This window comes from Dipodomys spectabilis, unplaced genomic scaffold (genome assembly GCF_019054845.1).
Source record: "Dipodomys spectabilis isolate Male_0828 unplaced genomic scaffold, ASM1905484v1 ptg000097l, whole genome shotgun sequence".
NCBI classification, from domain to species: domain Eukaryota; kingdom Metazoa; phylum Chordata; class Mammalia; order Rodentia; family Heteromyidae; genus Dipodomys; species Dipodomys spectabilis.
Genome location: NW_024870774.1, coordinates 3,139,852 through 3,209,720, shown reverse-complemented (window position 1 = coordinate 3,209,720; position 69,869 = coordinate 3,139,852). Strand labels below are relative to the sequence as shown.

Here is a 69,869-nt window from a genome sequence, read left to right as displayed (position 1 = left end):
CAGAGGGGGACGAGTATTAGTATGTCTTCCTCCATTTTGACTTAATAACCTCCATCTTAGGTCCTTAGCCCTTTCTTCGAATAGGGGAGCAGACCAGGCCTGATCATAATTGACTCCCCTCCCCTCCCCCCAAATGTGTGTGACCTATCACACCCCAGATGCATCAGCAGAACGCTGCCTGCCCAACTGTTGCCATCAGTAAACCCCTGCCCTGGCTAAGTGCTATCCTTGGGCCCCAGCGGTAGCTGCAGAGTACTCCCCACACCTAGTGGAATTCTCCACCCCCCAGACCCCCAGACTCATAAAATACTCTCCTGCACTCAGACAGGCTGCCATACCCTACCTAACTGGGACAGTCTGTCAGCTTGCTGACATTAAACTTTGCTGTATATGACTTGGTGTCTGAGTGTTCTTCTGGGCTGGAGCTTTCAACAAGTATGCTGGTTTGTGAGAATCTGACATGTCCCTTGTCTCTATAGGTTAGGCTCCACTGCCTTTTACTATTCTACTGGGTTGGAAGAACTAAGGGCTGAGCATGGAAGATGCTCCTTCCTACCCGGCCAGAGCCATGGAGCCAGGAACAGTCCTGAACACTATGACAGCTCCTTTTCCCTCTAGCTCTTGACTTCCAACTACTCTACATCATAGTTTAGGGAAGGCCTGGGGAGATGTAAACCCCAATCCCAAAAGCAACTTCCAGATTCCCTCTCCAGAGTCTTAATTCACAAGACCAGAACAGGATAGGCGATTCTTAACCAAAAAGCCAAAGGAGCTAATATTTAGGCTAGCTGTGAGTCAGACCCAAATAGGCCTAGGGTTGGTTGGCAGCTGTTTAAAATTGCAAATCTCTTCCTACCTCCTAACCAACCCCTCTTCCTCTTCAAGAAAAAAAAAAAAATTCAATTGCAAATTTATCTCTGCCTCAGTGCATTCCCCCTTCCCCAACACACTCACACTGGTTCCCCTCCCCCACCTCCCTCCCATTTATTACCAACCTTTAGCTGCAGCAATATTTTTTCTTTTTTTTTTTCTCCTTCCATTTCCCTCCTCCATCTTTTCTTCCTTCCCTCTCTGAATTTCCTTGTCCCCTTCTTTACCCTTCCTATGGAGATAACACTGTAACAGACCTAAAAGTTATCTCCCACCCACAAGCCACCCCCAGGCCAAGATTCTTGTTCACCCTCAGATCCACTGCCATTATTCCTGGTAGTTTCTAGCTTCCCTTAGGGCATCTTCTCTCCCTGGGGATCATCTCAGATGTGTGTGACCAATCACAGGTCCTGACATTCTAGTGCTATAAGTAGCAAAGGAGGAAGTGCACAGGCCAGCCGCTGTGGAGTGGAGGTGGGTTATAACCAAAAGGAAAGTGCGGAGGCACGGACTGAGCCTCTGAGGAGAAGGGCTTGGGCAGCTGAGCAGGCAGTGGCGGCAGTGTGATTAGAGGGGAGATTGATGTGAAGGGGCGCCACAGACGGCAGAGAGAGTCAATAAAACGAGAGGATCACATTAGAGGCGACAGAGAGAGCTTTAAATTACAAGGCTGCTGCCACTGAGGGGGATGGGGGGAGGGAGCCCAGGAGCTGAGGGAGGGTGGAGAGCTGAAGGTGTAGTCATCCCCTGAGAGGAATAGGCCAGTTCCAAAATGGCCCTTGCTCTCCAGAGCTCCCTCCTAATGCTCCATTGTCTCATGAGGGTGAGGACGAGAGGGGGGAGATGAGAGAAGGCTGTGGGAAAACAGAAGAGACTTTGTTTTGGAACTGCCTTCCTTCCACATTTGGATCTCTTGGTTGTTCCCCAGGATAAATTAGGAGAGAAGTACGGCCCCCCCAAAACAAACAAACGAAGTTGTAAGTACTGAACTGCAACAGGGAAGCATATCATATATGGTACTTAGAAATGGAAGACACCAGAAAGCCAGGGGACAGCAAGACTTGCACTAGGACCAAGGGAGAGAGAGAAAGATTATGAGGCAGACAGAAACAAAAATTGTGTACCTGTGAATCTACAGAAACAGGTAGAAAGCCTAAAGATGGAGAATGAAGTGGCATTTAATTGGAGAATTAGTCAAGCCAAGGAGGTAGGTCAAAAGAAGGACCAAAATGAAGGCTGAGGAAGGGACTGTGTCGGTGTGGCTGGTACTGGCTTGCAGAACGGAGGCCATTGAGGGCAAGCACACGGGACACTCCCCCACCCCAGCAACCAGCAGGCCCGGATTCCTCAGTACAAGCCCCCTCCCACCCCAGGCTGACCAGTAGAGGAAAAGAAACACTAGTGCTCCCCAGTGGTCACACAGGGAATATCACCAAGGACAGGACAGACCAGATAGAGGACATACTTGACTTTATGCAACCCAGATCCCCTCCAGAAAACTTAAAGGAAAACCTGCTTTTCTAGCCCGGGGGGCCGGTGACTCACGCCTGTAATCCTAGTTACTCAGGAGGTTGAGATCTGAGAATCGCAGTTCAAAGCCAACTGGGGCAGATAAGTCTGTGAGACTCTTATCTCTAATTAACCACCAGAAAACCAGAAGCAAGCTATGGCTCCAGTGGTAGAGCGCTCACCTTGAGCTGAAGAGCTTAGGGGCAGTGCCCAAGCCCAGAGTTGAAGCCCCACAACCTATAAACACACACACACACACACACACACACACACACACACTCACTCACACATGGCTTTTCTTTCTTTTCTCCAGATCTGACTACAGGGAGAAAGGCTACAAACAGTTTATCAGAGAGTAGCTTAACATTCACTTACAATTTGCATGCAGTGATTTCTGCATTAGAGATTTCCAAATGTGTACCTTTTTTCTAAGTTTCAAATCAGCTTTCCCTTCCTCAGAGCCAATTCAGGATCTTTTCTTTCTAGTTTCCGTTCTTTTGTGTGTGTGTGCTGGTACCAGAACTTTGAACTCAGGGCCTTATGCTCTTAACTTGGTTTTTTACCCAAGGCTAGTCCTCTACCACTTGAGCCATATCTCCACTTCCAGCTTTTTGCTGGTTAACTGGAGATAAGAGTGTCTTAGAGCTGGGCACTAGTAGCTCATGCCCATAATCCTAGCTACCCAGGAGGTTCAAAGCCAGCCTGGGCAAGAAAGTCCATGAAACTCTTATCTCCAATAAACCACCAGAAAAGCTGGAAGTGGCTCTGTGACTCAAGTGGTAGAGCACTCGCCTTGAGCTGAAAAGCTTAGGGACAGCGCCCAGGCCCAGAGTTCAAGCCCCATGACCACCACCAACAACAAAAAGTGTCTTAGATTTGTCTGCCTGGGTTGGCTTCAAACTACCGTCCTCAGAACTCAGTCTCCTCAGTAGCTAGGATTACAGGCCTGAGTCAGCAGCAGCTGGCTGGCTCTTTTGTCTTAACTCTGAAATTCTTGCCTTTCTCTCATCTTTATCTCAACCTGTTGCTTCAAGAGAAGGTACCCATGGAAAGAAAGGAAGAGAACCAGGAAAGATGAAGTGTGTGTGCCCCTATTTAAAGGGAGTTAATGAATGGTACAAAGAACAACTAAACTCTTTTTTTTTTTTTGGTTGGTCATGGGGCTTGAACTGGGCCTGGGCCCTATCCCCAAGCTCTTCAGCTCTAGGAGAGTGCTCTATCACTTCCAGTTTTCTGAGTGGTTTATTAGAGATAAGAGTCTTGAAGACTTTCCTGCCTGGACTGGCTTTGAACCATGAGTCTCAGGTCTCAGCCTCCTGGGATTACAGATGTGAACCACCGGCAGCCGGCTAAACTCTTTCTTTAGTGGAGCTTTTTTCCTCTTTGTAGTACTGAAAATCAAACCCAGGGCCTTCTGCACACTTAGCGCACATGCTTCACTGAGCTACAGCCCCCAGTCTGGAGCTTTATTACTTAAGGCAGAGAAGGAATATGGACCTTGGATCCATGCAGACCCAGGTTTCATCCTGCTTCATCACTCGCTACAGATCAACCTTGGTAAGTTGCATATGGCCTCAGTTTCTCTATCTGTGAAAATAGGAATAATGACATCATTTCCCAGGGAATACCAAAAATACTGGCATCAGATGAGTTCTTTTTTTGTTGTTGGTGGTGGTGGTGGTGGGACTTGAACTCTGGGCTCTTCAGCTCAAGGCTTGTGCTCTACCACTTGAGCCACAGCACCACTTCCCGTTTTCTGAGTGGTTTACTGGGGATAAGAGTCTCACGGACTTTTCCAGTGAGGGTTGGCTTTGAACTGCAATCCTCAGATCTCAGCCTCCAGAGTAGCTAGGATTACAGGCATGAGCCACTGGCACCTGGCAGGTGAGTTCTTTACATCTTTGTCTTGGCTCTCCTGGAACAAAGCCAGGTGTTTTCTTCTGTTTTGCCCCTTGTCAGACTCTTTCTCTACTCTGTGCCCTTTGAGGGCAGAATAATAGGTAGATAGGATTTAAATCTAGTCTTTCCAGCAGCAGAGCTGCTAGCCTTCTTGACTGCTTGGCCATGGACACCCATTAACCCAGTGCAGAGTGGAAGCTTTGCCCCTAGGCTCACATTTGTATTGGTTGTAGCAGCAGCTAATGCCTGAATTAAAACTATTATGGAAGCTAGTTGCATATGGCTCTTGCCTGTACTACTAGCTACTCAGGGTGTGAGATCTGAGGGTCTTGGGTTCAAAGCCAGACCAAACAGACAGATCCAAGAGACTCTTATCTCCAATTAACTAGTAAAAAGCCAAAAAGTGGAGGAATAGTTCAAATGGTAGAATGTTGAGTCCCAGAGTTCAAGCTCTAGTGTACACACACACACACTCACACACACACACGCGCGCACGCGTGCCAGAGGCAGAGAAGGTGGCTCAGTGGTAGAGCGCTTGCCTTACATGTACGAGGCCCTGGGTTTGATTCCTCAGCACCACATAGCAGAAAAAGCTGGAAGTGGAGCTATGGCCCAAGTGGTAGAGCATTTACCTTGAGCTGAAGAGCTCAGGGACAGCACCCAGGCCCAGAGTTCAGGCCCCATGACTGGCAAAAAAAAAAAAAAAAAAAGACAAGCCAGGTGCACCTGTAATCCTACTTACTTAGGAAGCTAAGATCTGAGGATCACCATTCAAACCAGCCTGGGCCAGACACTTATCCCCAATTAACCACCACAGAAGCCAGAAGTAGAGCTGTGGCTCAAGTAGTAAGGCACTAGGCTCAGGGACAGCATCCAGACCCTGAGGACTGTGCTAGCCCCAAGACTGGCACAAAAAACAATAACAACAAAAACCTTACTATGGCCTCTCCTTCCACTTAAAAATCATCATTTTCTTCTTTCTCTGTCTCTCTCTCTCCTTTTTTTTTCCTTCCTTCTGACAGGGTCTTGCTGTACAGCCCAGGCTAGTCTCAAACTTATGACCCTTGCCTTCGCCTTCCTGCTGGGATTAGATTGTGCACCACCACCCACGGCTTCTAAATCTTACATTTTATGTTTAAAAAGAAAAAGAAAAAATACTCTATCTCCATTTTAATTCTACCTAACTGTCCTACATCTTTTCCTTCCCTTCTGCCCACAGTACTTTGTACTCACTTTGTTAAGGAAAGTTTTGTTCAAAAGAGAAAAAAATGCCAGGAAATGAAGTAAGCAAAAAATGTCACAAAAGGTAAGGAAAGAGACAGTGAAGGCAAAGAAAAGGAGGAAGTGAGAGGTGAGGTAAGGAAGTAAGGAGATCTTGATTTGCATATGTAAATATTGGATTTCTTTCAGACCTCCCAGCCGTGGCACTGGGTTGGGCTGGTGGATTGTTCCCAGTGAGAAAGGGGCAGCAAAAAGGCTCTTATACCTTGCATTATGTTTAAGGTGAGTACGGAGAGAATCGGGTGAAATGTGAGGAGAAACACGAGACTGTGGAAGAAGATGAGAATGGGTAGGGAGGAGGTAGGGGTGGAAGAGAAGCTGAGCTAAAACTACACATTTACATGTACATAGACTTGTTTGAGAGTGTTGCAGAGTACCTACTGCTGGGGAGGGCGGGTATCCATGTCCAGGAAAGGAACAGCCTGCCTAGGCATCTCCCTCATGACTCAGAAATTACTATGTGCTTTATGATATCAGTATGGAAGTGCTCTACTGCACGGATGTGTCATTTTACAGTGAGTACACTAGAGAGATTCGTGTTCTCAAGCTAGCAACCACATTCTTTTGTATGAATACTTGTTAGGGGGAAGGCAGGGGGGTTGTGCCCTTCAATTCAGACTCGGGAATCTGTCTAATCCTGGCATAGTGGACCTCCCTGGAAGACTTTGATCTCCCTGAGTTTAGAAGAATTTGTAGGCAACTCTTCTATAATTATTTGGAAGGGTGCCATTGTAACAGATTGTTTAAGTCTTTCTGGTTCTTTGATTTAATGTGAACCTATGTTATATAATTAATTCTATTTAAACTACTATTACACATACTCCAGGTTCAGCATCCCTATCTGAAAATCCAAAGTGTGGGCTGAGGATGTAGAACAGTGGTAGAGTGCTTGCCTAGCATGTACAAGGCAATGGGTTCAACTCCCAGCACTGAAAAAAAGAAAATTTCAAAATCAGAAACCTTTTGATCACCAATATGACATCAATATCATGTAAGGAGTCATAAACAAAATGCAGATGCAGTACATAAAATTTCCTTCAGGGTTACATGTATAAAGCACGTGTGAAACACAAGTGAATGTCAGGTTTAGTCCTGGATCCCCTCCCAGAGATATATTATAAATACACAAATATTCCAACGTCCAAAATACTTATCTTCCTAAATTTTAGGATAGGTAATACTCAATCTGTACTTGCAATAACAGTAAAAAACCAACATTTTTCACTGTTTATCATGTGACAGGCATTGTGTGGAAAGCTCAGCATGTATCATGCCACTAATCCACTACAACCTAGGAGTACATATAGCCTCTTTCCCATTTTATAAATATGGAAGCAGGCTGATATGGGTTATATGATTTTTAAGTCCTCCCATTTAGAAAGTAGAGGCAAGATTGGAATTCATGTAACTGACCACAAGACCTTAGGTTACTTTGTGAGCTTCTTAACTCTGGCATGTATTTTGAATAAGGTTTTTGTTGTTGTTGTTGTTGTTTGGGTCCGGTCGTGGGGCCTGAACTCTGGGCCTGGGCGCTGTCCCTCAGCTCTTCAGCTCAAGGCTAGCGCTCTACCACTTGAGCAACAGCACCACTTCCGGCTTAAATTTTCTTTTGTTTTGCTTATGTGGTGCTGAGGAATCGAACCCAGGGCCTCAGGCATGCAAGGCAAGCGCTCTACCACTGAGCCACCTTCCCAGCCCTTGAATAAGGTTTTGGATATGGTTGTTACCCTTTCCTTGTGTGTTGCCTGGAACCATATACTCTCATGCTCCTCTTTGCATCTGGGGGTACTATGTGGTCTCCCAGTTCATTTCTTAGTGTAAGATAGGCCAGTTAGTTGTTCTATTCAACTCTATGAACGCCACTCATGCTGAAGTCTATGAAGGCTTACTGGCTATTCTGTTTGCTGGGAGAGAGATCAGGTAGGGAGGGTTACTTGGATGATGGTAATGATGCAAGTAGCCAAGCCGGGCGCTGGTGGCTCACGCCTGTAATCCTAGCTACTCAGGAGGCTGAGATCTGAGGATCGAGGTTCAAAGCCAGCCTGGGCAGGAGAGACCGTGAGACTCCTATCTCCAATAAACCACCAGAAAACCGGAAGTGGCGCTGTAGCTCAAGTGGTAGAGCGCTCGCCTTGAGCTGAAGAGCTGAGGGACAGCGCCCAGGCCCAGAGTTCAAGCCCCACAACCGCCAAAAAAAAAAAGTAGCCATTTATGATAGCTCTTAAATTGAAAGTCTGGACTAAGGATATAGCTTTGGTTTACATGCACAAGGCCATGAATTTGATTCCCAGTACCTCAAAAAAACTAAATCTCAGCCATGTACCAGTGGCTCATACCTATAATCCTAACTACTCAGGAGACTGATATCTGAGGATCAAGGTTTGATGATAGACTGTAGGACAGTCTGTGAGACTCTTATCTTCAGTTACCCACCAAAAAGTCAGAAGTAGAGCTATGGCTCAAGTAGTAGAGCACCTTGGGTAAATAAACCGAGGGACAGCACTCAGACCCTTAGTTCAAGCCCCAGTTTTTGCATACACATAGGCATGCATGCATGCATACACACATACATACACACATGAAAAAATTCAAAGTTTATACATATGTATCCATATTAGCATATGAATTTCACAGTACAAGCAATCTGGTATTATTTAAAAAACATTCCCAGCCTTGGAGCTGGGAATGTTTATGATCCTAGCACCAAAAGAAAACAAAACCCCCACAGCCTTTAGAAAGTCCAGAATCTAACAGACCAGGAATTCGATTCTGACTTTATTTCTTCAGACATAAATGGCCTCGACTAAGTTGCTTAAAACTTCAATTCTTCATAGAAAAATGGAAGAGTACTTCATGGAGTGGTGTCCTTTGAGATGATCATTATCAACAATGGCATTTTGGTTGTGATCAATAAATAGAAATGATGATAAACCATCCACATGTCTTAATTTCTGAGTGGGAGGGGGGGCTATGTATAAATTTGCTCTTTGACTGTGTGCATGGGGAAGGCTGGCTGCTTGGGTGTAGTACCTCTTTGAGGACTAGTGGAGATGCTTGCTCTCACCCCTGCCAGGTTTCCCTTAGACCCTGAGGTTATTCCTGTGTGGGCCCTGGGCTTCCATTTATCATCAGGGTGCCTTGTGCAGTGTGTTACTATATGCCTATATGTGTTGGTGGCTGGCACGGGAGTGTTTGGGGTGGTGGTAATTACTGGGATGGCCTGGCCCTAATGAGTGTGATCTTGTTACACTCTCCCTGCCTATAATGGAGCTAACCTCATTTCACAGCCATTAGAGATGGAGATGAAGCCCTGCCCACAGGCCCCACCAGCTGCAGCTTTCACAGCCTTGGCCACATTCTTTCCCATTCCTCATCTCCTTCTGCCTTCTCCTGGCTCCAGGTTTCTCACGCCTGTTCCCCATTGTTCCCTTCCCCATCTACCTTTCCACTCCTCTGTCCTTTTCACATCTCCCTCTGTCTCTCCATTCCTGGGTTCCTTTCCTTTCACTCCACGTCCTCCCCATTATCCCCCCCCCCCTCCACACACACACTGATCTGTCACCACATTTCCATTTCTCCATCCTCTTTTCCTGCACCCCTCCCCCCCCTTGCTGCTGCTGCTGTCCTTCCCCTCCCCCATGTTGCCCTGTCTGACCAAAGGACAAATCTCAAGGGGAAACCAGCAAAGACAAACAAGGCGCAGTGACTTCATTATCATCATTAATTTGCCACTTCAGTTCCTCCCACAAGGGTCAAAGCCAGCAAGGCTTGAACTCAGGACTGACCTGAGGCCATGGTGTAGCTTTTCAGTTGGACCTTACTACCACCCATTCTCCCCTCTCCTTGTTCTCCTCTACCTCCTCCCGGCTTTCTGTCAAACTCTTTCCTAGTCCTCACAGCCAATAGCCTCCACTACCTTTTCATTTAAATCATGGCCATCTCTCAGGCTCCCTCTTATCTCCAAGTCACTCCCTGTATTGCTGTCAGACTCTCCTGGCTCCGTCTGTCCTGAACCACTTTCTTCTCCTTCCCTCTTGTTCTTCATTCTTTCTAATGCCTAAGGCACGTCTTTCCTAAAGAAGTGCCAGGCTAGTTTTGGAAACCATGTAGCCGGAAGAAGACTGAGGTGAACAAAAGGCATTTGTGGCCCAAGCATCCAGTTTTAACAACATGAGATGAAGAGAAGCTGCAGGAGACAGGAGGCTGATCTATCGAGGACACAGAAAACCTAAATTTATACTCACGCCTCAAGAAAATGGACTGAAGGACTGAGGAGAGGGCTTTGGGTTTTTGTAAGAGACAAACCAAGGAATGAAAATTTGGAGAATCTAAATGGCATTTTCCCTATCACTGCCTCCAGGGAAACACGATCCAACACTCTTCTCCTACCCTCTGCCCTCCTGCATTGAGAAGCCAAATGACTAGCAATTGACTCTTGACCTTTCTCCCAAGCTGAGCCCCAAAGGGAGAGGTTGAGGATAGTAGCTGTGACTGAAGGAGACCCTGGGGAAATGTGTACACAGAAAGAAAAAAATTCTGGCCCACACCCATCCTGCCTCTCTGCGTTTTCACTTGAACAAGCTACCCAGCCCCAGACCCTATATACACACTCTCTTCTATCGGTGGAGGGCTGGCTCCTGCATACCTTGAACAATTAAGTCCTAGTTACCTAGGTCCCATGCATATACCATTCTAGTGGGTGGCCCTGCCGTGAATTTCAGGATGTGAATTTGAGCTAGGATGTAATCCCATATTCCTGCTCAAACACAGAGAAGAGTTCCTATTCTTTTATTTGACTTTGGGAGAGCGGGGAATGTTAAGGGGTACTGTGCTCTCGGTAGGAATTATAAAACTAATTAATGTCTTGTAGGTGTGTGTAGTTCTCACTGACATAGCTTGGTGATAAAAAAGATCCACCTGCTGGAAGTCAACTTCACATCTGTCACCATCCCTAGCCTAGGATACAAGAAGGATGGATAGGAAGGTAGTTCCCTGGAGAAGCAAGGGGTTCTGGGAAAGTGGGTGGTGGGATGTCTAAGCTTAGTGTGAGAAGCCTGAGAAGAAAGATGGAAAAATCAATGAAATGAGTTTCTAACGGTGAGGTAAAAGACCGCGGTGTCGACAGCCTGTCGCCTGCTACAAAATATGAGCAGCTAAAGTCTGTGGCTGTGGCTGACAGCACATACAGCCACTACTGTCTTCCTGTTAAGCCCTCACCCACCAGTCTCTTCTGCCGCTCTGGCCTTTCTTATAGAGTCAGACTCTTTCCCCAGAGCTGCAGCACTGTCTCCCCCTATCTTCCTTCCTCTCCCTATATTTCTAGATTTCTCACCATTGAGTCTTTGACTCTTTTTTGCAATAACAGATTAGACTTCTCTCTGACCCTTGTGATGAGCTCTATATATCATGCTATTCCATCTAGATTCTTCTGGATTTTCAGCAATGGTCAGTCAAATGTCAAGGCCATCCCTTACATTCTTTTTGGTTGGCTGTAGGGCTTGAACTTTGGGCCTGGGTGCTGTCCCTGAGCTTTTCAGCTCAAGGCGAGTACTCTACCACTTGAGCCACAGTGCCACTTCCGGCTTTCTGGTGGTGAATTAGAGGTAAGAGTCTCACGTACATCCCTGCCTGGACTGGCTTTGAACTGTGTGATCCTCAGATCTCAGCCTCCTTAGTAGCTAGGATTACAGGCGTGAGCCACCGGTGCCCAGCTTATCCCTTACAGTCTTTACATCAAAGTCTGGGCAGCAGGAATTTCTGCCTCCTGCCTTTGGTCCATTTGACCAATGATGACTTTCTCACAACCACCTGGGTTTACAGGGATAGGTGCTTAAGGATAGTGCTAGTCCTGATTTATTGAGTTGTTGCCATCCCATTGTTGGTTATTATGTAGGGACAGGGGGATGACTAATTCCATTGTAGTTTTATGATTGGAGAATGGGGGCGGAGATACTTCAATTCTGTTTTAGCTACTGTCTTTGGAAACAACTCAACCTTCTCTGGAAACCACCTCTTTCTCTGTCCCCATCTGCATCTTTCTTTTGGGCTTCTAGGATGGTTCCTTCATGTTTTCCTCCCATTATCTCTTTATACATTTCCAAGCTCAGCTAGAGAATTAGCCCTGGCTGTCTCCGTGTGTGTCTGACCCAGTCCCTTGCCTTTCTCTGCCTCAGATCTTACTGTTGCTGGCTTACCTTCCTTCTGGCCCTTCCCTCCAATTTCTGATTTCCCAACTAGCCCATTTTATGAAGATGTAGGTCTTGGAGGTAGAGTCCAAAGTAGACTACTTTTAGTAAGTATTAAGCCTGTTCCATGTTATAAGATACTCTGCGAGGTGCTGAAATCAACTAGAAACTAGACAGTTGCAACCCCTGCTCAAATGATCATTGTAACGCTGTATCCAACCCTGTGTCTCTAACCTGACAGCTTAGTCTCCTCACTAAGACCATTTCTCCCCACTTTATCTACAACCGAATTCCAATGTGCTCTACCACTGCTCTCATCCCCTCGCTGTTTTCCCAGCTTTGCTTCCATTTTCAAACTTAAAGCCAGCTTCCTCTGATATTTGCAACAATTGTGCCTGCTTACAAAGCCCTTCTCCTTTTCAACTGCTCTGTAACTGCCATTTCCAATTTTCTTTCTTCTTTGACCACCTATCAGTCTTACCATCAGGACTTTAAGGCCTACTCTCTCCCAAGGTCCCATTTTTTGCTTCTGTCAGTCCTAGCAAACCTCAGACATTCACAAACAGGAGTAGTTGGGGACAGCGATTGTCCTGAGCTCCCAACAGCCCCAGGAAAGTAAGTTTAAGATACCCCTCAGGAATCCTGCAGATTTGACCCCTCTAGGGCCCCAACCCGACAAGTAATGCAGTTTTCCAGCAAAGCAGCAGGTTGTTCCTGTATGGTTCACACGGTAACACCAGCTGCCTTTGACATCATGGAGGGAGGAACCCTGTCAAGTTGCCAAGGCAACACGAGCAATTTATGACATCAGAAGCCTGAAGTCTGATCCTCAGGGGGCTAGGAAGAGTCAAGTTCCTGTCAGTTGAAGTAAATGGAAATTCTGTCTTTTCTATTTCTTTGCTTGTGTTCTCCTGGCTTAAGAATGAAATGCAAAGGCCTTTGGTAAAGTGGAGAATGCGGCCAATGAAATGAATGCTTATAAGGTTTTCTCTCCATTCGACATAGCCACACTATCCTAGTGGTATTTCTGCTATGCCTTTTTTTTTTTCCTTTCCCCAAATCGCCTACCCCCTGCAGTGGTTTCTTTGCATTGGTCTCTGCTGGGTCCTCCTCACACCAGAGGCATTTGTTTCCTTTGATAATCTCATCCTCTCTTCGCCAGTAAGCTCTGCAGCTCTGATCTGCTTCAGCACTCCTATCTTCGCCATCCATTTACCTTCTTTGTACCATAGTCTTTCCCTTCTCATCTTTTTCTTCAAATCCTCTCTTCTCCCATTTACTACTGTATTTCATATTGCTTTTTTAAAAAACCTGCTCTTTAGGAATATCCTGTCATTTCTTTTCCCTTTTCCATATATAGCTATTAACTCATACTTCATTCTCTCAATTTTTCATGAATCACCACTCATTTCTTCTGCTCCCATTCTGCATAGATTTTCTTCCTTCTTTTACATGTCTCTCACATCATACATTTCTCTACATACATTTCTATTGCATCCGGCCTCCTCTTTCCCTTCCATAATTCTGTTCACCTAGGAAATATTCCATTATCTGCCCATATCTGTCTTCTCCTTTTATTCACACTTCTGATGTCTACAAAAACAATGCTAGCCTTAAAACCAAAATAAACTATTCAGACCATTTGTTCACTTTTACCATTCCTCAGGCTGAATGAACCTAGACCCTGATGTACCATAGGTTCTCTCAAAATAATAAAAACTATCTCGTGTTCAATCTAAACATGATCATAGCAGGAGCCCAGGAGAAAAATGAACTACAAAGTGAAGAAAAAAAAAACCTACCACTGATATGTAAAATGAACTGAAGGATGAGAAGATGAGGGGCAGGCGGGCAGGGTGGAGCCTAGAGTCCTAGAGCACATACCCTTATAAAATCAAAGTTGACAGTTAACTGACATAATGGCACTGAATGATGAAGGGGTTACAAGCCCCTGGAAGCCCACTGAATTGATTTCTTGGCCTTTTTATGTGCCTTCATGAACCCCATCTCCCATCTCTCTGAGCCCTTTGCTTGTGGTATCTTCTGCTGCTGGAATTAAAATGTTGGGCAATGGATAAAAGAAACTTAGGGTGACCAAAGAGAAAAGGTAGGAATAGGGTAGATAATGGGAACAAAGACGGAGAATAAGCAAGGGAGACGGAGGACTACAAGGATAGAAAAATGGGCTGAAATAAATGGGAAATGAAAAAATACATTCAATGGTAAAATGGGGGAAGGGAGGAAAATTAAGTCAGCAGGAAGGAGGTTTGTGGTGGGAAGCTCCTCCAAAGGCAAATGGCATACAAGAGGCCCACAGTGAGTCCTGATGGGGAGGGCACATGGCAAGGGGACAGTCAGCAATTCTAGGAAGTTCCAAAGCTTCTTTGCTTAAGGTGGAAGGGGAGGTTGTCCTGGTCACGTAGAATAGGTGCACTGGTGTCTTTGGCCCCTAACCAGTGACTACTACAAGCATAGCTGATAAGCAAACTCCAAAGTAGCTGAAAAGGCCACAGATATCAGGACCTATCCTCAAGGAGGGAGCATGGCATAGTTCTAGGTGACAGAACAGTCGGGCAGCCAAGGTGTGACACATAGTGACAGGGGCACACAGGGAGAGGATCACTCGATGAGAAGTCACAGCAGAGACAGTGGCACACAACTGGAGATGGATAGGGTGGGGAAGACAGGTGAAGAATGGCAAAACCAAGAGATGGGGACACACGGACAGAGATCAACGGGGCTAAAGACGGAGAGAAGCGTGGTCCAGTGCTTTAAAATGAGCAGGTAGAGTCGGGGTGGAGAGGGCAAGGCAAAAACGCTTCACCTTGAACGAAGCGTCCCTCATCTACTCGCACCTTTTCCAATTAAAAAAAAAATTTAAGCTCAACTTCCGGCAAAAACGAAAATTGAGAGTATCCATAGTCCCCTCCCAGCCGGCACCCTAGCGCGCTAGCCCATCCATCAGCCTCCGGGCCCACGTTCCTTCTCCATCCCGCAGTCGGCGGGAGGCCTGTGTGACCCCGGCCCCTCCGGGCTGGTACTTCCAGCCTTGGCACTCACCCGGCCTCCCCTTCCCTCCAAGAACCCCGATCCCCGTAAGGCTCGGCGCGGTCCGTCTAGTCTCGTTACCCTCCGTCTGTTGGGCTGGCCCCTGCCTTTCCCTTTGCTGTCTCTCCCACCACCCCGGCATTCCCCCCCTCCCACTCTCACGTCTTCTCTCCCAAGCCCACCCCCACTTCTCCCCGGTACGTCTGTCCGTCTGTCCGTGTCCCCCTCCCCCAGCCCCTTCCCGTCCCTCTCCGTCCCCTCCAGCGGCAGCCTCCGAGCGCCTCCTCTCCTCTCGGTCTCGAGCTTCCAAAGAGCAAGGAAGGGAAGAAGAGTGAGAGGGAGAGGGGAAAAAAAAAAAAAAAAAACACAACCAACCCAGCAGCATCGGAAATCGATGCACTTACACCTCAGCTGGAAGCAGGGACGGGAGTCGAACCGCGGCCGCCGAGCCGCGCGAGGCGGGAGGGGAGGGGGCGGCTCTTGCAAGGGACTTCTCCGATGTGTTGATTCCTTTTTTCCCCTCCTCCTCCCTCCCTCCAGCGCTCGCTCCGGGGCGTCAGGGACGGAGATGGAAAAAAAATAAATAAATAAATTCACGGCGGTGAGGGAAGTGAAGGAAAATAATCAATGCTATTTGGCTGCGGCTGAAGTGTTTTCCCGGCTTCGTGAGGGGGTTTCCATTGATTCACCCTGGGCACTCGCTCGCTCCCTGCCTCCTCCTCCTCCTCCTCCTTCTCCTCCTCCTCCTCCTCCTCGCCCTCCTCCTCCTTGCCCTCACTCCTCCGCCTCATTCACTGGCTGGAGCCGAGGCGTCCCACACAATGGAATAATCAATACCCAGGCGCCCGGGGCGGCCCCACTGAGCAGGTGCAGCAGCCTGTCCGCCGCGGTGCGTGCCGGGAGTTGTAGTCAGCACGCCCCCTCCGCCCCCCCCCCCATTCTCCTCCCCCCCCCCCCCCCCCTCCTGCCCCAGGTATGCTTGCGCAGGGCCTCGCTGAATCCTGGTTCAGGGCCAGGACCTGCTGGCTACCCGTGTCCAGGGTAGCTCCAGGCGGGCTTTAGGCCTGCCCGCTCTCGGCAAAGAGGGAATCTCGTTTTCTGTCCCCTCCTCCTCCTGCCTACAGAAACCATACACGTGTTTTAGATCAGCTTTGAAACAGGCTCTAGCTTAACAGCTTCCCAAAGCTATTAGAGGTCCACTCCCTTCTGCCTTACTCCCCCTTCCTTCCTAGTGGGTACTAGAACCTTCTCTCAGCCTTCCTAGTGGGTATTAGAACGTTCTCTCAGCAATTATTCTCCCCCCCCTCACCCCCCAGGGCCTGAATTCTGGGCCTGGGCACTGTCCCTCAGCTCTTCAGCGCTAGGCTAGCGCTCTACCACTTGAGCTGAAACACCACTTCTGGCTTTTTCTGCTTTTGTGGTGCTGAGGAATCGAACCCAGGGCCTCATGCATGCAAGACGAGCACTCTACCACTGAGCCACCTTCCTAGCCCCCCTCCCTTTTTTTGTCCATCGTGGGGCCTGTCCTCAGCTCTTCAGCTCAAGGCTAGAGCTCTACCACTTGAGCCACAGCACCACGGAGATAAGAGTTGCACAGACTTTTCTGCCCTGGCTGGCTTTGAACCATGATCTTCAGCTCTCAACCTCCTGAGTAGCTAGGATCTCAGGATTTCACTGAGCAGAAGGCCTGCTCAGCAATTACTCTTAAATCTTCCATCACCGATTCACAAAGTCATCCGAGTTGGGGCTGGGAAAGTGAGAAGGTGAGTTTCTGGTCCCTCCTATTCAGTTTATCAGGAATGATGAATATGATGATGATGATGATGGTGGTGGTGGCCAGTTCTGGGGCTTGAACTCTGTGCCTGGGCGCTGTCACTGAGCTTTTTTTTTTTTTTTTTTTTGTCGGTCATGGGCTTGAACTCTGGGCTTGGGAGCTATTCTTCAGCTCTTCAGCTCAATGTGAGTGCTCTGCTGCTTGAGCCACAATGCCACTTCTGGTTTTCTAGTGGTTTATTGGAGATAAGAGTCTCATGGATTTTCCTGCCTGGGCTGGCTTTGAACCATGATCCTTAGATCTCAGCCTCCTGAGTAGCTGGGAGTACAGGTGTGAGCCACCGGCACCTGGCTTCCCTGGACTTCTTTTATTCAAAAGTGAGCGCTCTACCACTTGAGCCACAGCACTACTTCTGGCTTTTTTTTTTTTTTAGTAGTTTATTGGAGTCTCATAGCATTTCCCTCCTGGGACTGGCTTCCAACTGCGATCCTCAGATCTCAGCCTCCTGAGTAGCTAGGATTACAGGCCATTAGCGACCAGAGCCTGGCTAGGGCTCTATATTCTAAGAACAGCAACATTTTGAAAGATTTACTGACTGTACAAGTACAGTTTTAAGCACTTTTACATATATTAATGTATTATGTTCTGGGACCTGAACTCAGGCCTGGGCACTGTCCCTGAGCTTTCTTGCTCAAGGTGAAAGCTTTACCATTTGAACCATACCTCCACTTTCAGCTTTTTTGGGTGGTTTATTGGAGATAGCAGGCTGGCTTCAAACTGCAATCCTCAGATTTCAGCCTCCTGAGTAACTAGGATTACAGGTATAAGCCACTGGTGCCCAGCCTTAAATTCTACTTCTTTTATTTTTGTCAGTTGTAGGGCTTGAACTTGGCCTAGGTGCTGTCCCTCAGCTCTTCAGCTAAAGACTAGTACTCTACCAATTGAATCACAGCATCACTTCCAGTTTTCTGAGTGGTTTATTGGAGATAAGAGTCTCACAGACTTTCCTTCTAGGGCTGACTTTGAACCTCAATCCTCAGATCTGAGCCTCCTGAGTAGCTAGGAATACAGGCGCAAGCCACCGGCACCCTTATTTTTTGTTTTATTTTTTGTTGGTTGTGAGGCTTGAATTCTGGGCCTCAGTGTTGTTCCTCAGCTCTTCGGCTAAGGCTAGTGCTGTACCACTTGAGCCACAGCTCCACTTCCAGTTTTCTAGTGGTTTATTAGAGATAAAAAGTCTCATAGACTTTTCTGCCTGGGCTGGCTTTGAACCATGATCCTCAGATATCAACCTCCTTATTAACTAGGATTACACAGGCATGACCACCTGTGCCTAGCTCCTACTTTTTTTTTTTTGGGTCCGGTCGTGGGGCCTGAACTCTGGGCCTGGGTGCTGTCCCTCAGCTCTTCAGCTCAAGGCTAGTGCTCTACCACTTGAGCCATAGCACCACTTCCAGCTGTTTTTCTTTTTGCTTATGTAGTGCTGGGGAATAGAACCCAGGGCCTCAGGCATGCAAGGCAAGCGCTCTACCACTGAGCCACCTTCCCAGCCCTGCTCCTACTTCTTTTAAACAACAAAATTTGACCTTGGGGTTTGGAAGAAAAACAAATATTTTGAATTTCTACTTATCTGGCACCAGTTTATTACTAAATTCTAACACATAACTGTAAGGCAATCCACATTTTACCACTGAAAAAGCAGAGCAGGGCATGGAGTTGTCTGCCCAAAGCTCAACATCTAGAAAGTGAAGCTGAGAGTCCAGCCCCCATCTGTCTGTGGAGTCTAGTCTTTCCATTCCATTAAACTGTTGTTTTGGCTCTACTGAATTGGACCTTATATAATAGGGGAAAATAATGTTTTCCTGGTTTAACAAAACTGGAGAGCAAAGGATGGATGAAATGCAGGCCAATGAGAGGAGGTAGGGTTCAGATCTATTTGCTTCCTGCTGTATGATGCTGTGCATGGGGCAGTGGTAGGATATATCTAATTCATCCCATTAAAGATGCTATGTCTATAAGTTAATGGCATACCCATTGATCAAGTGCTTGAGTGAGGGCAGGTATGAGAACTGGAGGGGTGGCTCAAGAGGTACAGCTGGTATGGGGAACCTGGCACTTCTCACCAATCATGGAGACAATACTTCACCCAGAGGATAAGACTCAGTTAAGGCCTAGGGATAACAGTCCTCAAATGTAGTAAGGATAATGAGTTTTCTCTATTTGGACATCCCCATTTCTGTTAAATAAATATTGAATATTTCTCCTCCTACAAAAACTGCTCAGACTGCTAGAAACTGACAAACCTTTCACTCATTCATCCAAACCATTTTCCAGCTTCCAATTTTATTTATAGTCACATCTAGTTACATATTGGCTAGGGTCTCTTCAGTTTCTGGGATTTTACTCTAATTTCCTTCCTGTCTTCATCCAGGTCTCCAACTGTTGAAATTCCACTATCTTTAATTCCCTAGCAGAATCTCTCTTTTTTTTTTTTGTCGGTCATGGGGCTTGAACTCTGGGCCTGAGCGCTGTCCCTCAGCTCTTCAGCTCAAGGCCAGGGCTCTACCACTTGAGCTACAGCGTCACTTCCGGTTTTCTGGTGGTTCATTGGAGATAGGAGTCTCAAGGTCTTTCCTGCCCGGGCTGGCTTTGAACCGCGATCCTCAGATCTCAGCCTCCTGAGTAGCTAGGACTATAGGCGTGAGCCACCGGTGCCCAGCTCCCTAGCAGAATATCTCTGATCATAAAGTTTACCACCCAGACATACTCTGAACATTTTATCAGGAGGTATTAGATTCCCTCTGAAACTCTGGAATAGCTACACTGGACTCAACCAGTCAGCCCTTGCCAATGGCCTGCACTTAAATAGGCATCCATAAATTGCAGTGTCAAAGTCGGGGACTGGTATGTCATGCCTGTAATACTAACTACTCGAGGCTGAGATCTTCAGGTCACATCTCAAAGCCCAGGCAGAAAAGCCTGTGAGGCTCCCACCTCCAATAAGCCATCAGAAGTGAAGCTCTGGCTCAAGTGCAAAAGACGATCAGGGACAGCGCTCAGGCCCTGAGTTCAAGCTCCAGGACCGGAGCACACGCGCGCGCGCACACGAACAAAATTAAAAATGCAATGTTTGAGTAGCTTGTGTTTCAGGCTCACTATGTTGGAAGAGGCTGGAGACAGGGGCCATAGCTCCTTGTTAAACGAATTTCCTCTCTACTCTGCATCCCCAGTTTAGCTTTGGGTAGAGTCCCGCTGGCACTAATTGCAGCTTTCCGGTCACCATAGCGACGGGTGGGGAAAGCGTCGACTGCTCCCTTAGAACTACATCTCCCATCATGCAATGCATCGGACCTTAGGCTACCGCGCTAAGGCTAGGTCCTGAGACCCCGGCCGACTCCTGGGCTTCTGGAGGTATCGAGGCTGAGAAACAGAGATCAAGAAATGTTCTCGCTCGCCAGCCCACCGCGGGGGTGGCGGTCACCCAGTAGTTCTCTCGGACCTGGCCTACCCTCGGCACCAGCACAACGGGCCTAATATGGCCGCTGGTGCTGCGACTGGCCAGGCGCTCGGAGAGCCGAGCTGAGTTCCGGGGCCAGGGACTACTCCCGGCATTCCTCGCGGGTGTGGCGTGGGTTCCCCTCCCCCATCGCGGGTCCCGCGAGAGGGAGCCCCTCGAGCTTTCAGGTGAGACCCGAGCTCCTGCCAGCCAGTGCGGTGGCGAGGGAGGCAGGGGCGGGTCATCCTGGGTAACTACTCATCCTGGGTTGGCCTCCTGGGCGGTGAGGTAAAGGGAGCGTGGAAGGGCAATCTGCCACACGGCCTGCTCTCTAGGGAGCCTTTTGGATGGGGAGATCACCAGTAGTGGAAAAAGATTGAACGGAATACCTGTCACTGCTACCGTATCCTAAAAGCTCACAAACAGGGCCTGTGTCGCGACAGAGAACGCTCTTGAGATAAGTGTGTGCCTCCTAAGTTCATCCAAGGCTGGAGAGACAGGGCTTTGCTAAGCAGCTGCCATTCAGGGAATGTTTGTTGCAAATGTGGGTTTGATGATTGATTGCAGATATTTATTGCAGGTAACATGGCCCAGGGCTTGATTGAAGTAGAGCGAAAGTTCGTGCCAGGGCCTGATACAGAGAAACGTCTGCAGGAGTTGGGGGGCACCCTGGTACATCGGTTTACCTTCCGAGACACGTACTATGACACCACTGAGCTGAACCTCATGCGATCTGACCACTGGCTGCGACAACGAGAGGGTAGCGGATGGGAACTAAAATGCCCTGGAAAAGCAGCCATCCCAGGACCTCATACTGAGTACATAGAACTCACATCTGAACCTGAAATTGTGGCCCAGCTCCGTGAGCTGCTGGGCGCCGAAGAGCTGGGGGCTGGAAGTGTGGCTGCTGTGTTGGGTTCCCTGGGGCTGCAGGAAGTAGCTAGTTTTGTGACTAACCGAAGTGCCTGGAAGCTGATGTTCTCTGGAGCTGAAAAGGAGCCATTGCTCAGAGTAGACTTGGATACTGCTGACTTTGGCTATGCTGTGGGTGAAGTAGAGGCCCTGGTACATGAGGTGGCTGAAGTCCCAGCTGCTCTAGAGAAGATCCTCAGCCTCAGCAGCATGCTTGGTGAGGGTGACAGGCCCTTCTGGCATAACTTTGCTCCCTTTTCCTGGGCAGCACTTACTGGACCATATAGTGACAGGATTCTTTCTTTTTTCAGTGCCTTTGGTGGGGCTTGAATGAAAGGCCTTGCACTCTTACTTTGGCTCAAGGCTGGTGCTCTGCTTCCTGTTTTTTTGCTGGTTAATTAGAGATACTCTCATGGACTTTTCTGCCTGGGCTGGCTTTGAACCCCGATCCTGTCTCCTAAGGAGATCTGTCTCTTAAGGAGCCACTGACACCCAGTTTCTGGATTACCTTTATCACAGGATCTGTTAAAGCAATTTCCTCAAGAACCTAGTTTGCTTATAATTCTATCAAATCCAGTTTCCCTGCTTAATTTGAAATTAATGCTTCCATACCTTCATTCTAGTTATTCTGTCTCATTTAGTTCTCATACTTCTAGCCAGGTCTCCTTCAGTTCCATGTATTGATTCCCCGCTTTGACCCTTCCTTCCCCAAACTTTTATTCTTAGGTTCTCTCTTTCCTTCTTTCTTTCCTTTCTTTCTTTCTCTTTCTTTCTTTTCTTTCTTTCTTTCTTTCTTCTTTCCTCTCTCTCTCTCTTTTCTTTTTTTTTAAGAATCTTGCCATGTAGCTATTCAGGCCTTGAATTCAAGTTCCTACTGCCCAGCCTTCTGAGTGCTGTCATTACAGGTGTGCACCACCATACCTAGTTCTCCTTTTGCTCTCCTTTGGGTAACAGGCCAGAAACTGCATTTATGTGAGACAGTTGGGTAAGCTTTAGCAGATTTGTTTTATTGTTCCCATACTTAGTTCCCTTGTAGACCACTTATCCACACAAGTATGGGGTTGTATACCTCACAGGGCCTGACAGCTGTAGGATACTGTTTTGAGTTTTTCTAGTAACCATACAGAGTTTCAGAGGTGAGAATTCCCACCCCACAGCTCCAGCTGCTTCTTTACTTTTTATGTAAACTTTGGTTCCTTTGTGTACATCACTGCGGTGCTTCATTACCATGCTAATGAGCTTTGGCTTGCCTAGATAGGCTTTAATCTTGGTTGTAGGATAGGTGATAAATGAGACATCCTGTCTTCAGGGTGCCTGGGTATGTCTTCACAATTTCTCCTTTGCTGAGGCTAGGCTTCCCAGACACTCCTACTCAGTGGCTCTCTGTGAGGTCTCACCTCTATAGTCTCCTGAGGGAGTGGACAGGTTATAAAAGCTGGTTGAATGCTGGGTACCCGTGGCTTATGCCTGTAACCCTAGCTACTCAGGAGGCTGAGATCTGAGGATTATGGTTTGAAGCCAGCCCAGGCAGGAAAGTCCATGAGACTCTTATCTCCAATTTAACAGGAAAAAGTCAGAAGTGGAGCTGTGGCTCAAGTGGTAGAGTGCCAGCCCTTAAGCAAAAAAGCTAAGGGACAGTACTGGCACACAAAAAAGCAGCAGGTTGGATGGTATTTAGAGTATCAGGGCTGCCTTCAAAACAACTTTGGGATCCTGGCTGAATGGGCGGACAGCCTAGTAAAAGCACATTCAGTGGCCCCTCCATTGGCTTCTTTCCTTACTGTTCTATTGCCTGCAGGTGTGCCAACACAGGAGAAAGCACCTGCCAAGCTCATCGTGTACCTACAGCGCTTCCGGCCAGAGGACTATCAGCGCTTGCTAGAACCAACACTTTCAGAGAAGCCACGAGGGGCTAAGCATTCGGACAGGAGCCTGGACTACAATGTCACTTCCTAGAAGGGGATGGGAATTCTGGGTCTTGGTGGCACACATCTGGGCTCACTGTGCCAGATCTCTTTCAACAGGGCCTCCTCTCTGTCAACTCTGCCTGTTCTTTCACCCTCTCCTCAGCTACCCTTCCTAAAGCTCTCCCTGGCTGCTGCTTCTCCCTCATCCGTCAGATGCAATCTGTGGGCCGCCCCTCTCCCCTGGCCGCTAAGCAGCCTCCATTGATTTCCGCTCGTGTTTATAGGATTTCCACTTAGCCGTGATCAGTAGTTAAGCACAGGAAAATCCCTTGCCACCCCCCCTCCCTTGGTCGATGCCATTGATTCTGCCAGCGGCTCCGAAACTGCCTTACAGCTGAGTTGGAGATGAGGGGAGGCAGTAGGGATTTCCCTGCCTTGGGAGGTAGGGAATAACAGCAAGGTAGGGGAATTGGTTGGAAATTCCTGTTATGAATCCAGAAATTCTGTTTTGATATGCTAGTAGGCCTAGTCCTGATCCAGAGAGAAGTGCTTCCTGTGGCACTTTAACCGCAAATTTATTTCCTGACCCAGAGAGGGGCAGAGAGAAAACCATTGTTAAGACAATTTCCCAAGGTTCCAGAAGGACTCATACTTCTGCTTGCATCAGGAACCTCTTTGCCCTTGCAGTTATTCATATACATTTTCCATCTCAAATATACTGAAATGTGGCTTTCTACTTCCCTGTGGCTTTATTTGGCTTTCATTATTTATGGGGGAATACAGACCTTCCCCCCACCCCCACAGTTTTGCAGTGGTAAATGCAGGGACAGAGTGCCACCTGCTGGTGGCCCACAGGTAGGTTCTTAGTTGCTGAGGCCCCAGGGTTCCAGGGATGAGAACAGATAGTTACTGCCATGTCTCCACAGGCAAGTTGTTCACTTCAAAGATCTCCTGCACTGAATGGCCAAGGTGGTTGTAGGTGAGGCGTAGCTTTAGCCGCAAAGGGGCCTAGGAATGGGAGAGCAGAGACCAGGGTCAGTTCCCCTCACTTCTTCCATCTTGTAGTCTTAGCCACAGAGCTCTGGAACTCACCTTGTTAGGATTGAGGATTTTGAAGAGCTGGGTGATGGGAAGGCCGCCCTGAGCTGGAACTGTGTTCCCACTTGGGGCCTGTAGCTGCAGCTGCAAACTCTTCACATGGGAGGTTTGGGCAGAGCACAGTAAGGCAGCTGATTGTCTGGGCTCAGACAACAACATCATACCCAGTAGTCTCCCCTCCCCCCCCTTTTTTTTTTGCCAGTCCTGGTGCTTGAACTTAGGGCCTGAGCACTGTCCCTGAGCTCTTTTTGTTCAAGGCTAGCACTCTACCACTTAAGCCACAGTGCCACTTCTAGCTTTTTCTGTTTAAGTGGTACTGAGGAATTCAACCTAGGGCTTCATGCATGCTAGGCAAGCACTCTACCACTAAGCCACATTCTCAGTCCCCCCAATCCCCTTCTAACTGCCCAAATGTACAAACACTCCTTTCCCATCTCATTCTGTTCCCCACACATGGTTCTTCTACTTGGTGTTTTTCCTTGGTGCTCCTAGACCACCTTGGAACCCTGATTTTTACAAACCTTGGGCACAGCTGCCTGACAGATGAAGTGGGTAACATCACCCCCTGAAGAGTTGGTGGTGGTGACAGTGATTAAGAGCAATGAAGGGGTTTCCGGGGGTCGAATGAATGACATATTGAGTTGTACTCCCTCACGCTCAAATACCTTGAGATTGGGAATGGGTGCTAGAGTGGGGAAAAAGAGGCAGATCAGTGTGCAGGCTTGACATAACCCATTCATTCACTCAACAAAAGGAGTAAACATTTCTTGGCCCTGATGGCTAGTGACAAAGTAGACAAGAAGCTTAGGTTGGAGCTGACAGTCTAGGGGTAGAGAGGAGCAAATGACAAAAGGTGAAATTATCTGATTGTGATGGGTGCTAGGAGTGAAATAAGACAGAATAACTTGGAAGAACCTAGTGGTAAGGGAAAGCAGTTAACAGTTCAGCTGAAACCTTAAAATGAGCCAACTTCGAGGTGCTGATGGCTCCTGCCTATAACCCTAGCCATTCAGGAGGCTGAGATTTGAGGATCATAGTTTGAAGCCAGCCCAGACAGGGAAGTCCATGAGACTTTTTTTTTGGCGGTTGTGGAGCTTCAGCTCTGGGCCTGGGTTTTGTCCCCTGAGCTCTTCAGCTCAAGGAAAGCACTCTACCACTTTAGCTACAGTGCCATTTCCCATGGTTAATTGGAGGTAACAGTCTCATGAACTTCCCAGACTGGCTTTGAATTGCAGTCCTCAGATCTCAGCCTCCCGAGTAGCTAGGATTACAGACGTGAGCCACCAGCACCTGGCTGTGAGACTCATCTCCAATTAACCACCAGAAATTTGGAAGTGGTGCTGTGGTTCAAAGTTCAGGGACAGTACCCAGGCCCTCAGTTCAAGCCCCATGATGGACCAAAAAAAAAAAAAAAATCCCCCAAACAAAACCCCAAAGGACAAAGAAAACACTGAAGATTGTCCAGGAGGGGAAAGGCCTGATTGAACTTTTGCCTATGGAAAAGGGAATGGGAAGAAGGCATACAGATGGAAAAGACCTCAGTCCTTAGCTTAGATAAACAGTATCTAAGACATTTTCCCCTTTGCTAAGGCTTACCTGGGGGTAAAGGTACACAGGGAAGGTCAAGGAGGTTTACTAAGGCACCCTCTGGGGAAGGATCCAGAAGAGGAGGATGCTGTGTGTTCCCAGGAGTGCCATCCAGGAGATCTAGGAGATCCAAAAGCTTGGAGGCCTGGGGAAGAAACAGGGTCACAGGTGGGCATGGAAAAACAAGCAAATCTCTCACATCAGGGCTTCCAGCCTTCTCACCTGGGGCTCCGGAGGGGCAGGGGCTGCCTCCTCTAGAAGCTGGGCTGCTGTTTGCCTTTCCTTTGCTTCCTCTTCAACCTGAGCGCCACCTCGCTCCATGAGAGGCATCTTTTCAAGGATCGCTGCCCTGAGTGGGTAGAGTATAAGTGTTCCTCTGTGTGATCCCTGGGTCTTCACAAGAGGCATCCAGGATGAGGGGTTAAGAATACAGGGTATCCTGGGTATATACATAAGATAGCCTGCTCTTGTTTTTCAGATGAGCAAGGAGGCTGGGAGCCAGCTTAGCGTCAATGGGAGGTGAGCACCCTTGATACTAGAATGGGGCATTGGATTTTTTGTTTGTTTTTGTTCGGTCATGGGGCTTGAACTCTGGGCTTGGGCACTGTCCCACGGCTCTTCAGCTCAAGGCTAGCCCTCTACTGCTTGAGCCACAGCGCCACTTCTGGCTTTTTCTATTTATGTGGTGCTGAGGAATTGAACCCAGGGCCTTATGCATGTGAAGTAAGCACTCTACCACTGAGCCACCTTCCCAGCCCACATTGGATTTTTTGTTTATTTTGTTTTTGTGACTGCTGGTTCACAGGCTCAAACTCAAGGCCTAGGTGCTGCCCTTAGCTTTTTTTTTTTTTGCTCTAGGCCAGTCTTGAGCACTTGAGTACACATCTTAACTTCTGGCTTTTTGATGGTTAAGTGGAGATAAGAATCTCACAGATTTTTCTGCCCAGCCTGGCCTGGAACCACAATCCTCAGATCTGAGCCTCCAGAGCATCTAAGATTACAGGTGTGAGCTAGCAGAGCCTCGCTGAATTTGGGAAAAGGCAGGGGTTTGGGATTTGATGGACGCACCTCATGTGGTCATACTTTTGGAAGAGTGTGTTATACTCCACAGCCCGTTGCTGCAGCTCCACATCTAGGCAGCTCCCGTAGATAGACACCACCTTGCGGATGCGGCTGGGGCACAGCGTGGCATGTGAGTGGCAGTGGCCTTACCCTGCCCTTCCACTCCAGAAGGTAGCAGAGAAGGGAAACATGAGGATACACCCAAGATAATATGGCTCAAAAGCAAGAACCTAAGGACTGGAAAGGGGTCAGCATACAGGGAAGGAGTGTCTAGTGACGGCCCGATGAGCGCAGTGAAAAGTAAAGGGACTTCTTTCAGGGAGCTGGGGCCCCTTCTTACTTGTTGTCTCCCTGGAGCCTGGTGCTGAGCTTCATGAGCGCTGTGAGGGCATACCCTCGGGTGGCTGGCAGCGACATGTGGGACTGCAACACTGTTTCCAGTAGTGCCAAAATGTCCTCCTCTTCTACCTTTGGTGTGAAGAACAGGCATTGATCTCGGGTCTAGCCCTGCCTTCGTGACAGGTCCTCCTCACTGTGCCTCCCTGTAGAGGTTTCACCTGAAGCGGCTCAGTGTCCTCACAGTTTCCCTCCACCAGAAGGTCCCCATATTCCCCGATGCACCAGGCTGCCACCTGTACCAGTGGTTGCTGTGTGGGTATAGAAGCATTGCCAGATCAGTATCTGAGGGTCCCTTCCTCTTTCCCAGACCCTGCAACATTCCAGGCAGGAGGAGGGAACCTTTTTTCCTGCCAAGGGCCATTTGGATATTTATAACATTACACAAAATTCTCAGTATAGACAGATGGGCAGTGGGCTGCCAATGAGAAGCTAATGAGAATAAATGCCTGTTCACCATGTACTAAATGATTTCACAGGCTTTATATAGCTCACTATATGTTCCCCACCCTTGCAAGTTTAGGCAGTACAAAGATGGGAGCTGGCAGAGTAGGGGGGAAAATAGTTTACCTAGTGTCTGTACTCCTACTGCCACCTGGTGGTAAAGCATTACAACTACATAGCTTAACCCCATGAGGGAGAGTTGAGAGTGTCCCTCTCAAAAAAGAATGGGTTCTGCTGATTCTACTTAAGAGGGAAAAAAAGGGGGGGGTAATTGATATTGGCTGGCACCTGTTAATATCTATAGCATTCAGGATAACAGTAAAACCTCGCACATGCAACAAAGCTTCTTATCTATCTCATTTGGTCCTCCAGATAGCTTTAAGGATACAGGAGGACAAGACTGAGTTTATAAAGCCTATTAATCAGTTGGGGTTTCACAGCCAGTAGGCACCAGGAGTCCAGATGTTTTAATAAGAGGTCGACTCTGTCCTGGAGCATCTCCTGAACTAAGTCGACAGCTGTGAGGTAAAGGGCAACAGTTTAGAATCCAAGTAGGGAGGAGGCTCACAAAGGGCTGAGGGAGGCTGCACAGGCCTGGGGAGGTGGAAATGGCACCTGGGAGATATCTTCTGCCAGAGCACTGTATAGGCGGCGCACAGAATAGGCATGTAGCTCCTGGGCCCCCCCAATCAGCTGGGTCAGGTTGGCTACTGCATCATCCCGTACATGGGTGCCTGCCTAGGGGGTGGGAGAGGAGTATGGACATTAATATGGTGAATGCAGCTCACTCCCACCCAGTTCAGACTGGTCCCTGTCTCACCTTTGTCAGCACATGCAGGATGGTGTCTATGTGCCACCGCTTGGTTGGAGCAAATCTAGGGAACATTACTTATCAGTTCTGATATCAGAACACGTGTTCCTTCCCAGGCGGCACCCTCTGCTTCCTGGGAACCTGTCACCTCACCTCTCTGCAGCCAACAGGATACCTGAGGCACAATCAGCCCGTAGGTCAGGGGGACAGGATTCCAGAAAGGCCTGCAGTTCCTGCATCATGGCTCTCACATTGGAGCTATTCACCAGTGCCAAGCTCAGCTCCAGGGCCCGCCTGGCAGGAGAAAGGTGTCTATGCAGGTAGATGGAGTAACCTTGCTGTATGCCTCAGGCCCTCCTTTTGCCCAGGCAGTGATTCTTTTTAGCCTTTTTTTTTTTTATCCCCTATACCTCTGCTCACCGGCTGAGGGAGGCATCAGTTTCTTGCAGACATTCTACCACCACGGGCCGATGCCGCTGTACAGCGCTGTGATCTGACTGCACCAGCCGCAGCAATGATGTCAGAGCAACATACCTGGTCAAAGTAGAAAGGCATTATCACGCACAGAGCCACCTGCCCCAGTATCCTTGCCTGTACCCAGACCAGGAGTAAGAAGGCGTGGGATCAGGAGGGAGAAATGCAGAGGGTCAGTGGTACAACCTAGCCAGATATTGAGGATGACCATTACCTAATGTTCTTATCACTGTTGAGCAGGAAGCGGCCAAGAATGTTGACAGCTAGAACCTACAAGGGCCAGAAGGTGGGGACAGTCAGAGAAGAAGCAATCTGCTCATCCAGGAGACCACACAGCACAAGAGCACAAACTAGGGATGAGGGAAAAGCCAGTGCCCAGGCCTATGTCTGGCTGGGAGTAGGGGGTGGAGGTGAGGGATACCCGTAGGCCAGCTGCAGAGCGGATGTCCATGATTGTGAGTACTGTCTCAAACAGGACTGCACTGCCCGCATTTCGGCTAGTGTCTGTGTTGGTGGCCACCTGTAAAAAGGGAGAGCAGATGCATTTATGCAAGGCCCTGTTCTCACCTACCATTTCTTCTATCCATCTCTCTATCGTCTTAACAGAGTTCCCTGACACCCATTACATGCCAGGGCCAGACATGGAAGAGGGCAACAGCATGACAACACACTGTGTCTCTCCTTCCTGGAGTTCACTGGCTTGGGGTGGAGGGGACAGAGGGGTATTCATACAGCTGCTTTGTGGTTGAGTGGTCATGTGAAGGCCGCCTGAGTGAGTAGACCCAGAGCGATATGCTGAGGTTGTGCCCCTGCACCCAGCTCCCACCTGGGCCAACAAATCATTCATGGTCTCACTGCTTTCCTCGTGGTTCCGGCCCAGGATCCGAAGTAGACGAAGTATCTGGACCTGAGGGTGGGTTAAAGATGAAAAGGTAGAGGGGAGTTCACAGGACCAAGAGTTGTGGGATGAGGAGAAAAACCTAATGTTGAAGATGGCATTGTGAAGGGTTGGTCTGGCTAGTCCCTAGAGCCTCCTGCCCCTGCCTCTCACTTCTATAGGTCCCAGTGTCAGGAATATAAGGCCAGGCAGGTTTAGGAAAGGCATTTTATATTGTTCTCTTCCCTTCTTTCCATTAAAAAAAATTAATATACTTTCTGGGCCTGGGCACTGTCCCTCAGCTCTTCAGCTCAAGGCTAGCGCTCTACCACTTGAGCCACAGCACCACTTCCGACTTTTTTCTTTTTGCTTATGTGGTGCTGAGGAATGGAACCCAGGGCCTCATGCATGCAAGGCAAGTGCTCTACCACTGAGCCATCTTCCCAGCAAAATTAATATACTTTTGTCAGTTGTGGGGCTTGAATTTGGGGCCTGGGCTCTTTCCCTAAGCTCCTTCACTCAAGGCTAGCACTCTACCACTTGGAGCCACAGTTCCATATCCAGTTTTCTGGTGTTAATTGGAGATAAGAGTCTCACAGACTTTTCTGCCTGAGCTGGCTTTGAGCCACGATCCTTGATCTCAGCCTCCTGAGTAGCTAGGATTACAGGTGTGAGCCACCAGCACCCAGCTTCCTTCCCTTATTTTCTGACTTTCCCCTAATCCCACTCCAACCCCAGTCCTGGGACAACCAGGGCAATCTGGGATGATTGTGTGTGTGTGTGTGTGTGCGTGCGCGCGCATGCATGTGCACGTGCGCACGCACACTGCTCCTGGAACTTCTCAAGCTTGGCTAATGCTCTAACACTTGAACTATAGCTACACTTCTGACTTTTTTTTTTGGGAGGTGCTTATTTATGATAAGAGTCACAGACTTTGCTGCCTGATCTGGCTTCAAACCATGATCTCAGCCTCTTGGGTAGCTAGGAGTACAGGTGTGAGCCACCAGCACCAGGTAACCATGGCAATCTTGAAGTCACTCTCCTGCTCAAGACATTGACTGAGTCAGAGTATTTTGTGGGAGGTGACCACTGGCTATGGAGTTACTGCTAAGCCTTCTGTTTCAGGGATACAACAAGAAAAGCTCAGCCCACCTGCAGGAAGGGGTCGCTGACACCAGATATGCTGTGTTCTGTTGAGTATCCTGTTGTTACCAGAGTCCGGAGGATCTGTACCAGCTGGGGTACCACCTAGAGGGAGGCCCACATCCTTGCCTGGGCATTCCTCCTCTTCCTCTCAACATTAAGTCCCCCCATTCCTCTCCCACTACCCATATCTTTACCAGGCCCAGGGCCTGCCCCTTCACCAGCCCACCTTTCGAAAGTGCCTGAGGGCTTCAGGGCTTCGTTCGCAGAGCTCCATGATCAGCGTGATGGTACCCAACAGGACGCCTGGGGTCAGGGAGGGGAGGTGAATGGTAGGTTGGGGCCTGGGAGTGTCAACTGCATGTATGTTTGTGTGTATGCTAACCTTGTCCTATGAGCTGGTGCTCCTGACCTGTGTTTTGCTTCTGGTCTATGGCCAGACCTAAAGCAGAGTATGGGGAACCCTATGGCCTTACCGTGGTGGCGCTCATGAAGCAGTTTGGCACAAGGTGGCAGGAAGATGTTGGAAAGTTCTGGGACCTTCCGGATCATGTGCACTGCAGTCAGAATAGCCTGCAGAGGTCAGAGGCCTCAGACAGAGCAGGGAGGTCCAACAGGCTGGACTCCTCAACTTCACTGTATGGCAGACCAGGGAAGTTTCCAGAGAGGCAAGAGTTGTGCATCTCACCTTCTTGCGCACATAAGGGCTGGGTTGTAGGAACAGCTTCTCCACCTCCGTGGCCAGATCCCGGCACATTTCAACAGAGCCCATAGTGCACAGAGTACACAGGGCCAGGCCTTGGATTGGCTGAATCCCTTGGCTTAGGTCACTGCAGGGTTGGGAGGATGGTTAGTTGTGCCTCTTGAGAAATCTCCTTCTTCCCAGCATCTGCACCAGGCAGCCCCTTAGAATTTTACAATGCCCCACTCTCCCATCTCCCTGATTTCAAGTGACCCAGAACCCTCTCACTTCTTGATGCTGTTGGTAATGAGCAGGTGAGCATCGTGCCTCTCATCCAATAGAAGCATGGCCCCCAGGTAGCCCACCCTCTTGTCTGTGAATCTGGGGGAGGCGATCAGTTTCAGGCACTCCATCTACAGGGAAGGGGAGTAGACCCAGAAGGTCAGGGGTGAAACCAGAGTCACTAACATCCCTGTTCCATTCTCCTCCCTCACCTCTGGTTGCGGGGCACCACATCCCATCACTTTCTCCTCAACCAGAGAAGCTTAGGAGATTCAGGCACCAGTGGGTGGTTTCAAGGATCTAGGAGTGGAGGATGGGAGAAGCGAGGAGGTGCCCTCCACGGAGCTAACCAGAAAATAAAGGGTTTGGGGGCAGCTGACCAATAAAGGTTGTAATGGGCTGTAAAAAGGTTTTCAGGGCCAGGCGCTGGTGGCTCAGGCCTGTAATCCTAGCTACTCAGGAGGCTGAGATCTGAGGATCGAGGTTCAAAGCCAGCCCAGGCACGAAAGTCTGTGAGACTCTTATCTCCAATTAACCACCAGAAAACCAGAAGTGGCGCTGTGGCTCAAGAGGTCCAGTGCTTGCCTTGAGCTGAAGAGCTGAGGGACAGTACCCAGGCCCAGAGTTCAAGCCCCACAACCGAAAAAAAAAAAGGGGGGGGGTGGAGGGGTGTTTCACAGTACAGTGTGAGGGTTTAGGAGTTGTAGAACGAAAACAACGGGGCACAAGAGGGTCCACGACCATGTCCCACTAGTGTTCCTCAAGCTCCAGAACAAGGTATCTGGGGCTGGTACCTGTCCAAAGTGGGCGGGGTAGCCTAACATGTGGACGTAGAGCAGTTTGGCCAGCTGGCGGTGCCTCTGCAGAGGGTCTCCATCGCGGAAGGACGCCCGAATGTGGGCGCACTCCTTCTGGATCACTTCCCGCTCCTGGGCCTGTGTCTTGGCCCCGCGAATCTCCTCGATGAGGTCCTGAAGCGTCAGCGAAGGGCCCACCATCCTGCGGGCAGCGCCCGGGAGTGGGAAGGGCTTTATCCCTTTCTCGCAGATGGCCGAGCCCTGCCCTGTGCAAAGATCTCAAGGACGCGGAACCCACCCGCTAGCTTAAAAGTGAACCCACGTTCACTGGCCCCACCTAGGTCTCACATCTCATCCCCATCTCACGCCCAAAGGAGTCCCCACTACGCATGCGTCCCCGACTAGGCGCCCACGCCTGTTCCCGCGGAGCATGCGCCAGAGCCCCGCCTATTTCGTCTTCCCCCTTTCCTTCCCGAACCTGGTATCCCATCCTCAACTCTGCCAATCCTTTCCTCCCAGGACCCCGAGCGATGACTCCTGCGCGATCCCGCCCCGCAATCGCAGGTCGGGACGGCACCAGTTTCCCCGCCCCGGGACGCCTCACCTGGCTTCGTTCTCTACTCCGCTCCAGTACCCCCCAGCGCTTCCTGGTTTGGGGCTGCTCGGGGGGGTTGGGCTTGGTCGTGTCCTTCCTTATCCCCGCCCATACCACGGGGCCCCGCCCTGCCTGGGTCGCCCTACGGAGCCGTCTGGAGTTGTCTGACCTTCAGCCCCAGGCTTTGGCGCATTGGGGAAAAAGCTGTCTTAAATAGCCATTAGGCTGGTGGGACAGCAGGCCTACAGCCCCCCTTCCCCCCTCCCGCCCCCCCCCCCCCGAGGCTTCCTGTTACCCCCACACCATCTGGAGAGCCCAGAGAGCTTGGGTTGGAAACCATCGCACTCCAAAGGAGATGACAATCTCCCACCCTTTTTTTTTTTTTTGAACTTTTTTATTAATATATTTTTTTTTTGTTAAATTTCTTTGTATTTTTTTTTTCCTGCAAGACTTGGTGTTGGCGGCACTGTTGTATAACTTCAATCCCAAATTCCATGAAATAGAAATCAGAAGTAAAGGTTGAGAGGGGAGGAAGGAGGGAGGCAGGCCAAGGAGTTAACAGAGTTTGGACTAGAAAAAAAAGAAGTGGGTGTGTATGGTGGGCATTCCTGGGCTGGGCCATTCCGTGAGGGAGGGGGTTGGCAGGCAGCTGGCCTCTGCCTCATGCAGGGGAGGGAGAAATGTTCCCCTGGGGACTCTACAGTCCCCTTTTCCTAGGGCTTCCTGTCCCCAGGGGAAAAGCTAGTACCAGAGATCAGCCACATCCTGGTACACACACCTTCAAATAAGACCTCTCTTCTGATCTTTGACTCCCACCTCTGCCCTGTCTGGGAAGTGTAGTGTTGGAGACATCAGCTTCCTTTGATCCTTTCTAGGTTGTTTTCCCATTTCACCAGATTTTAACGTGATGGGGGAAACCCACTGGGAGACTAGTAGACTTGCCACAGCTGCTGCTGTTGCTGCCCATCCAGCTTCTCTTATCATTCCTGGGTCCATCTTTCAGAAATACCTTCCCCACCACAGCCACCAGAGCTGGGAATGGTGCCCTGGCTCAATGCCTCTAACCCTCTGCAGTAGATGTGTCTTCTTCTGGCCCCTTAGGAATTTAATCAAAGGCCACAAGTGAGTCCAGACCACAGAAGCATAGAGGTCAGTGGTAGAATCTGAGAGGGGTGGGCTTGGCTGTATTGAATACTTTTGTTCCTCTACACATTGCTCTTGGCATGCCATGGCATCCTCAGTGGCCATCCTTGGGGTTCAGAAGAGGGATTGGCTACTGAGGAAAGAAAGGGAAAGTCTAGGGAGTTTATTCCATTGTTCACTTCCCTTTACTCCCCAGAAAAGGTTCAATTTAGGCAAGAACCTAACTGGGTCCTGGGAGGTGAGATAAAATCCTCCAAGGTAAGGGTAAAGATGGCTCCTCCAGCTTTTCATTTGGGCCAGGAAACTACAGGGGCTCAGCTAGTACCTAGTCCTGCATTCAATTAATCCTTCTCCATTTTCTTCCTCCACTCAGGAGACTCCTCAGGATACCAACCCCCCACCCTCATCAAAGTTTAGGTTTAAAGAAACGTTGGGGAGGGCATGGGGGCAATGGTCTGACTTAGATTTGTATGCCTCAGAGAAGAAAGCAACTCTGAGAGAGAAAAGCCCTTCATATGTAAACAATCTAGAGAAAGAAGGGGATGGGGTAGAGAAGGGAGCAAGGAAGACAGATCCAGAATAAATGAGATAATCCAAAAGAAGAAAGGGAAAAAGTAAGACAAAAATAAAGGGGCTCAGAAAAGAAAAGATGGAGAGAAGGAAAGATAGGAGAAAACACAACCAGGAGGAGGGAAAGAGAAAAAGGCAGGTCAAAGGGGGTAGAGAGGCAAGTGACCAAGCCAGAAAGAGGCCAGGAAGTTGCCTCAGGTGAGGAGCTGGGAGAACAGGAATGCCAGGCTGAGGTCCAGGAGGGCCACGGCTCCCACCACCAGGGGATTGGCAGCTCCCTAGAGAGAGACAGGGAAAAGCAGTCTCAGTCCCTGAAGACCAAGTCTCGTCTAAGTTCCACCTACTGGCCCTGGCTTTGTTGGCAAAGCTGAAGGGCCCTGTATACCTCTGTGTACAGCCAGAGCAGGGCAGTCTCTGATCTTTGTTTCAGATTGCAAAACATCCTCTTCTCCCAGGCAGGGCCCCACCTTTGCTCTGGTACTCTCAAGATAGGGACAGCCCTTCCCCCACCATTCTCCTCCCACCAGCACATCATGTGGGCAAGGCAGAAGGTGCCTGGCCTTAGTAGCAGACATTGGCAGCAGCAGCCCATACTGCAGTAAGGCAGAGGGATGAAGGGTGAGGATGTGGTTGCTAGGAGACAGGAGAAGGCTCCAGACCAATCAGAGCAGAGAGTTCTGAGGAAACTCCACCTTTCTCAGTTTTCTGCTCTCTCCACTCCTCCATTTCTCTTCTTCCCAGAGAGGGAGGGAGAGTGAGGGTAGGGAGGGAACAATTTTTTCCTTTTTTTATTTCTGGGCACCAAAGACAGAAAGTGCGGAGGTGGGGGTGGGGGTGGAGTAGGAAACTGGGAGCTGAAAATGATATGGAAAGAGAACAGGAAAAAAAAATGTTCTGATTCTACCATTAATTATTAGTTTGTAACCAGGGGCAAGACACTCTTAAGTGCTCTGGACCTCAGTTTCCCCACTATCATATGAGGGAGTTGGACTTGAAGGTCTCTAGGGTTCTTTCCAGCTTGAAAGTTTCCTTTTTTTTGAAGTGGGATATTGTCCAAAGCTGACCAGGCAGAGCAAGCTGAGTCAAAATTAAAGCCCCCCAGGAGATCAGACAGAGGTCTAAAAAGAGTGGGAGGCAAAGCTTTAAAAAGAGGGCACGAAGAGGGGAAAAAGGGGTATCTCACCGGCTGGGCAGGCCTCTCAGTTGCAGCAGGCTCCTCCAACTCTTCGGTCAGGCACCCAGCATCAGGACCCCTTGAGGATGGGTCCCTCAGGACCGGTGTGGTGACAGGCTCAGACTCCAAGCCCCCTGGGCCCCTCAACTTGGGCAAGGGCTCTTCATCTTCCCCTTCCTCCTCTCGAAGGCTTACTGAACTGTCGCTGCAGCCTCCCAGGAGTGGGGATCCATCTCTGGGCCCTAGCCTCTGCATTCCAGCCTCGTCCTCAGCCTCATAGCCAGCTAGTTCTTCTACCTGTTCGCCTGGCCCCCCCCACTCCTCAGGCCAAGATTTGGGGCTGGAGAAGGGACCCCAGTCTCCTCCAGGAGGCAGTGGACTGCGGCAGGCAGGGGGTCGCCAGGGTTGGCGGGAGGAGGCAGGGCTGCTGGGTAGCTCAGGAGAGCCCTCTGAGGGGGTCAGTCCATTCTCGTAAACCCCGGGGCTGTCCTCATCCAAGGGCTCTGTGTCGGAACCTTCTGAATCCTGCCTGGGTCTGCGGCCTAGGCAGGAACAGCTAAGAATCAGTGGGGCCTCAATAACTGGAGACTTAGAGAGCTTGAAGCTTTACCCTGATAAGTATCTTTCAGGACTTTGGTACCCCAAACCTCCCATCACCCTAACTCATAAGTTCCCAGGACCACTCCCCAGACAACTAGGCTTGACCCTACCCTCTACCCTTTGACCTTTCCCAGTCCCTAGAACCTTAGGGAGCTTCCCACCCCTTCTTCATGCATGAACCTCTCTAGATCCCCAGAGGCTTTTCTTTTCCCTAGGATGCCCACACCTTACCTGGGGCCTCTAGCATGGGCTGTAAGTCCTGGGCTATCAGTTTGGCCATCCGTGCTGCCTCCACAGCCTTCTCAGCGACACTGCTGGCTGCCACTGCTTTTAGGAGAGCATCTGCTGCCCTGTCAGGCCCCAAGGATAAGAAATTAGAAAGTCTTCCCCCATTTTAAATAAGCACTTGCTCAGATGCTCCATCCCTCTCCCCATACTCCTACCATATTCTTCTGCTGTGAGTTCACCTCTGGAGTCCTCAGCCTTCCTTGCTCTGCCTGCTGCTCCCCTCCCAGGCAGGCCAGGCCACCATCCCCTTTAGTTTCCCCTTTCAGACCTGAGCTGTTTGCTGTAATCACACCTTCCAGCTTCTCTCACACTTTTCTGTCCTTGCATACTGTAGTAACACTTCCTTCTTCCAGCCTCAGGGCCAGGTGCTGCTTGAACTGTTATTCCATTGCTGTCCTGCTCTTTGCCCCAGTGAAACTGGAGCCTTCCTCCGTTTAGCATGTACTCTGTAGTACCTCTTGGAATTTTCAGTAATGCCTACTGCCTGCTTTGCAGTACTCTTCTGTTGTCAAGGCCTCCAGAGCCCCCTGGAGTCACATGCCTTCCGGTGGGGTTCAGGGTGCTATCCTGTTACCTTGATCTTGTCCTAGCAGTTTCACCTCTCCCCAACCTAGTTGTTCTCAGCTACCCCCTCTTTTCCCCTTTCTACTGTCAGCCCTCTAATTTAATCCTACCTCTTCTAGTATAGAAGAGTATTATCTGGCCTCTCCTTTGTCACTGCCACTGTTCCCTGACCCTGTGGCTCTGGAGTTGGGAGTAGGGCTGGGTTGTCCCTTTTACAATGATCATAGTCCCTCTCTTTACCAACATGCTTTCTCAACATGGTGATTATACCTTCTGGGTAAGCATTTAGTCTCCTTTCCACACGTCTCTCCCATCATGCTCTACTCTTTAGGTACAGATCACCTGAAGCATTGTCAGTCCTTTACCCATTATAGTTTCTCAGTTTTCTCTCTAATTTCAGATGTGTTAATTTACCCTTCCCTTTGCCCTCTGCGATTTATCATAGATGGCTTAGAATCATTAAGTTAATTCTGTAATCCTGATTGAGATGTGGTGCAGAGATAGTGGTGATCAGATGTGCTTGTCACAGGTCTAGTCTATTTGGCTTAGAAAGGCAGTCTGGAGGAAGTGGCGCCGTAGCTCAAGTGGTAGAGCGCTCGCCTTGAGTTGAAGAACTGAGGGACAACGCCCAGGCCCAGAGTTCAAGCCCCACGACTGACAAAAAAAAAAAAAAAAAAAAAAAAAACTATATAGAGCACTCAGAAAGGCAGTCTGGAACTAAGGTCTGGTGATGTCCAGTGTAGTGTTAGGTTCACCTCTTGTTTATGTACTTTAGAAGACACGGTCAGCTTCCTTCCCTCCAACCTCTGAAAATCAAGGCGCTTTAGAGCCTACTTTGGAGAGATTTCAGATGTTGTTCTGTCAGGGCTTTCCAACTGTATATGACTAATCTTGTCCTGAAACTGAGTTGATCTCAGGGTTCCAGGCAGATGTGAGGATCAAGATTTGATACTGCTTGTTTGCACTGAGTTCTGATGAAGGCTGTACAACTTGCAAGAAACTGTGTTTTTATAAGTGGGAGGTGTACACAATCATGTCCAGGCAGTAGACTTAATCTGCACTCAGGCATCAAGTCAGATTGAAGCTACCTGGCAGATGCACCTGATGCTGAGGCTCTGCTGTTTCCATGGCAGCCAGTAGCCAATGAGAGTTGCTATGCCTGTTTCTGGGGAGACCAACCAGCCTCCTCCCACTGCCTGATCCTCTAGTTACTGAGATCAGTTTTTTTCCTGCACATGCCTCCACCCTATCTTGCCCAAAATGTTCTCTGGGGCTCTGACCTCCCATTTTCCTGGTTTAAGGTCTGCATTCTAACACCATTATACATAGATACATCTAAAGATGCACAGTCTACTCTAGATCTACTCTAGATTTGACATGTGTATGTCATATACACATGTATGTATGTATATACACCCACCCATCCACACACACTCAGGCACACCCACACCACACACCCACATAAACACACCAAAGCACATAAAAACCTATCACTCATTATACCAATTCATTGGAGCATATTTGGAATCTCCTAATCTCTGGCCCTCCGAAACAGTTGCAAATTTCAACAAAATCCCTAAATTATGCCCTCATTCCATTTATTTATTTAGACTTTTTTTTAGACAGGGTCTCACTATGTATCCCAGGCTGGCTTTGAACTTTCAATACATCTGCCTTATTGGAATTAGGAAGGCATGCATCACTACACCTGGCTTACATCGTGTTTAAAGATCATCCAATATATAAAAATTCAAATGCGTAAGTTGTATAAACCAAGGGCCCATGAATCCTATTACAATTTCTTTTTGTTGTTATCTTTAGAGCTGTGCTATAGATTTCAGTAGTCCTAAGACATGGGTGCTAGTAAACACTTGGAATTTGGATAATCTAAATGGAAATGACATGCTGCAAGTATAAAATATACACTAGATTTCAAAGACTTATTTCAAAAGAATGCAAATTCTCAGTAATGTAATACTGATTGTGAGTTGAAATGGTATTTTGAAAATAGTAGTTTAAATACATTGTTAAATTCATCTCATCTGCTCTTTTTTTCTCTCTCTCTCTTTGTGGGCTGGTACTGGGGTTTTGAACTCAGGGTGTCATGCTTGCCTCATGCCCTTTACCTCTCCTCTCCTAGCCACACCTCCAGCCCTCTTTTCATTTAAAAAAATGTAGCTAGTGGAAAACAAAATTACACATTTGGCTTACATTATATTCTTATTGGTTCTGCAAGGTTCCTGATTCATGGAAATTCAGTCTGATTTACAGAAAGAAAATCTTACTAGCCTCCTCCCCTTAAACCTTTACCACTTGGGTAAAAGAAAACAGAGGAGGTAAACCTGGAGGAGACTAGTTTTTCAGGTGTGTAGTTCAGTTGTCCAATCTAGACCTCCTCAAGGACCAAGGTTGAAATGGGCTGGGGCTGGAACCCATTCAGGAAGGGATTGTTGGGCTCAGGACAGATGCTCTCAACTTGAGGCTTTAAGCCTGGAGGGGCTGTGAGAGGAGGAAGACTGGGGACTTGTCTGTGTTCCAAGAGGTTTCTGGGCCTGCACAATGCAGAGCTCCTTGCTACACCCACATAGATACACATCTCCACACAAAAGACATTGAGACACACAGTCTTACACCACTTCCCTGCAATACCCGGCCACCCACAGTTACACCCACACCCACCTGTAGCCTCAGATATAAACAGCCCATATTCCAAGACTACCACTGCCTGGCCTTAGGCCTACTGTTCCCCACCAAGTCCTAGGCCTGGAGTCTTGGTCCTCCCTTGGACACCCCTCCCCTATCTCTGTACCCTGTACACCAGATGCCCACCTGGCAGCAGCAATTTCCTGGCGCTGGCGGGCTGCACTCACGGCTCGACGGGCACCCTCCACAGCCCTGTCCACTTTCTCCTTGACTTTGCCCCGCCTAAGGGCCAGAGGCAGGAGGCTGCGGACGCGTCCTCCGTGCACCAGGCGATTGCGCTTGTACTTGCCCTCCTCACGCGAGCCGTCGGGGCGGGTGGTGCGCCCGTAGCCATGCCGCCTGTTGCCCAGCCACTCGCCCTCGTAGCGCAGCCCGTTGGAGCGCTGGCTCACTCCGTAGCCACTTCGCCGATCGGCGCGCCATTCCCCGGCGTATACCTCAGTGGCTGAGCCCTCGATGAGGGTGGGTGGCACAGGAACTGGGGGCCCACTGGCCTCGGAGCCTGGGGGTCCTGTGCTGCCCACTTCGCTGCTCACCTCGCTACGCAGGGATCCCCTCTTGCTGCCTAGGGAACTGCGGCGCCCGCCAGCCCTGAGCCCACTGAGCAGCAGAGAGCGGCGGAAGAATCCACCTGCGGCCGGGGTGCGCTTCCGGGAGGACGCCCCGTCGGGGTCCCCGGGCCCAGCCAGCACGAAGCCTCCCCGGGAGCCCGAGGCTGGGCTGCCTCCCTCGTCTCCAGGGAGGGGCAGGGGTGGAGGTGGCGTCGGGGGGTCGCTGTGGCCTGAGTCCAGCGAGGTGCGGCGAGGTGAGCGCAGCAGCGCCGCCTGATGGTAGGGTACACTCTGGCGCACCCCATAACCATGGCGCTTCCCGGCCTGCCACTGGCCCTGGTAGGTGCCTGTCGGTGGATAGGAGTAGGAGGAAGTGTCAGAATCCCTCAAACCCAGCGATCCCCCCCCCCCACAAGCCCAAGTGTCAGGTGGGAGTGGAGCCTGGGAAGGGCCTTGGGAGCTGGGGCCAGGCCAGTCTGGGTTGGAAGGTGTGGGAGAGCCAAGGAGACAGGGAGCAGGAGAAAGGGGGAGGGACAGACAGGCCTGGGTGTGAGAAAGGCCGGAGGCCAGTGTAAGGGACAGGCCGACGGAGGATGTGTATAAAATGGACATAGGACAGGCAAACAGGACCACGAGGTACAGGCTGATGGAGGAGGAAATAGAAGAGAGAGGTCAGGCCAGTAGACAAGGGGAGGTGCGAGGCACAGCTAGATTGGGGAAGGAAGCGCAGGCTGGAGACAGTCGCAGAGGGAGGCCTGAGGGTGGTGCTGGTGGGAGAGATGGGGGCTGAGAAGGGGAGTCTTCATGGAACAGAAAGAGGGGCGCAGAGGGGGCACCGGGCTGGGGAAGGGGCACGTGGGCCGGGCTGGCGGGAGGTTCATGCGGATGAGCAAACCGTAGGGGGCCGCGCCCCGCACCTCCGTCGGAGTAGGTCTCGGTGCCGTAGCCATCCTGGAAGCCGTCCTTCCAGAGCCCGGCGTAGCGCAGGCCGGACACGCTCTCCCACACGCCGCTGCGCCCCTTCAGCCCGCCCAGCCACTCGCCGCGGTACGTCCAGCGGCTCTTGCGCTCCACGCCCAGCCCTTCGCGCTTGCCCTGCTGCCAGTGGCCTTGGTAGCTGTGTCCGCCGGGCCCCGTGAAGACGCCCAGCGACTCGAAGCCGTGCGCCCAGCAGCCGCTGTACTCGCCCTGGGCGCCGGGCCCCGTGCACACGCCGTAGCCATGTGCCCGCCCCGCCTCCCAGCCCCCCACGTAGCAGCCCCCGTCGTCAAAGTCGAACTTGCCCCCGGGGGACATGCATGTAGTTCGCGCGGCCTCAGCCCCCCGGCGGCTCAGCGCATCCTGGGGCTGGAGAGCCGGCTGGGGGCTTGGGGGCCGGGCGCGGCCTGGAGGCGGGGGCAGTTAGACTGGGGCTGGGCGGAGGGGCCCCAGCGCGGGCAGACAGGGCCGGACCCTCATCCTGAGTGGCTGCGGAGAAAAAGGGGAGCAAGTGGAGAGCAAGGCCCCTCCTCTCTGCCCGCCGCTCCCTGGCCGGTAGCTGTGGAGCAGCAGCACCGCCCCCTGGCCCACCCCACCCCCCATTCGGCAGCACCTTCCAGCATCTCCCTTTGGGAAGATGGGGAAACCTCCGCGCCCCCACCCCAATCTTCCCCAACTTGTAGAGGGCTCCTCCCAGGACTTGGGGCCCCAACCCTAGGCAGGAGTCCTACTTTTCCAGCCTAGTGTGGATGGCGGGGGGGGGGGGCTGGGGGGGGGTGGGGGGAGGCTGGGCAGAGTCGGAGGCCACCTGCGTTCTTGTCATTAGTACCCCTCGGCCCTGTTCCTCCGGTTTTCTTAGCAAACGGGGGTGGGGGGGGTGAAGGGAGAAGGTACGGGGAGGCCAGAGCCAGGTGGGTAGATGGCTCTTGGGGAGAGGATGGGGATGGAGGAAGCTCTGTAGGGAGAAAGCCGAGGGTGGGGATGGGCAGCTGGGCAAAAGGGAGGGGGCAGGTTACTCACCATGTGGGCTGGGGCTCAGGCTGCCTCCCAGGCACAGCATCCATGGCTGGATACCTCCACTCCCACCTCACCCGGATCAGCCAAGCCCCCTCCCCTTCCGGAGAGGCTGCTCCAGCCAGAGAAGAACGGCGGAGGAGCGGAGAGAGCCCCCTGTCTTGTCTTCCCAGCTGGAGGAGCAGGCTAGTGGGGTGGGGGGTGAGTGGCGGCAGGGGTGGGGGGAGATGAGAATAGTGTAGGGGGAAAATCTGCCTTGGTTGAAGATAGGGAAGAGGAGCTGGGAGCTGGCTGGGAAGGGGGGAAGGGGCTATCAAGAGGGGAGTGTTTTTATTATTTTTTTCTTCCTTGGTTGGGAGAGGAAAAAAAAAATCAAAATTCCGATTCCATCCCAGCACAAATCAATGTTTGCTCCATCCCAGCATCACGGGGGAGGCTGGGCCAGGCAGATTTAAAGGGGCAGAGAGGAGCGAGGAGAAGTGGGGAGGAGAGTCTGTGGCGATGATGGGGGTGGAGGGGGGAAGTCCAGGTAGAGAAGGAAGGGCTCTTGCTAACCCCGGGGTGAAGGATGAGGCAGGTGGAGAGGAGAAAGAGAGGTACCGAGACCCCCAGTGTGGAAAGAAACCCTAGCATGCGGGCGGGGAGTGGGGTGAGGCAGACGGGAGGGGAGAGGAGCTAGGGGGAGGAGACTGATCTGAAGATGGGGAGGCAGGGGGAGGCCAGAGCCAGGCGGGGGAGGAGAGATGTCGGTGAGGCCGGGAGAGGGCGCGAGGAATACAAAGAAAGAAGTGCAGGGGTGACAGCTAAGAAGGGGAGAGAGACAGCCGGCCTGGGAGACAGGAAGGAGACCCATTCTAGTGCTGATGAAGGATGGCTAGGAGAAGAGAAGCAGGGGAAGAGGACAAGAAACAGATATGGAGGGAGACCTAGGGGCTGAAATAAGGATTGTGATGGGAGGGAGAAATCTCTGCAGGGGAAAGGGAAGGTGCCGGTATAGAAATCCAGTCAGGAGGAGCCCAGATTGAGGCAGGAGGGCCGGAAGTGGTGTTTGTGGAGGACCCTGGGAGAGGAATGAACCTGCCAGCTGCTTGGACAGAAGCCAGGAGGCATCTTAGGGCATTGATGCTTGCTTGTATCCAGTCAACCCACTGCCCTCCCTAAGAAAGCTCTGGAGGGGGACCTCACCCTCTTGTACCTTCCAAGGAAGGTTGAATTGAGGCCCTGACGGGAGCTCACCTTCCTAGCTGTTTCTCCCTCAGTTGTCTGAAGGTGGCCGAAGGGTGTATTGCTTTTGATTAGGGAAGGGGGGATGTATCAAACTTGGTGAAGCCTTGTGTATTTGGAATCTTCACTTTTATAAACATGGAAGCAAAGATACATATCACACACACACACACACACACAAAAGACATATTTGGGCAAGCCCTTAGTGTGACAAAGCCCCTTTCAGCCCACCATCCCTGTGTCCCTATCCAATCTCCAGAGAGGGAGCACATTCAGCCTTAATGGTTACAAACAGAACCTCAGCCTCCTCAGATTGCATCCACTTCTGTCTCTTAACACCTAAGTGTTTGGAAAGGACACTGTTCCATTATGCACAACAGGGTAAGTAGAAAATTGTGCCAGTGCTAGGGCTTGAACTCAGGGCCTCATGTTCTCTCACATGGCTCACTGCCACCTGGCTACCGTTTGAGCCACACCTCTACTTCCCTCTTTTTGCTGGTTAATTGGAGATAAGAGTCTCGGAATCTAAGTCCTTATACCTCAGTCTCCTGAGAGTTGCTAGGATAGTACTCATGAGCCATTTGTGTCTGGCTCAATTGCTTTTATTTTCATATAAGGCCTGTACTTTCCATTACTTGCTCAACACCATCCCTGATTTTATAGAGAAGAGAATTAAGGCCCAGGCCCAGGAGGGGAAGTCATGCACCAGAGGCCACACAGCAGAGCTGGCAGATAGGATTAGAACATTCCAACGTGTGTGTGTGTGTGTGTGTGTGTGTGTGTGTGTATGCGCGCGCACGCGCGTGCTGGGTATTGAATTTAGGGCCTGGGCAAAGCACAGACGATATTACTAACTGACATTCAACTTCAGATTATTTGAGTCCTGTAATATGTCCAAGGATTCCATGTGCTTTGAAGTCTCCCATAGACTCTGGCTCCATTTTGAATACTTTGGTAAAATGAAGAATATAAAGATTGTAATAAACAGGATTTCCCCTGTATTTCCTAAAAAATATGGTGTTTGTCTAAATATTTACATGAGGAGAAACCTGTAGATTTTAAGCCTTTGGAGCATGGATTTTATTTTTCTTTTTTTAAGACAAGGACTTGCCATATAGTCTAGATTGGTTCGGAATTTGTGATTCTCCTTCTTTAGCCTATAGAATGGGGAGATTACAAGCATACACCACTGAGCCTAGCAGAGAACACATATTTTAAGTGATTGGCACAAAACAATGCAACTATGGGTTCCCTTGAGACATGACAATTGGTGGAGCATTCATTCATTCACTTATCAGATGTCTACATAGTTTATTGTATATCAGGTACATGTCCAAGATTTTATTTTATTATTTTATTTTTGTTGGTCATGGGGCCTGAACTCTGGGCCTGGGCGCTGTCCCTCGGCTCTTCAGCTCAAGGCTAGCACTCTACCACTTGAGCCATAGCGCCACTTCCAGCTTTTTCTGCTTATGTGGTGCTGAGGAATCGAACCCAGGGCCTCATGCATGCGAAGCGAGCACTGTACCACTGAGCCACCTTCCCAGCCCCAATGTCCAAGATTTTATAGTAGAGTTTCCTACCTAATAGAGAACATGACCATCAAACAATTCTATTGTGGTTAGTACCACAACAAGTTCATAGGTTGGAACAGAGAATGAGGATGGAACTTAGCTTTCTGTGCTGGCTCCCTGGAAAGAGGCAATCCAGACGAATCCACAAGAGAACTCTGGGGCAAGTCCTATTGCAGAAATATCAGCTCCTTCCTTGTCGACAGAGTGACTTGTCCCTAAGATTCTCCTTCTCTCCCAGAAAAGAGGGAAAACATGAAAAGAAAAATCAACATATGGGTCTGGAAGACCATGTCCTATATGGTTATCTGTTTGTTTTTTGAGACAACATTTTGCTATGTGGCCCAGGCTGACTTCAACTTGCTCTGTATTTTCTGAGTGCTTGGATTACAAGCATTCAACACTATGCCCAGCCTGGAAGTTGGGATGTAGTTCCTTGTTTATAGGGTGATTCTATATTGTACACTGAGCTGCAAGTTAAGGTTCAGGGTTCGATGAAGTTATAAAGTAATCTTGAAGAAGAGTAACCTGGAAACTGGTGCCAGTGGCTCATAACTGTAACCTTAGCTACTTAGGAGGCTGGGATATCAGGATGACAATTTAAAGACAGCCTGGGCAGGAAAGTCTGTAAGACTCTTATCTTCAGTTAACTAGGAAATAGCCCGATATGGAGCTATGGCTCAAATGGTTGAGAGACAAGCCTTGAGTGGAAAGAGCTAAAGGAAAGAGCCCTGGCCCTGAGGCCAAGCCCCAGTAGCAGAAAAGTAAAAATAAAAAAGAATACCCTGGAATGTATGGACCACAGTCCCAGGCCCTCAGATCTTTCTGTGGACTGGATGTCCTTTTCTCCTCTGTTCTAACAAGTCCCCCAGTCCTATTTGTCACAGTAGGGACACTTTTTACCCTCAGAGTGATCAGTTTGCTTTGCCACAATTTATCAATGGTCAAGTGTCACAGAGAAGGGAACTAATGTAGATGAAGCAGCCCTGTGCTTGGAGCCAGATGCAGTGTTTGGCACTCTTATTTGTATGACCTCATCCAATCCTTTCACTAACGCTGTAGCTGAGCAATCTAGGCTAGAGGCCAAAAGCTGGACTTCCAAAGATGAACAATCCTGAGCATATTATCTAGTTTTTCTGAGCTTGTGTATCTCCAAAATACGAGTAACATAACTGACTCCGAGGATTGAAATGGTTGTGTATGAACAGTACTATGATAATACATGGAGGGAAACCACCTGGCATTGTGTTCAGTCCATGTAAATGTCAAGAAAATAGTGGCCTGAAAAATAGCTTGGCATGATTCCAATTTTTGTTGTTGTTGTTGGCCATGGGGCTTGAACTCTGGGCCTGGGCGCTGTCCCTGAGCTCTTCAGCTCAAAGCGAGCACTCTACCACTTGAGCCATAGCACCATTTCCAGTTTTCTGGTGGTTGATTGGAAATAAGAGTCTCACAGACTTTCCTGCCTGGGCTGGCTCTGAACTCAGATCTCAGCCTCCTGAGTAGTTAGGATTATAGGTGTGAGCCACCAGCGCCAGCTTAATATGCTTTAACAAATATATTTGGTGGTGTTATGGTGGTGGTAGAAGTTGAACTCTTGATAAAACTGAGACATCCATTGTAGAATTAGGAAAACGCATCTGAGTACTGGTTACATGCCTGCAATCCTAGCTACTTAGGAGGCTGAGATCTGAAAGGATTAGGGTTTGAAAAGATATGCATTAAAATATTAACTTTGCCGGGCACTGGTGGCTCATACCTGTAATCCTAGCTAGTCAGGAGGCTAAGATCTGAGGATCACGGTTCAAAGCCAGCCCAGGCAGGAAAGTCTGTGAGATTCTTACCTCCAAGAAACCACAGAAAACCGGAAGTGGCGCTGTGGCTCAAGCAGTAGAGCGCTCACCTTGAGCGGAAGAGTGCAGGGGCAGCATCCAAGCCCAGAGTTCAAGCCCCACGACCGTTCAAAAACATAAAATAAAATATTAACTTAAAGAAAATAGGAACTTTTCAACTTCCAGTACTTAATACATAGTAAGCACATAAGAAAGATTTCTTTGGCAACTTTTCCTAGAAAACCTGTGTGCTTGCACTCCCATCTCCTCTACAGTACCTCATTTGCCTCATCCCTTTTAGGCCAAGGTGCTTAGCTGTACTTTGCACTGTGGTGCGGAAGACAGCCCAAACTGACCTAGGACAGGATGAGAAGCATTTTGGAGTATGGAAATGAAGTCAATGACTTCCAAAGTCTGGACCCTCCAACTTCCCCCAAACAGACTACCCTTCCATTTCTCTGGACCCTTCTGACACCTATAGACAGCCTCATGACCTATAAGCCTTATAAATAAATTATTTCTTCAGATGTCACTGTTCTAACAGGTACACAGGGGACCAAGAGAAAATCACAAAAAGCATATAGCTCAGCCCCAGTGACTTGTGACACCATCTTTCCTCCAGCCTCACCCACAGTATCATAGAGGTGCTGCATAGGTAGAGAGTCACAATGTAGTCTGGTGGCCAGACTTTTTACAAAATTCAGTGGCCTTAGATCCAAGAGTGAGAGACAAGGTGTACATCACAGCTCATTTTCCTGATTTGGAAGCAAAATTTGTACTGATTTTGCCCTACACAATAGGGCCTGAGACCAATGAGGCCCTGGCCCCCCAACAGGGTGTCTAAACTTTTGCAATAGAATGCAGGTGGAAGGAGCAGAAAGCCACCACCAGCCAGTGATCCCAGGGGCAACTCTGACTGACATTCAGGATGTGACCCAGCACAAAGTCTCTTCAGTGACTTTTCACAAGGACTCCAGTACTGTGGGCCCCAGGATGAAGGAAACAACCCACAGGCTTTCAGGAGGGAAGACTATCTGAGTAGACCCTTCTGGCATTTTGACATTGGCAGATATCCAATCTCCTTTTGTCTCACATAGGGAATGATAGAATCTACCCAAGAACATCTCCTGGGGAGCCTATTTTTGCCACAGAAGAGTGTAATATGTGCAGACTCCCTGTGTCTTACTGACACCAGCCAATGTGCCCACATAGCCTATTATGGAGAACACACAAATTCACCCACTGGGGCTCCTTGTTTTGTTACAGAGGATCAGACTGTGTGCAGACCCTCCAAGCTTAATGACACTGGCAAATTCCCACCCATGCCTAGTGTTTCTACAGCAGAGGACAAAGGCCATAGAAAATCTTCTCTTGCCTTTGCCACTGAAGATGACCACCTTCATATACCCTCTTGGCTTGACAACACTGATGCATGCACAACCACCCCAGGTTTCCCAAATGCTGGAGGGTGGAGCCCTCAAGATAGTGTCTATTAGGGCTCCTGTTTTGACCACCCAGGGAGGTAGCATCTGCACAGACTTTCCAGGGTTTTTTTTTTTTTGACAAATACCCAACCCCCCATATAGTGGATGGAGCACCCCAAAAATCATGCAGTGAGGCTCCTCTTTTAGCCACCTACGAAGAGCATCTGTGCAAACTCTCCTGGCTTAATGTAAAGTATCCATTCCCATCCAGTCTCCATACAGAGGATGGAGCACCCAGCAAAACATCTACTGGGGCTCCTGTTGTGGCTGCAAAGGATGATCATCCGCCAAGATCCCTACTGGATTTCTGACCACAAATGGAAGAACTTAGTGTACCCCCACCACTGTGGTGGAGGGCAGACCCCGCACACTTCCTCCTTCCGAGGAGCAGCATCAGCTGCATACCCCATCCCCAGTGAGCAATGATAACGACAGCACAACCACTGTGGACATCCAGCCATCTCCTGGGGTTTATATGCTGTTTACAACCACTGCACCCTCCTATCTTTGACAATATAGCTTCCTCCCAAAACAGACAAATAATCTTGGCCTGCATCACCTATACAAGTAATTGAAGGCAGAGACATTGGTAACTTGGCTGCTAGGAATTACTCAGCATCCAGAGAGACTAAAGCAAGCAAAAGCAAGGTGTCTTCAGAGGTCACCAAGACAGTGCCATCTGACTTGTGTCCCAGACCTCTTGCTACTAGGCCTAAGGTTACAGCAAAGACAATCAATAGCTCCAGACCCATTCACACACAAAGAAAAAGCACCAGGGAAAACAGTACAAGACACCTATCACTTCAACTAGAGATGCTGAAACACTGAAGGAACAGTTTATCCCTATACTCTATTGACAAAACTACTCAGCAACTCTTCAAGAACTGAGAGCAAAGTTATTGGAAACACCACCACAAAAGCTAGATCATCAGCAGATGCTGTTAAATTACTCCTCAAAGTCCATAAGAAGGGATTCTTTGACCGGAGTCCCAGCAGAGCTGAGGACCAAGCTACTGAACACCTGGCTGCTAGGGATGCAGCCACGGAGCTGAGATGGTACAAGGCTGCTTCTCTCGCCAACACTATACACCAAACCTCAAACCTCCAAAAAGCAAAGGGAGGAATCACTAGAACTCAGGGTGCCAAAGCTACTTTGGAAGTAGATGATTTAAAGCAAGATGGGACCACCTTGCTCAGCATGATCATGTGAGAAACTGAGGGCCTCCAGCTACAGCCACAGCTGTGGACATCCAGGCTGGAAGAACTCTTTCAACAGCCTAGGGCACTACAGTGGACAAGGCCACTGAGAGCACCAGGATCACGGATCAAACTGATAACCCCACAAAAGTAGCAGGTAAACCCACTCGACTCCTACCTGCTAGGGCTAAGGAATTATCCCTGCCCACTGTCATCAGTGAAAATAAATATAGTACCATAAGTCTCTAGGGCCAAGCCAATGGACTTTGGCTACCAGGGATAATCTGGAAACCAAAGAACCTACATCACTAAAGGATGATTCAACAACAAAACATGTATTCCAAACCCTGTGGTTCAGCTGAGTTAAATTTTGCCTCTCATATTTCATCCAGAAGAATTTAAATGGATGAAGGCAGCTGAGTGTGATCTTAAAAAATTAAAGGCACAAATATTAGTCTCAATCATGCCCCAAAGGAGAAATCACAAGAACTAACCAAACCTAGAGAAAAACCACAAGAACGAACTAAGCCTAGAGAGAAACCACAAGAATGAACTAAACCTTGATGCAGTCAGAGTCGGTGCCCAGCACCTCCCCCATCTATGTTTCTCCACCTCGTGAGCAACAGAATCCATACGAATGGGTGTATTTTAAAGATATAATCATTGAGTGCCCCTGAAATCACAGAGTCACCAAACCATAAGGACAAAAAATAAATGTTTCAAACTACTTAAACTGCCCCAACTGAAGGATGACTTACAAGGGAAGAGAGTGGAGGCACTAAGGAAGATATTTGTGCTAGAAAAAGAAATTTTACTTCAACACCAGCTGCCACAAAACAGGAAGCAGCTATGAAGAAATGTTATTACGAGCTATAATACATTCTTTCTGGAACATTCAGTCACAAGTAATGAGCCACATAGAAAAAATTCTGATCAGCCACTCAAAGAAGTTTTTCAAGAACATGAAGTAATAGGAAAAAAAAGAGGATTCTAATATATAGCTATAAGGAGACATAGCCTTTAAAGAACACTTAAAATTTTATAAAAGCTTATAGATGAAGATAACAAACCAGTTACAAAAACTCTCTTTCACTTTTCAACCATATATTGACATACATGTCACAGCATGAAAAAACCAACGATGATACAGCTGCTAAGGAATGAAATGTACCTAGGCATTAACTTCAACAGAGAAACAATTTACAAAGTAAAGTGAATGAACTAAACACTATCCAACTGAGAGATGACAAAAAAAAAATAGAAGAAGATGAAACCACCATTGTCAACAGAGATCCTTTATGAAGGCTTTCCTATTAACTTAGACAAAGAAAAACAACAGGAGACACAAAAACCAATTTTCCCATCTAGAAACTGGATAGATAAACCTAGGTATAAATTGAAGGAGAAACAAAACAAAAAATTACAACAACAAAACAACAAAAGCATGTTAATGTGGGATAAAATAGACTGAAAAACTGATAGGAACATAATCAATACCCAATAGAAGATGCTTCAAGCACCACAAAGAACCATCCAGAAGACACTGAGAATGGATCCAATGAATTTCCTACAACTACTCATGAACTAAGAATGGGAAGAGACACACAGAAATTCCTCTAGAAGGAAGTCTTTTGATTTGAAGATAATGGAGAATTTCTACTGTGGATCATCATTTTGAAGTTTTTCATAACAATATTTTAACTATAGAACACGGATTCTGTTTTCATAGGTAAGAACACTATTAGCCAGGTGCTAGTGGCTCATGCTGGTGGCTCATGTTATCGTAGCTACTCAGGCAGCTGATATCTGAGGATCATGGTTCACAGCCAGCTGGGGCAAGAAAGTCTGTTAGACTCTTATCTCCAATAAAACCACCAGAAAACCCTAAGTGGTGCTGTGGCTCAAAGAGCGCTTGCCTTGAGCTGAAGAGCTGAGGGACAGCGCCCAGGCCCAGACTTCAGGCCCCACAACTGACAAAAAAAAAAAAAAAAAAGAACACTAGTGAAGTGTCTGAAAATCCTACTAGACTGTGATTAACATCTTAGCAAATGGAAAGTTGTAGAACATTTTTATTTGAGAAATTCTTCACAATTTCTTTGACACAGAAAGTTGACTATTCTTTCCTATACCAGGAGTATTCATGAAACATTAGTTCATACTGCCAGGCTACAGCCCCATAAATGACTGACTGCTCAAGTCTTTTTCTGCCATTCAAGACAAACTGAAGGTTGTTGACCAGTCTTTTGTAGAAATATGATCTATAGCAATGCTCTTACATGAAAGGTATAAACAATTTTACATATTTCAGAAATTATAAGTGATGAAAGTCTTCAAATACAAATTTCCATTTTATTTATATGTGAAAATATATTTATCTAAAATTAGGCTAGAAACAGAATTCTCCACAGTGACTTCAGTTTTAGTGAATTTATTTCTACAATTTTGAATAATTTCAAACAACAACTTCAAAAACTATTTTCTAGAAATCTTCATTTGTATGTAAAATTAGTTTATATGGAATTGGATATAAAATACCATTCTCCTTCAGAAAATATTAGACTAACCTCAAATTCTCTTTCGAGGCTTTTTTTTTTTTTTTTGCCAGAGCTGTGGCTTGAACTCTGGGCCTGGGCACTGTCCCTGAGCTCCTTTGCTCAAAGCTAGCACTCTATCACTTGAGCAACAGCACAACTTCCAGCTTTATCTGTGATTAATTGAGATAAGAGTCTCATAGACTTTCCTGCCCTGGCTGGAGTAGCTAGGATTACAGGCGTGAGCCACTCGTGCCCAGCTTAAGGAAATTTTAATTACAAGCCTTTACCTTCTCCTGTAGGATGTGCTGTTGTTAAGAAATGTATTAATAAAATAATTAAATTCCCACATGTGATCATAATTTTATGTTTTTTTTTTGTTGTTGTTGTTTTTTGGTCAGTCTCAGGGCTTGAACTCTGGGCTTGGGTGCTGTCCCTGTGCTCTTCAGCTCAGGGTGACCACTCTACCGCTTGAGCTACAGCGCCACTTCTGATATTCTAGTGGTTTATTGGAGATAAGAGTCTCACACAGACTTTCCTGCCCGAGATCCTCAGGCCTCGGTCTCCTGAGTAGCTAGGATTAGAGGTGTGAGCCACCGGTACCTGGCTGTGGTTATAATTTTAAAAAGAAAGAAATTTGCATAAGAACAAGAATGAATGATCTATGTGAAAAAACACATATAGGGGAATGGGATGCAGGCATGAGGAGAGATGGCCTAGGGGAAGAACAAGCGTGAAGCTCTTGAGGGAATGGAACAACTTTAACAAACCAAAGAACACTAAGGAATATTTAGGAATCAGACTTCACAGTAAATTCGATGTGAGATAGGACTGTAACAAGATAGACAAAGGCACAGAAGAAGATTCTAGAGTTTATGTCACAGGATAAAGTAATGAAAGTCTGCTAGTTTTATTTTTATTTTTAATTAAATTTCTTTTTGCCAGTCCTGGGACTTGAACTCAGGGTCTGAGTACTGTCCCTCAGCTTCTTTGACTAGAGACTAGCACTCTACCACTTGAGCCACAGCTCTACTTTTTCTGCTTATGTGGTACTAAGGAATTGAACCCAGGGCTTCATGCCTGCTAGGCAAGCACTCTACCACTAAGCCACATTCCCAGCCTAATTAGTTTTTTAAAATACATATTTTTATTGTAAAAATACTGTATAGAGGGGTTACAGTTACATAAGTAATGAGTACATTTCCCATCGAGCATTGTTATCCCCCACTTTGTTTTTCTCCTACATCTTTTCCCTTCCCCTTCCAACTCCTCCCTGCCAAGTTGTAAAGTTCGTTTTCAACATAGTGTCTTGTACATTTCATTGTTACAGTGGGTCAACCTGTATCCTTGTGAAAACAGCTTAAGGGATGTAAAGTTTGACCTGGATCACTATTTCAGACAATTATGGCATAGAAAGGATTGCAGGAGGGAGAGGAAAAGTTCTTGAATCTTTAATAGCCACTTAATATTCAGCTGTTTGGATGCAACATTATCTGTTGAACTATATTAGCACAGCACTTTTATGCTATTTACACTATTTTTGCCATTAAAAACAAACATATTTGTATATACATCTTTGTATCTCTGATTTTTTAAAAAACATAGTTTATCAGAGAAAAAATATGAACATACACCAAAGTAGACAAGATACAACAAAGATCCATGTACCTTTCACCTAACTTAGAAGTGACCAGTTTTGGTTAGTCTTTTTCTCTCTCCTATTAATTTCAAATTCCAGGTATTAGTCTATTGATTTCTTTTTTTGTTTTGTTTTGTTTTGTTTTTGTCGATTGTGGGGCCTGAACTCTGGGCATAGGCGCTGTCCCTGAGCTCTTCAGCTCAAGGTTAGCACTCTACTACTTGAGCCACAGTGCCACTTCCAGCTTTTTCTGCTTATGTGGTGCTGAGGGATCGAACCCAGGGCCTCATGCATGCAAGGCAAGCACTCTACCACTGAGCCACCGTCCCAGCCCTAGTCTCTCGATTTCTTGAAGTTGAATTTTTTGTCCTAGCCCTAGTCTCTCGATTTCTTGAAGTTGAATTTTTTGTGTGTGTGGCCCTGGGGACTGAACCCACGCCTTGAGTATGGTAGGTACGTGCTCTACCATTGAGCTACATCCCCAGATTGAAAGTGAAGTCTTAACTATAGACTTAACTGTAGAACTATTAGGTTCCAAATGAGAAACCTCTCTCTCTCTCTCCTTCCCTTTCCTTCCTTTCATGTGCCAATGCTGTGGCTTGAACTCAGGGCCTCACTCTCTCACGTGGCATTTCGAAAGTTGATTGGAGATAAGCATCTCTTGGATTTGTCTACCCAGGATGGCTTTGAACCATGATCTTCAGATCTCAGCCTCCTTAATAGCTAGGATTACAGGTGTGAGCCACCAATGCCTGGCCAAACTAACATTTTCTTTAAAAAAATATTTTTGGTTTAATTTTGTCAGGATCACATCTAGAAAGATTGTATAAATTTTCACTTTCACTCACCGTGCATGAGAATGCTGGTATGATTGTACTCTGATCTGCATTGACCTTTCATTGTAACATGCATACATAGAGAGGCACATACTCATGTACACACATGTTTTGCCAACTTGACAGGGGAAAGCGCTTTCTTTATATACTTTTGTTGGTTTATACTGAGAAAGTATCAGAGAAGCAAACCCTCCTGAAAGGACTTAGAAAATGGCTGACATGGGCCGGGCATTGGTGCCTCACGCCTGTAATCCTAGCTACTCAGGAGGCCGAGAAAGACCGTGAGACTCTTCTCTCCAATAAACCACTCAGAAAACCGAAAGTGGTGCTGTGGCTCAAGTGGTAGAGCACTAGCCTTGAGCTGAAAAGCTAAGGGACAGCACCCAGGCCCAGAGTTCAAGCCGCATGGCCAACAAAACAAACAAACAAACAAAACAAAACACCAAGAAAATGGCTAACATCTGTGGGAGTGGGGAAGTATGTCTTTCCAGCTATGCTGGGACCAGCCCCTAGAGCATGGAGAAACTTGGGAACTCTCCTGCCTCATCTAGTGGACATCCACCAGGGGTCAGGATGGGGCTAGAGATCAGGCTGGTGGGAGAGGGTAGGCTGGACCACAGCCAGACATTGTATTTCCTTTGTCTGGCGATTGCTGGCAGGACGCATTGCTCCTGTCTGCTTATCAGATCATGATTCCAGAATATTCTGCAAGGCTGTTTTTCCTTGTCTGTCTCCGCCTCTCACTGCTTGCTGAAAAGGGAGACTGGCTGGCAGAAACTACACTTGGATGTATGAGAAGTGGATTTTGCTTTCTTTCTGAACACGTTTCTGTGGGACTGAGTTTAATATGAAGCAGAAAATTTTAACTGGTATTATGGGCTAAAGAACCAAAGAACAGCTCAAAAAGACTGTGAACCCCTTGAAACTGGGCAAAGAGGATATGCATATTCTTTACTCCCACTTTAGGGAGAGAAGAATAGCTATGAGATCCATATGCCCCAAAGTCTAGTATCTTCTGATATCTATCCTCCTTTCTAAATCCTCTGCTTCCTATGATGATTGTGAAGAAAGTAGGCATTGGAAAAAGGGTATTCTTGGGGGCCAGCTAAGGGAGTGGACCTTCGTCATCATGCAATGGGAAAGAGCCCGGATTTTCCCTGGGATGTGATAGAGTAGAGAAGGAGAGTGGGCAATCCTCAACTTCCTGGACACCCAATGGGGCCATACTGGATTTGCGCACATCCTCACGCTGTACAAGGTGTGCAAAGGTGTGTAGCTTAAATGAATGGTGGATTAGAGGAGGATCAGGGAAGGAAGGCTGATAACAGGCCAATGATCTGGAAGCCTGTACCTTTGATCCCTGGGTGGTAGACTATTTAAGATATCAATTAGGGGGCTGAGGATGTGGCTTAGTGGTAGAGTGCTTGCCTAGCATGCATGAAGCCCTGGGTTGATTCCTCAGTAACCACATAAACAGAAAAAGCCAGAAGTTGTACAGTGGCTCAAGTGGTAGAGTGCTAGCCTTGAGCAAAAGAAGCTCTGGGACAGTGCCTAGGCTCTGAGTTCAAGCCCTAGGACTAGCAAAAACAAACAAACAACAACACACAAAAAACAAACAAACAACAACAACAAAAAAAGAGATGTCAATAAGGTAACAACAAGCTAGGTCTCCCTCCCTCCCTCTTTCCCTCCCTCCCTCCCTCCCTCTTTCCCTCCCTCCTTTCCTCCCTCTCTCCCTTCCTTCCTTCCTTCCTTCCTTCCTCCCGTCTCTCCTCCTCTTCCACCTCTTCCTTCTTCTTCTTCCCTTCCCTCTCTCTCCCTCCCCCCTCTCTTTTCTTTGCTAGTAGTAGAGCTTGAACTCACAGCCTGGTACTATCCTTTGTTCCTTTGTTTGCTCAAGGCTGTTGCACTACCATTTGAGCCACAGCTCCACTTCTGGTTTTTTTTTTTTTTTTTGGGTCCGGTCGTGGGGCCTGAACTCTGGGCTTGAGCGCTGTCCTTCAGCTCTTCAGCTCAAGGCTAGTGCTCTACTACTTGAGCCACAGTGCCACTTCCAGCTTTTTTCTTTTTGCTTATGTGGTGCTGAGGAATCATACCCAGGGCCTCAGGCATGCAAGGCAAGCGCTCTACCACTGAGCCACCTTCCCAGCCCCATACTTCTGTTTTTTTTTTTTTTTAATTAATTGGAGATAGGAGTCGCACAGATTTTTCTTGCCCAGGCTGACTTTGAACTGCAGTCTTTAGATCTCAGCCTTCTGAATAGCTAAGATTACAGGCATGAGACATCAGTTTCTAGCTTCCAGACAAGCTTCTTATTACTGGGGCACAGCTATTAAGTCTTTTTTTTCTTCCCAGTATAACTTGTTCTAGTTCTTTATCCCTGTGCAAGCATGAATGAGAGGTGGGATTAGGATCCATCATACTCTTAGAGCAATGAAGGCTTACTGTGCAGCAGAAAGGGAACCTGGAGAGCTGAGGGTTGAGGCCAGAGTCCAGCAATCAGACCCCTGAGCATGCCCCAAATCCCAAAGCAGTGCTTCAATATATCTATAATAATGGCTTATACTTATGCATAAAGGTAGCCTGAAGATACAGCACACTGTGACCATTATCTATGAAGAGAAGGCAGCTAGCAGCAGCCTGGTGATTAAATGACAATTATGCATGTGTGAGTACAGGATATTTAGCCTCAGACTTTTGGACTCTGAGTTTTAGTGCTTCCTCTTGACTCAGAATTCACTCTCTTATTTCTCAAGGTGGAATTTCACCTCTTGCAGCTGCAACGGCTGCTTCTCACAGAACTTCCTTATTAAGTAGGAAACAAGCAGGTGTTAGGCTGATTAACATCTCATTGACTCTCTTGGATGAAAATAGAAAAATCGAAAAAAATATTTAAAAAGTGACATCTTCGAAGAAAGATGGGAACAACTATTAAAATGACATGCCAAAAATAAATGAAGGAGACAAGCCTGTAATCCTAGATACTCAGGAGGTGAGATCTGTAGAGGTTCCAAGCCAGCCCAGGCAGGAAAGTCCATGAAACACTTATCTCCAATTAATTACTAAAAACAAAAAGCAAGGGGCTGGGAAGGTGGCTCAGTGGTAGAATACTTGCCTTGCATTCATGAGTCCCTGGGTTCGATTCCTTAGCACCATATAGGCAGAAAAAGCCAGAAGTAGTGCTATGACTCAAGTGGTAGAGCACTAGCCTTGAGCTGAAGAGCTGAGGGACAGCACCCAGGTCCAGAGTTCAGGTCCCACGACTGAGAAAAACAAAACAAAACAAAACAAAAAGCAAGTCAGAAGTGGAGCTGGGGCTCAAGTGGTAAAGAGCTAGTCTTGAACAAAAAAATCTCAAGGACAGCATCCAGGCTCCAGGTTCAAGCTCCAGGACCAGCACATACACACACAAAATAGCTGGGAGTGAACTATGGCTCAACTGGTAGACTTCCGTCAGCCTTTAGTGATTAAGCTAAGAGACATTGTCTAGGTCCCAAGTTCAGGCCCCAAGGCCCCAATACTGTACACACACACACACACACATACACACACACGGTTTCTGTGTCTGTGAAATCCATTTCCAGGTAAAGAAGCCTCTTCCTTTTCCTTGTGGAGCCGGCAGGTACCCAACTCCTTTTCTGTGAATTCTTTCAGACACAGTGATGGTAGGCTCAGATCTTGTTCCTTGTTTTTCAGGTCCTCCTGGGCAGAGCTGCCCTTGACCTAAATTTGTCCTTGTACAAGCATTCATACCATGAGGTCAGTTTTCCTGAGTATGCTCCTGTTCTGTTGGGTGAGAGATAGAAGATGGTACCACCTTGGACAGTTCTGACTTTACACAGCTGGCAGCTCCAGAGAAGGAGTGTGGAAGGGTATGTGGGGAGGGCTCCAAAGCCAGGCCTGAATGCTGTTGTTGCTTGAAGATGCCATGATCACTTGCCCCCAGAAGAAGGTGCCATAAGGCTCTGGATTTTTCCCATTTTGCAGATGAGGTGGGAGATAATAATAACTGATACTTTCCTGAAGGCTTTCTGTGCCTTCAGACCTGTACTGTTCTAAATTTGTAGTTTCTCATTTAATCCTCCATAACTCAATGACATAGGTACTATTATTATCTCAATTTTCCAGATGAGCACATTAGATGAGGTTGGTGATTATGTCCAAGATCAGTGGTTCTCAAATTTTAGCATAAAATAAAGTCATTTGGAGAGCTTGTTAAAACAGTGCTATGACTTCTTCCTACTTGTGCTTCCTGATGTTGCTGGGGGTGATAGGTGCTTTGCCCAGCCATTGGTTGAGATGGAGTCACATCAATTCCTTCTTGCCTAAGCTGGCCTTGAGCAGCAATCCTCCATCCCTGCCTCCCAAGTAGCTGGGATTGTTTGAGTCACTGCAGTCTTACCTTTTCTTTTTGTTTTCCTTTGTGTGCTGGTACCAGAGCTTGAACTCAAGGTCTCACACTCTCCCCTCATCTTAATTTATTTATTTAGTGCCTGTACCGGAGCTTGAATTCAGGGCCTCCCATTCTCCCATACCTGGCATTTTACCACATGAGCCATGCATCTAGTCTGACATCTTGCTGGCTAATTGGAGATGGAGTCTTGCACACTTTTTTTTGTCAGTTGTGTGGCTTGAACTCTGGGCCTGGGCACTGCCCCTCAGATCTTCAGCCTAAGGCTAGGGCTCTTTGAGCCACAGCACCGTTTCCAGTTTTCTGGTGGTTTATTGGAGATAAGAGTCTCATAGACTTTTTTGCCTGGGCTGGCTTTGAACTGTGATCCTCATATCTCAGCCTCCTGAGTAGCTAAGATTATAGGCATGAGCCACCAGTGCCTGGCTCTTGCAAACTTTGCAGCCCAGACTGGCTTCAACCCTCCATCCTTCTAGGTCTCAGCCTTATAAGTAGGTAGAATTACAGCTGATGCTTGGCTTTTTTTTTTTTTTTTTGAGCTGGGGTCCCTCTATGTAGCACAGGCTAGCCTTGAACTCTCGATCTTCTTGCCTCTATTCTCAAGTGCTGGGCCTTACATCCAGCATGCACCAGTATGCACTACCATACCCAGCAACATTTGCACTTCTTGAAAGTGGAGGAGAAACTCATGTGGTAGAACACCAGCCTTGAGTGATAAAGCCAAGCAAAAACACAAAGCCCTGAGTTTAAGCCCTAGTTACAAAAGCAACCAACCAACCAATCAAATGAAAAACGCTGCATTTTCAACAAGTTCCCAGGTGACCAGTTTAGGTTGTTGTTACTGGACCAAGAACCTCACTCTGAGAACCACTGAGCCATGTCCACAGAGCAGCAGCTTTAGTTTCTAACGCCTATGCCCTTTTTTTTCATGCCCAGACTGGGGCTTGAACTCCAGGCCCAGGCACTGTCCCTGAGCTTTTTAGTTCAAGGATAGCACTCTATCCACTTGAGCCACAGCTCCATTTCTAACTTTATTTGGAGATAAATTGGACTTTCCTGCATCTGCTAGCTTGTAACCTTGATCTTCAGATCTCAGCCTCCTGAGTAGCTAGGGTTGCAGGCATCCGTCACCAGGTCAAGCTTAGCTTTTACTAATTAATTGGAAATGAAGTATGGAAGTAGATTTTTCTGCCAGGGCTGACTCCAAACTGCAAGCTTTCTGATAGAGGCTTCCTGAATAGCTAGGATTCTAGGCGTCTTTGATGCCTGGCCTGATTACTGGTATTTTGACAGACGTTTTTTCTCCCTTGGCAAACACCTGCTCCAGAACAGTTATTCTGGAAGTGTTGAAAGTGACCATGAGCATCGATCATCGATATATCATCATCCTTTCCTTGGAGATGGGCTTCCCTTCACCTCCAGCTACCACTTATCACCCTTGCTGATAAGCACAGAGAAAAAAAGAGTGAAGTAACTGACATTACATTAATGTAACAGCAAAGTCTTTGGGCTGGACTGAGGGGTAATGTGACCATGTTTTCTATCATGGGCATTGTGAATATTGGAACCCTAGTACCTTAGACAGCGTCTCCGTGAAGCTCCCACTGCCAAAGGCCATCATTTCATCTTTAATAAATTAAGCATTAGACTAAGCACATTAGAAGGCCAAATGACTCATTTCTATTTCTGGCCTTCAGACACCAAGTGACAGTGGTGACCTCAGACTGTGGACAGGAAGGATAGTTTAAGAACTGGCAGCAATGGAATGGGTCCCCAACATCCCCTCAGGAGACTCCTGAACAACTTTGGAAGGGTTTGTGGCAGTATACACCTTGAGTGATGGCACACAGACCTTATCCTTGTTCTTGATTCAGTTTGGCTTCTGGGCCTGTGTCACCATGAGTACCCTTTGCTCTACCCACTTTTGCTATATTCTCACCAGTTTCTAGTATCTATTCAAATGGCATGAACTCTGGTTCTCCCTAGTATGCTGCAGGACTGGATCTCACCGCAGCTCAGGAAGACATATCTGTACATTGAAATAGGCTCATGCCTGTGATCTTAATACTCAAGCTTGAACTCAGGGTCTTGAGCTCTTCCTTAGCATTTTCTGCTCAAGGCTGTTATAATTTAAGCCATTCTTTCATTTCTGACATTTTTGCTGGTTAGCTGGAGGCAAGAGGTTCTAAGACGTGTCTGCCCAAAGTGGCTTTGAATCAAGTTCCTCAGATCTCAGCCTCTTGAATAGTTAGGATTTTAGGGGTGAGCCCCTGGTGCTTGGTGAGACTCCATTTTCTTTTATTTTAAAATGAGTGCAATAATATCTCACCGAGTATTGAGAGAATGAAATCATACAACCTGGGTAAGTTCTTGAGAGTGTGCACTACCAGGAGTGTTCTAGTGAGAAGTTCTTGGGCTTGGCTTCTCCTCCTCCCATTTTGCCAGCTCCAAGCAGTTAGTCTAGGGAGCTACTTGGCACTCCTAGCCAGACCATCTGGCCAGCAGCCTTAGTTTCTAGACTCCCTCACCTCTTGGAAGCTCTGGTTGGCTATTTCCAGTTACTAGTACTCTACGTGGGGTCTCATCACAGGAAGTGGGTTGTGAGACCGTAGATAGGGCTGGGGAAGAGGGTGAGGGTACCTACCACCTTCCTCCACCTTTAGGATGGGAACGGATTCAAATTCTCCCTCCTGTCCCAGCTACCCAAGTCCCCACGGAGTTTTCACTCTCCACTACCTGCCAGGAAGGAGGCAGGACTGAGTGTGGGTACCTCAAGCTCAAGTCTTGCGCTGGTTTATGCATGGCCTTAGATTGTCAGAAAAAAGGTGGGGGGACTGCTTTGTAAGCAGAAAATGGAGGAATTAAAACACAACATATTGACTTCCAACCCTGACTCTCTGAGCCTTCTCTTGGATACAGATGGAAACTAGGCTATCAGTCCTGACTTGGGGCTTGAACTCAGGGGCCTGGGCACTGTCCAGTTAGCTCCCCCTCTCCCTCCCATCCATTGCTCTGCTTCTGTTCAAGGCTGGAGCTCTATCATTTGAGCCACAGCTCTACTTCAAGCTTTGGTAGTTAATTGGAGCTAAGTGTCTCATGGACTTTTCTGTCCAGGCTGGCTTTGAACTTCAATCCTCAGATCTCACTTAGCCTCCTGATTAGCTAGGAACAGCAGTGCCTGACAGAGTCTGATGATTCTTGATCATAGAGAAGTCTTGTCCATCAGGGCAATGATTTCACAGAGTTTCAGAGTTATGGAAATACACCATTGGAGAGAATCTCACACAGTCAGGGGATAAACCAGAAGGGACTGAGAAGAGTGATTTGTACCAATCACAGATGGCTCTTAGATACAATAAATAGGATTTGAGTGGTAAGTACTTACAAGATGCTCCCATGGTGCTTTTCCTTGAGTTTTATGCATTTTAGTCTCTTGATGAATGACAGCATAAAAGGTGTAGCCAGCAGCCAGGGAAAGTGCCTGGAGGAAGCATTTGTGGAAGGAGCAGCCTGTGCACAGCCCGGGCTGCAGGACAGGTGGGAAGCAGCACAAGCAGAAGGCATAGAGCAAGGAGCTGTATCTGTGCCCGACATGGCACAGTCAGTGTCTTGGTGCCTATATCAACAGCCTCCAGGATTGTCTGGCTTTAGGATTTTCCCCATGAAATGACTCTACTAATTCATGTCTGTGTTGTGTATACTTTTCTTTCCTGCATGGATAAGGGCCAATGCATCACCTAAGACCCAGTGCTCAAGCTGCCTGCCCCTTCGAGACTCCCACAAGAGGAAGCTATATCTGCTTGGAGTCACTCTCAAGCCCTCCACTATTGCCCTCTGCTGGATGGTTGTGTTCTCACACACCACACACCCTCCTTGCCTTGCAGCAGCTTTGGATGTGGCTCACCATGGTCCTCTTCCTGAGTCTCTCTCCATTCAGGACACTTCTAGTTTTCTTTTCTACTGCTCTGATTCCTTTCTGGCTTCCTTTTCTCCCCCACTTAACCCTCCAGAAGCATTTCTGTGTTAGTCTGAGTCTGGGCAGGAAAATGATTCCACACAAGGCATTTCAAACAGAGGGGGTACTCAGGGAATAGTTTTCTGCAGCTTGAAAGGCTGGAAGAGCAAAGTGGCAAGCCCAGGAAGCAGGTATTGCTTTTGGGCTGAGGACAGAAGAGAAGAGGTGGTGCCTCCAGGTTCAGAGGAGTAGCCTGCATTGGTCAGAGGAGCCTGAATGGTCAGGCTTTCAAGGTGGGATGTGCTGTGATAATCCATGGGCTTCTGGGATTAAGTTCAGTTGTAGCTGGGCGTCCTAAGATTCAGGCAAGCACAAGCCTGCTTGACTCTGTTTCTTTCTTTCTTTCTTTCTTCCTTCCTTCCTTCCTTCCTTTCTTTCTTTTTGTCGGCCATGGGGCTTGAACTCTGGGCTTGGGCACTATCCTTCAGCTTTTCAGCTCAAGGTGAGTGCTCTACCACTTGAGCCACAGTGCCACTTCCAGTTTTCTGGTGGTTAGTTGGAGATAAGAGTCTCATGAACTTTCCTGCCTGGGCTGGCTTTGAACCATGATCCTCAGATCTCAGCCTCCTGAGTAGCTAGGATTACAGTCATGAGCCACCAACGCCCAGCTTTGACTCTGTTTCTATGTGTCTCATGGACTGAGAATGTTCTCTCGTTTTTTCTCTCTCTCTCTTTCTCTCTCTCTCTCTGCCAGTCTATGTGTGTGAGTAGTGGAAATTGAACTCAGAATTTCATGCTCTTGCTTGGCTTTTACCACTCAAGGCTGGTGCTCTACCACTTGAGGCACACCTCCACTTATAGCTTTTTTTTTTGGGTCCAGTCATGGGCCTGAACTCTGAGCCTAGGTGCTGCCCCTCAGCTCTTCTGCTCAAGGCTAGCGCTCTACCACTTGAGCCACAGCGCCACTTCCGGCTTTTTTTCCCCTGCTTATGTGGTGCTGAGGAATCGAACCTAGGGCCTCATATGTGGTGCTGAGGAATCGAACCCAGGGCCTCAAGCATGCAAGGCAAGCGCTTTACCACTGAGCCACCTTCCCAGCCCCACTTATAGCTTTTTAAAAAATGGCTGGGCTTATTTACCCAGGCTAGCTTTGACTCATAATCTTCCTGTCTTAGCCTCCTGAGTAGCTAGGATTATGGACATGGACTACTAGCACCTAGCTGGTACTGGGTTTGACATCAGGACCAAGTGCTTACTAGGAAAGTGTGATACAGAATAGGATCCTACTTCCTGGACACTGAGCTGTGAGATCCACCTACTTTTAGGCTTTCTGTAGTCACTGGGATCATAGGCTACTGTAATCAGCTATGGGTTGGAAATGGGGTCTCAAGAGTTTTTCTACATGGGCTGGCCTTGAACCTCAATCTTCCCATTCTCAACCTCCCCACTAGCTAGAATTAGAGGCATGAGCCACCAAGACATTGATTTTTAAAATTTTCCTCCACTCCCCATGCTGGGGCTAGAATCTAGTGCCTTCTGTATGTTAGGCAGACACCTTACCACTGAGTTACACCCCCCAGTTCTCTTTTTTAAAAATATTGTTTAAATGATTGAAAAAATGAAAAGGATTATCTCCTGTCACGAGAAAATTATTTTAAATGTCAAATTTCAGTGTCCACAAACAAATATATTTTCATTTATATATGTTTTGTGGCTGCTCTTGACTACATTGTCAGAATTGAGCAATTGTAACAGAGACCACATGGCTTTCAGAGGCTAACATATAATATCCTGGTTTACAGAAATGTTTGCTGACCCTTAGGAAGAACACTAACAGGAGCTAGACACAGAAAGCAGGCTCCTCTCATTTGGTGTCCTGCCATCATGTCCCAGTGCCTCTTGTTAGCAGAATTTAACAGAAAGCCATCTGTCAGGCGAGCTGTTTGCCCTCATTCAGCCCCAGGCCACAGAGTAGGGTGGCTGTGGTGCCAAGATGACAGGTATATGACAGCACAATTTCCAAGCATCTTGCCTTGGCCTTTTCTCTTCTGCCTGAGCCCTTCCTCTCCTAGCAATCATTCTCTCATCTGTGGCTTCAGTGATCACATCTCTGTAGACAGAACACAGAATCCCAGAATCCATAGCTCCATGCCTGGCTTCTTAGCCTTGCAATTCTAACTGCAGGCTTGGCAACTCTATTTAGCAGCCTTCCCATGATCTCAAAATGACTGTGTCTAGTGCCGGCTGCTGGTGGCTCATGCCTGTAATCCCAGCTACTCATGACACTAAAATCTGAGGATCACAACTGAAAACCAGCCCAGGCAGAAAAGTCTATGAGACTGTTCTCTCCAGTTAACCACCAAAAGGAAGGAAGTGAAGTTGTGGCTTACATGTTAGAGTATCAGCCTTGGGAATGGAAAAAACTAAAGGACAGTTCTTAAGTGCTGAGTTCAAGCCCCAGGACTGACACAAAAACAAAAACAAAATAACTGTGTTCTATAGGTACAATTCATGTTTCCTTTTATGTTTCTTCCTTTTCTTTTGTAGGGGTCCAACTTGTCAAGGCTATAACTACTTTGGTAATTGTTGTTTTGCCTACCAGATGACTCAGGTACACATCCCAAACCCTACAGGACCAAGTTGTTGAGATCATCAGCTGAGCACGGTAAGCAGCCACTGACATCACATCTGAACATCTGGACTGTTTAATAATGGATGTTGGATATGCTAAGAGATTTCCTTCCTTCCTTCCTTCCTTTCTCCCTTCTTTCCTTCTTTCTTTTTTCAGTCACAGAGCTTGAGCTCCGGGTCTGGGCACTATCCTGAGCTCTTTTGCTCAAGGCAAGCACTGTACCACTTTAAGCTACTTTATACCACTTTAAGCCACAGCTCTAACTTCTGGTTTTTGAGTGGTTAATTGGAGATAAGAGCCTCATGTTTCTTCCTGGGCTGGCTTTAAACTGAGATCATTCCTTTTTTTTTTTTTTTTTTTTTTTGGGGAAAATAAGTTTATTTTGTTGTCATTCCAAATACTCTTCTATTTTAGACAAATCTGGTTGTATTAATTCATATTAAAAAAGCTATTTATTCTTTTCATTTAATTAAATAGAATGTCTTGATAACCTTTACATTTGGAACTGTCTTATGTAGACCTCTGCTTCATTTTTCTTATAGCAGTCAATGTCTTTCTTCCTTCTTTGTCTTTTTTTTTTTTTTTTTTTTTTTTTTATTGTAAAGCTACTATACAGAGGGTCACAGTTACATGAGTGAGGTTATGAGTACACTTCCTCTTGAACATTGTTACCCCCTCCATTGTTTTCCCCCTACCATCCCCTCCCTCCCTCCCTTCCCCGAGGTTCTTTTTTTTTTTTTTTTTTTTGATTGTGATTAAATGATTACATAATTTCAAAGTCACAAGTTCATTCTAACTTCCCTGGAGCAAATTGTCTACCACAGTCTGTAATATATAACAGTGTTCACATGTTATATACCATATTTGTGATCAGCAGCATGAGGATATTTAGTAGTGGTTCAACCAGATGAGCGGGAGTTCTTTGTTTCTTAAGTCCTGTTAGTTTTGTCGTATCACTAACCTTTTGGATTTAGCATCCACTTATGAGGGAGACCATGTACCGTTTGTCTCTTCGTTCTTGGCTTACCTCGCTCAACATGATTCCTTCTAGCTCCATCCATTTCCCTGCAAATGCCATTATTTTGTCATTTCTAATGGCTGCATAATATTCCATTGTGTATAGATACCACAATTTTTGGATCCATTCATCTGTGGTGGGGCACCTAGGTTGTTTCCATATCCTAGCTATTGCGAACAGTGCTGCAATAAACATGGAGGTGCACGTGTCCTTGTATATTGGTTCCTGTTGTTCAGGGTAGATGCCTAGAAGTGGTATGACTGGGTCGTAAGGGAGGTCAATCTTTAGCTTTCTAAGGACCCTCCAGACTGCTTTCCAAAGTGGTTGTATAAGTGTACATTCCCACCAGCAGTGTAATAGGGTTCCTCTTTCTCCACATCCCCTCCAGCATTTGTCGTTGGCTGATTTGTGGATGTGGGACATTCTGACTGGGGTAAGGTGGTATCTCAGGGTTGTCTTTATTTGCATTTCCTTCACCACCAGGGATGATGAACATTTCCTCATGTGTTTCTTTGCCATTTTTATTTCTTCATTTGAGAAGTCCCTCTTTAGTTCCCTTGCCCATTTAGTAATTGGTTTGTTAGGTTTGGGAGGGATTAGTTTCTTGAGTTCCCTGTATATACAGGATGTTAACCCCTTGTCTGATATATTGCTGGTAAATATTTTTTCCCAATTAGTTGGTTGTCTTTCTAGCTTAGTTGCGATAGATTTAGCTGTGCAGAAGCTTTTTATTTTAAGGTAGTCCCATTTGTCGAGTCTCTCTCCAACTTGTTGTGACCCTGGGACTCTGTTCAGGAAGTTCCTTCCTGTGCCTATTAGTTCAAGTGTCTCTCCTACTCTGTCCTGCAGTAGTTTCAGAGATTCAGGTTTAATGTTAAGGTCTTTAATCCATTTTGAGTTGATGTTGGTGCATGGTGATAGGCTGGGGTCCACTTTTAGTTTTCTGCATGTGGCTGCCCAGTTTTCCCAGCACCAGCGGTTGAAGAGGCTGTGTTTCTTCCATTGTATGTCTTTGGCTCCTTTGTCGAATATCAGCTGGCTGTAGGCCTGTGGATTTATATCTGGATCTTCTATTCTGTTCCATTGGTCTTCGGGTCTGTTTTTGTGCCAGTACCATGCTGTCTTTGTGATTATAGCTCTGTAGTAGAGTTTGAAGTTCGGCATGGATAGCCCTCCCATATTGTCTTTATCCCCTAGAATTGTTTTGGCTATTCTAGGTCTTTTGTTGTTCCATATAAATTTTTGGACTGTTTTCTGTATTTCAGTGATGTACGTCATTGGGATTTTAATAGGAATTGCATTGAATTTGTATATTAGTTTTGGAAGTATCACCATCTTTACTATATTAAGTCGGCCTATCCAGGAGCATGGGAGGTCTTTCCATTTCCTAGTGTCTTCTGCAATTTCTTTCTTTAACTTTTTATAGTTCTCATTAAATAGTTCTTTTACATCTTTGGTTAGGTTAATTCCTAAATATTTTATTTTTTGGGAGGTTATTGTGAATGGGGTTGCTCCCTTTATTTCCCTCTCTTCCTGTGCGTTATCAGTGTATAGGAAGGCAACTGATTTTTGTGGGTTTATTTTGTATCCTGCTATTTTGCCGAAGTGACTTATGATTTCTAAAAGTTTGGGGATGGAGTTTTTGGGATCGTGGAGGTATAGTATCATGTCGTCTGCAAAAAGGGATAGTTTCACTTCTTCTTTCCCTATGCGGATCCCTTTAATGTCTTTTTCTTGCCTTATTGCCCTGGCTAAGGGTTCTAGGACTATGTTGAAGAGGAGTGGAGACAGTGGACATCCTTGCCTTGTTCCTGTTTTTAGGAGGATTGGTTGTAGCTTTTCCCCATTAAGTATAATATTGGCTATTGGTCTGTCATAAATGGCTTTTATTGTTTTTAGAAATGTTCCTTCTATTCCTATTTTCTCCAGAGCTTTTAGCATGAATGAATGTTGAATTTTATCAAAGGCCTTTTCTGCATCTGTGGCGATAATCATGTGATTCTTGACCTTGGCTCTGTTGATATGCTGGATTACATTTATTGACTTACGTATGTTAAACCATCCCTGTGTCTCTGGGATGAAGCCTACCTGATCATAGTGTATTATTTTTTTTATGTGTTTCTGGATTCTGTTAGCTAGAATCTTGTTAAGGATCTTTGCATCTGTGTTCATCAAGGAGATTGGCCTGTAATTCTCCTTTTTGGTTGGGTCTTTGCCTGGTTTGGGGATGAGTGTGATATTGGCTTCGTAGAATGAGTTTGGGATAGCTCCCTCCTTCTCTGTTTCTCTGAAGAGCTTGAGGGGTATGGGTATTAGTTCTTCTTTAAAGGTCTTATAGAATTCTGCTGTGAATCCATCTGGTCCTGGGCTTTTTTTTGTTGGAAGACTTTTGATAGCTTCCTGTATCTCATTATAGGATATTGGCTTATTTAATTGGTTAACTTCTTCTTTGCTCAGTTTGGGTAACTTGTATTTCTCTAAAAATGCATCCATTTCCGCCAGATTTTCTTCCTTTAGAGAGTATAGCTTTTGAAAGTAGTCTGTTAGAATTGTTTGGATATCTTGGGTACGTGTTGTGATGTTTCCCGTGGCATCCCTAATCCTATTAATATGGGTTTCCTCTCTTCTTTTTTTAATTAATCTTGCCAACGGGCCATCAATTTTGTTTATTTTTTCAAAGAACCAGCTTTTTGTTTGGTTTATTTTGGTTATGGTTTTCTGATTTTCTAATTGGTTAATCTCTGCTCTCAATTTGGTTATCTGGCTTCGTCTAGTAGCTTTAGGTCCCATTTTTTCTTGTTTTTCTAGCTGTTTTAGTTGCAACA

General features: G+C 47.6%; 3 protein-coding genes across 5 annotated transcripts; 1 reads left to right on the top strand and 2 right to left on the bottom strand.

Moving 5' to 3' along the window:
* The first annotated feature begins 19,974 nt into the window (after window positions 1-19,974).
* Window positions 19,975-23,614, top strand: Thtpa (thiamine triphosphatase). 2 transcript variants are annotated; one of them, XM_042686389.1, is made up of 3 exons: window positions 19,975-20,250; window positions 20,643-21,191; window positions 22,773-23,614. In XM_042686389.1, exons 2-3 carry the CDS (start codon window positions 20,648-20,650, stop codon window positions 22,928-22,930), a joined length of 702 nt encoding a protein of 233 aa, XP_042542323.1. In that variant the 5' UTR covers window positions 19,975-20,250; window positions 20,643-20,647; the 3' UTR covers window positions 22,931-23,614. The 2 variants fall into 2 exon arrangements, with proteins under 2 accessions (XP_042542323.1, XP_042542324.1); XM_042686390.1 differs by lacking the exon at window positions 19,975-20,250 and adding an exon at window positions 20,356-20,523.
* Window positions 23,608-33,205, bottom strand: Ap1g2 (adaptor related protein complex 1 subunit gamma 2). Of its 2 annotated transcripts, XM_042686386.1 has the most exons (22): window positions 33,139-33,205; window positions 32,532-32,736; window positions 31,744-31,868; window positions 31,462-31,603; window positions 31,250-31,346; window positions 31,003-31,079; window positions 30,783-30,878; window positions 29,580-29,660; window positions 29,175-29,273; window positions 28,968-29,023; window positions 28,700-28,813; window positions 28,433-28,573; window positions 28,289-28,343; window positions 28,084-28,206; window positions 27,186-27,275; window positions 26,969-27,096; window positions 26,635-26,739; window positions 25,789-25,915; window positions 25,576-25,711; window positions 24,501-24,664; window positions 23,974-24,072; window positions 23,608-23,889 (listed from the first exon to the last, which is right to left on the bottom strand). In XM_042686386.1, exons 2-22 carry the CDS (start codon window positions 32,733-32,735, stop codon window positions 23,788-23,790), a joined length of 2,361 nt encoding a protein of 786 aa, XP_042542320.1. In that variant the 5' UTR covers window position 32,736; window positions 33,139-33,205; the 3' UTR covers window positions 23,608-23,787. The 2 variants fall into 2 exon arrangements, with proteins under 2 accessions (XP_042542320.1, XP_042542321.1); XM_042686387.1 differs by lacking the exons at window positions 28,968-29,023; window positions 29,175-29,273; window positions 29,580-29,660; ... (5 more) ...; window positions 32,532-32,736; window positions 33,139-33,205 and having other exon boundaries at window positions 28,690-28,807.
* A 370-nt stretch (window positions 33,206-33,575) lies between these two features.
* Window positions 33,576-42,022, bottom strand: Jph4 (junctophilin 4). Its single transcript, XM_042686388.1, is given in 6 exon segments — window positions 33,576-35,120; window positions 36,026-36,558; window positions 36,848-36,966; window positions 40,298-41,069; window positions 41,640-42,010; window positions 42,012-42,022. Coding segments are annotated over 6 exon segments (1,890 nt in total). The 3' UTR covers window positions 33,576-35,036.
* Between the last annotated feature and the right edge of the window lie 27,847 nt (window positions 42,023-69,869).

Excerpts from the sequence above, each read along its gene's own strand:
- Thtpa (XM_042686389.1), top strand. The coding sequence starts at position 20,648 with ATGGCCCAGGGCTTGATTGAAGTAGAGCGAAAGTTCGTGCCAGGGCCT. Across the intron at positions 21,192-22,772 it reads CAGCCTCAGCAGCATGCTTG|GTGTGCCAACACAGGAGAAA; the intron begins GTGAGGGTGACA and ends TATTGCCTGCAG.
- Ap1g2 (XM_042686386.1), bottom strand. The coding sequence starts at position 32,735 with ATGGTGGGCCCTTCGCTGACGCTTCAGGACCTCATCGAGGAGATTCGC. Across the intron at positions 31,080-31,249 it reads GCTTCATGAGCGCCACCACG|GCGTCCTGTTGGGTACCATC; the intron begins GTAAGGCCATAG and ends CCCTGACCCCAG. Across the intron at positions 28,814-28,967 it reads AACAGTGATAAGAACATTAG|GTATGTTGCTCTGACATCAT; the intron begins GTAATGGTCATC and ends TACTTTGACCAG.